At 40.4% G+C, this 72,089-nt stretch overlaps 1 pseudogene; it reads left to right on the top strand.

Moving 5' to 3' along the window:
* Nucleotides 1–25,858: 25,858 nt before the first annotated feature.
* LOC129053264 (adenylate kinase isoenzyme 6-like) lies at nucleotides 25,859–40,347 on the top strand (annotated as a pseudogene).
* Nucleotides 40,348–72,089: the final 31,742 nt, after the last annotated feature.

The following is a 72,089-nucleotide window of genomic DNA, read 5'->3' as shown; positions in this document are numbered from 1 at the left end:
ACCAGGTTCCTCTCACTAGGGAGTGCCAGACAGTGGTCACAAGACAGTGGGTGCAGTGCACCGTGAGTGAATCGAAGCATGGCAAGGCATTGCCTAACTCAGGAAATGCAAAGGGTCAGGGAGTTCCCTTTCCTAATCAAAGAAACTGGTGACAGATGGCACCAGGAAAAATGGGTCACTCCAAACTTAATACAGCACTACTCCGATGGGCTTAAAAAACAGTGCATCAGGAGATTCTATCCCACACCTGGCTCAGAGGGTCCTACACCCACAGAGGCTTGCTGATTGCTAGCAGAGCAGTCTGATATCCAACTGCAAGGCAGCAGCGATGCTGGGGGACTGGTGCCTGCCATTTCCTAGGCTTGCTTAGATAAACAAAGTGGCTGGGAAGCTCCAACTGGGTGAAGCCCACTACAGTTCAAGGAGGCCTGTCTGCCTCTGAAGGCTTCACCTCTGGGGGCAGGGCACAGACAAAAAGACAGCAGTAACATCTGCAGACTTAAATGTCCCTGTCTGACAGCTTTGAAGAGAGCAGTGGTTCTCCCAGAAAGCAGCTGGAGATCTGAGAAAGGGCAGACTGCCTCCTCAAGGTGGTCCCTGACCCCTGAACCCAGAGCAGCCTAACTGGGAGGCACTCCCGAGTAGGGGAAGAATGACACCTCACACGGCCGGGTACTCCTCCGAGACAAAACTTCCAGAAGAATGATCAGACAGCAGCATTCATAACTCCAACAGACCTGCAGCTGAGCGTTCTGTCTGCTGGAAGGAAAACTAACAAACAGAAAGGACATCCACATCAAAAACCCATCTGTACATAACCATCATCAAAGACCAAATCTAGATAAAACTACAAAGATGGGGAAAAAACAGAGCAGAAAAACTGGAAACTCTAAAAAGCAGAGTGCCTCTCCACTTTGAAAGGAATGCAGTTCCTCACCAGCAATGGAACAAAGCTGATGGAGAATTACTTTGACGAGTTGAGAGAGGAAGGCTTCAGATGATCAAACTAATCTGAGCTACAGGAGGAAATTCAAACCAAAGGCAAAGAAGCTAAAAACTTTGAAAAAAATTTAGACAAATGTATAACTGGAATAACCAATACAGAGAAGTGCTTAAAGGAGCTGATGGAGATGAAAGCCAAGGCTCGAGAACTATGTGAAGAATGCAGAAGCCTCAGGAGCTGATGAGATCAACTGGAAGAAAGGGTATCAGTGATGGAAGATGAAATGAATGAAATAAAGTGAGAAGGGAAGTTTAGAGCAAAAAGAATGAAAAGAAACAAACAAAGCCTCCAAGAAATATGGGACTACGTGAAAAGACAAATCTATGTCTGATTGGTGTACATGAATGTGATAGGGAAAATGGAACCAAGTTGGAAAACACTCTGCAGGATATTATCCAGGAGAACTTCCCCAATCTAGCAAGGCAGGCCAACAATCAGATTCAGGAAATACAGAGAATGCCACAAAGATAATCCTCGAGAAGAGCAACTCCAAGACACATAATTGTCAGATTCACCAAAGTTGAAATGAAGGAAAAAATGTTAATGGCAGCCACAGAGAAAGGTCAGGTTACCCACAAAGGGAAGCCCATCAGACAAACAGTGGATCTCTTGGCAGAAACTCTACAAGCCAGAAGAGAGTGGGGGCCAATATTCAACATTCTTAAAGAAAAGAATTTTCAATGCAGAATTTCATATCCAGTCAAATTAAGCTTCATAAGTGAAGGAGAAATGAAATGCTTTACAGAAAAACAAATGCTGAGAGATTTTGTCAGCATTTTAGGGTAGGCCTGCCCTAAAAGAGCTCCTGAAGGAAGGACTAAACATGGAAAGGAACAGCCGGTACCAGCCACTGCAAACCATGCCAAATTGTAAAGACCATCAAGGCTAGGAAGAAACCGCATCAACAAATGAGCAAAATGACCAGCTAACATCACAATGACAGGATCAAATTCAAACATAACAGTATTTACTTTAAATGTAAATGGACTAAATGCTCCAATTAAAAGACACAGACTGGCAAATTGGATAAAGAGTCAAGAACCATCAGTGTGCTGTATTCAGGAAACCCATCTCATGTGCAAAGAAACACATAGGTTCAAAATAAAAGGATCGAGAAAGATCTACCAAGCAAATGGAAAACAAAAAAAAGGCAAGGGTTGCAATCCTAGTTTCCGATAAAACAGACTTTTAACGAACAAAGATCAAAAAAGACAAAGAAGGCCATTACATAATGGTAAAATTATCAATTCAGCAAGAAGAGCAAACTATCCTAAATACATATGCACTGAATACAGGAGCATCCAGATTCACAAAGCAAGTCCTGAGTGACCTACAAAGAGACTTAGACGTCCACACAATAATAAAGGGAGACTTTAACACCCCACCGTCAACATTAGACAGATCAACGAGTCAGAAATTTAACAAGGATACCCTGGAAATAAACTCAGCTCTGCACCAAGCTGACCTAAAGGACGTCTACAGAACTGTCGACCACAAATCAATATAATATACATTTTTATCAGCACCACACCACACCTATTCTGAAATTGACCACATAGTTGGAAATAAAGCTCTCCTCAGCAAATGTAAAAGAACAGAAATGATAACAAACTGTCTCTCAGACCACAGTGAAATCAAACTAGAACTCAGGATTAAGAAACTTACTCAAAACTGCTCCAGTACATGGAAACTGAACAACATGCTCCTGAATGACTATTGGTTACATAACGAAATGAAGGTAGAAATAAAGATGTTCTTTGAAACCAATGAGAAAAAAGACACAACATACCAAAATCTCTGGGAGTCATTCAAAGCTGTGAGTAGAGGGAAATTTATAGCACTAAATGCCCACAAGAGAAAGCAGGAAAGATCCAAAATTGACCCCATAACATCACAATTAAAAGAACTAAAAAAGCAAGAGCAAACATATTCAAAAGCTAGAAGAAGGCAAGAAATAACTAAAATCAGAACATAACTGATGGAAATAGAGACACAAAAAACCCTTCAAAAAATCAATGAATCCAGGAGCCGGTTTTTTGAAAATATAGACCACTAACAAAATTGATAGACTGCTAGCAAGACTAATAAAGAAGAAAAGAGAGAAGAATCAAATAGATACAATAAAAAATGATAAAGAGGACATTACCGCTGATCCCAGAGAAATACAAACTACTATCAGAGAATACTACAAACACCTCTACACAAATAAACTAGAAAATCTAGAAGAAATGAATAAATTCCTCAACACATACACCCTCCCAAGACTAAACCAGGAAGAAGTTGAATCTCTGAATACACCAATAACAGGCTCTGAAATTGTGGCAATAATCAATAGCTTACCAACCAAAAAGAGCCAGGACCAGACGGATTCACAGATGAATTCTACCAGAGGTACAACGAGGAACTGATAACATTCCTTCTGAAAATATTCCAATCAATAGAAAAAGAGGGAATCCTCCCTAACTCATTTTATGAGGCCAGCATCATCCTGATATCAAAGAAGGGCAGAGACACAACCAGAAAAGAGAATTTTAGCCCAAAATCCTTGATGAACATTGATGCAAAAATCCTCAATACAATACTGGCAAACCGAATCCAGTAGCACATCAGAAAGCTTATCCTCCATGATCAAGTGGGCTTCATCCCTGGGATGCAAGGCTGGTTCAATATATGCAAAGCAATAAATATAATCCAGCATATAAACAGAACCAAAGACAAAAACCACATGATTATCTCAATAGATGCAGAAAAGGCCTTTGAAAAAATTCAACAACACTTCATGCTAAAAAGTCTCAATAAATTAGGTATTGATAGGACATATCTCAAAATAATAAGAGCTATCTATGACAAACCCACAGCCAATATCATACTGTATGGGCAAAAACTGGAAGCATTCCCTTTGAAAACTGGCACAGGATAGGGATGCTCCCTCTCACCACTCCAATACAAAATAGCATTGGAATTTGTGGCCAGGGAAATTAGGCAGGAGAAGGAAATAAAGGGTATTCAATTAGGAAACGAGGAAGTCAAATTGTCCCTGTTTGCAGATGACATGAGAGTATATCTAGAAAACCCCATTGTCTCAGCCCAAAATCTCCGTAATCTGATAAGCAACTTCAGCAAAGTCTCAGGATACAAAATCAACGTACAAAAATCACAAGCATTCTTATACACCAAAAACAGAGAAACACACAGCCAAATCATGAGTGAACTCCCATTCATAATTGCTTCAAAGAGAATAAAATATCTAGGAATCCAACTTACAAGAGACGTGAAGGACCTCTTCAAGGAGAACTACAAACCACTGCTCAATGAAATAAAAGAGCATAAAAAGAAATGGAAGAACATTCCATGCTCATGGGTAGGAAGAATCAATATTGTGAAAATTGTCATACAGTCCAGGGTAATTTATGGATTCAATGCCATCCACATCAAGCTACCAATGACTTTCTTCAGAGAATTGGAAAAAAATAGTTTAAATTCATATGGAACCAAAAAAGAGCCCGCCTCACCAAGTCAATCCTAAGCCAAAACAACAAAACTGGAGGCTTCATGCTACCTGACTTCAAACTATACTACAAGGCTACAGTAACAAAAACAGCATGGTATTGGTACCAAAACAGATATAGATCAATGGAACAGAACAGAGCCCTCAGAAATAATGCTGCATATCTACAACTATCTGATCTTTGACAAACCTGAGAAAAACAAGCAAAGGGGAAAGGATTCCCTATTTGATAAATAGTGCTGGGAAAACTGGCTAGCCCTATGTAGAAAGCTGAAATGGGATCCCTTCCTTACCCCTTGTACAAAAATTAATTCAAGATGGGTTAAAGACTTAAACGTCAGACCTAAAACCATAAAAAACCCCCAAAGAAATCCTAGGCATTACCAGTCAGAGCATAGGCATGAGCAAGTTCTTCATGTCTAAAACAGCAAAAGCAATGGAAACAAAAGCCATAATTGACAAATGGGATCTAACTAAACTAAGGAGCTTCTGCACAGCAAAAGAAAATAACATCAAAGTGAACAGGCAACCTACAAAATGGGAGAAAATTTTTACAACCTACTCATCTGACAAAGGGCTAATATCCAGAATCTACAATGAACTCAAACAAATATACAAGAAAAAAACAAACAACCACATCAAAAAGTGGACGAAGGACATGAACAGACACTTCTCAAAAGAAGACATTTATGCCACCAAAAAACACATGAAAAAATGCCCATCATCACTGCCCATCAAAGAAATGCAAATCAAAACCACAGTGAGATACCATCTCACACCAGTTAGAATGACAATCATTAAAAAGTCAGGAAACAACAGGTGCTGGAAAGGATGAGGAGAAATAGGAAGACTTTTACCCTGTTGGAGGGACTGTAAACTACTTCAACCATTGTGGAAGTCAGTGTGGTGATTCCTCAGGAATCTAGAACTAGAAATACCATTTGACCTAGCTGTCCCATTACTGGTTATATACCCAAAGGATTATAAATCAAGCTACTATAAAGACACATGCACACATATGTTTATTGTGGCAATATTCACACTAGCAAAGACTTAGAACCAACCCAAATCCCCAATAACATTAGACTGGATTAAGAAAATGTGGCATATATACACCATGGAATACTATGCAGCCATAAAAAATGATGATTTCCTGTCCTTTGTAGGGACATGGATGAAATTGTAAATCATCATTCTCAGTAAACTATCGCAAGGACAAAAAACCAAACACCGCATATTCTCACTCAAAGGTGGGAATTGAACAACGAGAACACATGGACACAGGAAGGAGAATATCACACGCCGGGGACTATTGTGGGGTGGGGGTAGGGGGGGGAGGGATAGCATTAGGAGATGTACCTAATGCTAAATGATGAGTTAATGGGTACAACACACCAGCATGGCACATGTATACATATGTAACTAACCTGCAAATTGTGCACACGTACCCTAAAACTTAAAGTATAATAATAACAAAATAAAAAAAGAAAGAAAATTTAGGGGTTTTGTTTATGTGTTTGTTTGTTTTTTAACATTCTGAAGCCATCCCTTTTCAACATACCATGTAAACTAAATGATGGGAAAACACTACATGTTCATCTCAACTGTTACAGAAAATACTTAAAGTTAGTCAACATATTTAATAATAACAACATCCAATAAACCATGCTTCAAATTTCTTTCACATGATAAAATGTCTTTATGCAAAACCTGTAACAATCAGCATCTGAATTGTTGGGAACAAAATCTTTAAGGTGAGGAGCACAGCACTGATGCTCACTTTCATCATTGTATTTGATACAGTACTAGAAGTTCCATCCAAAATAATTGGAAAAGAAAAATATATATGAAGGTATTCATATGTGGAAAAATAAAAGTAAAACTATATACTCATGGATCTCATGATCTCATATACAGAAAATCATAAGAAAACAAGAAGTAATAAAATCTAGTAAACAAATTAAGCAAACATACAGTATAAAATATCAATACACTAAAATCTATTTCTGTACACTAGAAATAAACCATATGAAACTGAAAGTAACACAATAATTTTATTTGTAAAACAACAAGCTTTGTGTCATCCAGCTTCCCTGGAATGCACAAGATCATGCAGCTAATTGTGAAGGACGGCCTTGGAATGGAGTCTCTGCTGCTATATTGGAACCTGTACTGCACTGTCTGGGGGACTAACTCAAATTCTGGGGGAGTCAAAGCAGAATTACTTAAATACATAATGGATGAAGAGTAGAAAATCTACAGTGGTTTTGAAAGCCCTAATGCCACAGTGTCAAATGGATATCTTCAGAGTCATAAATTTATGGTAAAAGAGAACATGAGTGAACATCAGCAACAATGAAAGTCATGTTGAGCGGCTCAGGTCATTTTGCTGAGAAGAAAAGCACTGAGGTTAATGTGGAGCTATCCCTTCACAAGTGCTGCCAAAAGCATGGACATATTTTACCTAATTGTTTCACTACACCTGCAGCTGCACAGAAATTTCTAAATTCCCATTTCACCTGAAACTGCCATAGAACAGTTGATGGTTGTAAATTTTCAAGACTGTATATAAATACAATTGATTAATAGGATAACATAAATTATAATAAACTTAATTTTTTTCAATGTTTAAGATCTGTAGTTCAGTTAGCCTTTTTTATAGATAGCACATTTCCTGTATGCAAAGTAACTATAAAATTAATTGCAAAGAAGATTCTCTTCTGTGTTTTGCATAACAGAGTTGAAATGCTTTTGCATTGTGAAAAAACCAAGGACATTTTCACAAACAGAGAAATAAACAAACATGCCAATTCATAGGTGATTTTGCCTTATCCCTTGAAGGTGGCTTTAAAATGACTTATGTTGACACAGAAAATGATGAAAATTAGGCATAAATAAAAAATTGCATTATATACATGTTCATAACTTAGCCTAAAGATTGATTTTTATCTAACACTAACATAAACATTTTATTAATGCCTATAATCTCAGCATTTTTTGAGGCCAAGGCCTGCAGATCACTTGAGTCCAGACATTTGAGACATGTCCAGGCAACATGGCAAACCTTTGTCTCTACGAAAAAATACAGAAAGTTAGCCAGAGATGATAGCTGAGTCTAAGGTGGAGGATCAGTTGATCTTGGTAGTTAGGAGCTGCAGTGAGCCATGATGGAAATTCTGTACTCCAGGCTGAGAAAAAGAATGAGACCATGTCTCAAAAAAAAAAAAAGAAAATGAATAAGTTGAAAATTTTATGTCCTGTGATAAACTCAGTATTGTTTAATATTGTCTTTTTATTTTGTTTAATGCTACAATTTAAGAACTTTACTTAAAAACAATTTTGGTATTGTCTTTTCATTTTGTTTACTGCTACAATTTAAGAAATTTACTTAAAAACAATTTTGGGAGGTTACTAGGTACAATATTTGAGGAAGCAACAGAAGTATACCCAAATGGTCAATGAGTCAAGTATATGACTTACAAGGAAAGCATCCCTGACAACTTTAAAAACAGAAAATGAAAAATCTGGCAAGGTGTGGTGGCTTAGGTTTTTTAGTGTTTGTTTTTTTTTTTTTTTGATTTAAAAAATCCCTTTTTTCTGTTAGTCTAATTATAATGTATAACAATTTAATAGGTTACACTTTTGTAAATAGAAGTGAAACACTTGTAAAAAAAATTAACTCTCACTTCCCCCCACCCACCACAGTCATCTGAATGGACCCCTCCTTTTGACCAAGGGCATTCTAAAAGTGGTACAATTCCCGACAAGAAAGCACGTGATTCATTCCACGCTCCTCCCTTTTGAACTTTAGAAAAAGTTGACCATCATTAACAGCAACACATACCTTAAGTCTGATAAGGAATATTTACCTTTATTCTCTCAAGCCTACTACATGGAGTCTTCATCATCATGATAGAACTTTGGAACTTTGGTCTCTACAGCACTTACTATTCATTGTAACCCAATCATTCCCATCTGTTGATTTTAGTATTTTAGGTAATAACTTAACTCTTTCAGACAACTGCCAATGAAAACATATATAAATCTAACTGTAACTTGAAAGTGCAGCCCCACACCATCACTATTTTGAAGTGTCCCATCCTTTCTCGACCAAACCAATGTACTTCTTACGTATGTTTGGTTGATGTCTCCTGTCTCCCTAAAATGCATAAATATAGGCTGTGTACACACCACCTGGGGCACATGTTCTCAGGATTTCCTGAGTAGGGTTGTGTCATGGACCATTTGTCACTCATATTTGGCTCAGAATTCTTCAATTAATTTATGGTATAATATCAAAATTTGATATTGTTAGTACATCTCATCTAATGTAGGATATCAATCTTCATAAAGTGGACATTTTCATCACCATTAGAAATCCACTCTCAGCTAAACTATGACTGTCTCAGGAAAAGAAAAAATGTTGCTAACCACTCATATATCATATATTTAAACTTAAATAATACTTCAAGTTCTCATATACCTACTTTAAATTTTTCTATATTGTTTGAACTACTTTAGTTCTCTAAGAAAAATTAGTCATTAAAGCATGAAAAAAAGTGTTGTTGGAGGTTGTGATTTCTCCCCTGTCCTCAGCCAGTCATAGTGGTTCCACTCAGCACCTCTCCTTTCTCTGTAACAGAATCTCCCCTAGAAACAAGCTCAGATGATCTGCAAACCACACTTTGGTAGCTGTGACAATGTGTGGTCACTGACTCACTCAAGGGACACTTTCTTATAGTCAGAATTGGAGGCTAGGGCTGGGAATTAAGGCTCAGGGCAGTGTGCCTCCTCAGTTCTGGGTGCTGCAGACAAAGTATCTTTTCCTCACCTGGCCCTCAGATGTATGAATGCCATGTCGTCTTCTGGGAAGGTCCTGAGGAGACGTCTGTGTTCTCACCTGGTCATAGCACCAAAAGTCTTGTAGCAACGGACACTCCTGGACACGTCCAGATGAGAAAGAGGTTTCATCTTCATGGTGGACGCGACCCCGGGTGTGCCAAAGCCGCGAACACTCGGGCGGGTCCTGAGATGAAGTAGGGTTAGTCTTCACCATGAACGTGCCACCGGTGTCCCCAGGTACCCTGCAACCATGGCCTGTCTCTGGTGTGTCCTGAGGAGAAAGAAGCGCTGTCCGAGGCACTGTGAGGACCCACTGCTCCTCAGAGAGTTCGTTTGGGGGATCTGCGGGCTCAGTGCATAGGCTCTGTCCACCCTCTGGTGGTAGCCCGGGAAAATCTCTGAAATTCATGGTGGGTTAATCCAGGTGGTAATCTCAGGAAGGGAAAGTGAAATAGAGCCAACCTTCCCATACCTGAATGGAGATAAAAAGAAGCAAAGAAGAGGGTCAATAGATAAAACTCAATTGATTATTTGTATATCAGCAATAATGAATAGAAATCATTGGAATTTGAAATATTAAAACACCACTTAAAATACTACCCATAAAATTGAATCCATTAAGTATAAATGTAATAAAATATGCAAAATTCATTCAGTAAACAATGAGTAATCTTTGAGAGAAATCAAAAGAAATATTAGTCAATGCAGAGAGGCCTGTCATGTGGATTCCTGTCATCAATCAAGCTTGATCTGTGTGAGGAACAGGAAAGAATGAAATATGGGGAAATGGGGTGAATATCAAGTGGATCAGAGAGATACAGTCATGGGGGTTAGGTGTGGTAACAGGAATAATGTGGGAGGCCAGAATTGAAGTCCAGGCCAGGAACAATGGTAATTGTGGGACTTAACAAAGAGTGAGTACAGCTGAAGGAGCCGGGGAGCAGAAAGTATATGCATCGAGCATGAGGAAGAAAATATATTTTGGAAGTTACGAGACATATAGAGAGTGAGCTGAGCATAGTTTGTGATTCTTAGGGCCTCTAAATATTGTCATTGAGCGGTGCAAGAGTGACTAGGTTTTAATGGGATGGTAAGGGGTGCATGATGAGTCACTAAGGAGGGAGTAGAGGTGTCTTATACTTGTGGGTTAAGGTGGGGAGATACAATGGGAGGATGTGAAGGAGGCTTTGATCTCAGGGAAAAGGCAGCAATGAGCTGTGGGTGTAGCCTAGGTATAGTCAGGGAAGCAGATAATTTAGTTAAAATATCTCAGCCTGAAAAGGGAACTGGGCAGGTGGGGATAACTAAAAAAGAGTGCATAAAAGAGTATTATCTAAGTTGGCACCAGAGTTGGGGAGTTTTAAGAGGTTTAGAAGCCTGGCTGTCAATACCCACAACAGTTATGGAGGCAAGGGAAACAGGCCCTTGAAAAGAAGGTAATGTGGAGTGGGCAGCCTCCATATTGATTAAGAAGGGGACAGATTTACTCTCCACTGTGAGAGTTACCTAGAGTGTCTATGATGGTCCTGTAGGCTTCCAAGGCCATCAGGCAGTGTCAGTCTTCAGCTGCTAAGCTGAGAAGATCTGAGAAGGAGTCAGTCAGAGAGCCTTGGGCCAGAGTTCCAGGGGCTCTGGGAGTGGTTGCCAAGTGAGTTGAACACTCTGATTTCCAGTGGGGTTCTGCACAGATAGGACATGGCTTAGGAGGAATCCTGGGCTGCAGGCATTCCTTGGCCTGGTGGTCAGATTTCCGGTACTTGTAGCAAGCTCCTGGGGGAAGAGGTTGAGAAGGAACATCTGGCCACTGTGGTTCAGGCATTTGGAAGTTCTTGTGTGCTGGAGGTGTGGTTAAGGGTTTGTCTCAAAGTGGAAGCAAGGAATTGCAACTTTTTTCTATCATTGTACACCTTGAAGGCAAGGTTAATTAAGTCCTGTTGTGGGGTTTGATGGCCAGAATTTATTTTTTGGAGTTTTATTTCATGTTGGAAGCAGATTGGGTAATAAAATGTATATTGAGAAAAAGACAGCCTTTTGACCTTTTAGGGTCTAGGGCTGTAAAGCATCTCAGGGTTGCTGCCAAATAAGCCATGGACTGGGCTGCTTTTTTATATTGGAAAAAGAGCCTAAATGCTATCTGATTTGAGAGATGTTGGATAAAGAAAAAGGAGCATTAACCTTGACTATGCCTTTAGCTCTAGCCATCTTTTTAAGAAGAAATTATTGGACAGGTGGGAGAGGGCTACTCACAGAATGAAACTGTAAACCGGACCAGGTGTGAGGAGAGGAAGTGATAAAAAGATTACAAACTGGAGGAGCAGAGGTTGGGGACAAATTGGGAACTAACTCAGCCTAGTGAGGAGCAGCCTGGGGAGGAGGAGAGATGTCAGATTGGTCTGTAGAAAAGAAGATTAGAAAGACTCAGTGATGCTTGAGGTTGAGACTGAGGAGACAGTTGGGAGGGAAAGAAGGAAGATTTGGGATGAGTTGCACTGAGCACAGAGACTAGTGAGGGACCGATGTGTAAAAGAATGCCTGGACATCAGGCACCTCAGACCATTTGCCCATTTTACAACAAGTATTATGTAGATCTTGCAGCACGGAAAAATTGAAAGTGCCATTTTCTGCCTACTTGGAACCACTGTAGAGTTTGTATTGGGGTCAAACGGCATTGCAGAGGAAAATAAGGTTCTTAGATTTTAGGTCAGGTGAGAGTTGAAGAGGTTTTAAGTTCTTAAGAACACAGGCTAAGGCAGAAGAAGGAGGAATGGAGGGTGGCATGTTGCCCATAGTGAAGGAGGCAAGCCCAGACAAAAGACTAGAGACATGGAGGGAAGTGGTTAGGGGGTTCTTACCCTCCAGAAATGTGGGAAAGAGGTCATGGCACAGAGATACGAGGTCAGGGTGAGGAAATAAGGGATTGGGGTGCAGAGATATAAGAGGGTGGGGCATGGAAATAAGGGATCAGGGCACAGAGATATAAGAGGTTGTGGCACGGAAATAATGGATTGAGGCACAGAGATATAAAGGGTTGTGGTATTTGCCACTCCCCCAGAAAAGCAGGACTTGCCACTAAGGGTGAAGGAGAAGGGGTTAGGGGTTTCTTGCCCCCCAGAAAGGCAGAGAAGGTGTAGAGACATGGAGGGAAAGGTTTGGGGTACTTGCCCCACCCCAGAAAAGTGGGGCTTGCTGCTAAGAGTGAAGGACCAAGGCAGGCGTTCTTGCGTGGTCTGACACCTCTGAAACATGGGTGAGTAATCAGAGAGGCATCTCAGCAATGATGAAACACCAAGGGAAGGCTGCCTTCCTTAGTCTGTAACCAGTGCCAGAGTTTTGGGTCCACAGATAAAACATGTCTCCTTTCTCTCTACCAGAAAATGAAAGGAACTGAAATTAAGAGAAGTGAGAAATTGAGGTATGGCACCAAGATTGAAAGGAGAAAGAAGTTGAGGGACAGTGAGGGAGGCTGGAGAAGAGAGCAAAATGAGTCCACTTACCAGAGTTGAAATTGAGGAGATGTTTCTTGCGCTGGTGAGTCTGAGGACCTGAGGTCATAAGTGGATCTTTCTCACGGAGCAAAGAGCAGGAGGACATAGGATTGATCTCCCAAGGGAGGTCCCCTGATCCTAGTAATGACACTAACTTTCATGCATGTCTGTGTGAAAAGACCACCAAACAGGCTTTGTGTGAGCAATAAAATTTTTAATCACCTGGGTGCAGGCAGGCTGAGTCCAAAAACAGTCAGCGAAGGGAGATGGGGTGGTGCCATTTTACAGGATTTTGTTAGGTAAAGGAAAATGGGGGGTTGTTCTCTGGTGGGCAGGAGTGGGGGTCACAAGGTACACAGTGGGGGAGCTTTTGAGCCAGGATGAGCCAGAAGGAATTTCACAAGACAATGTCATCAGTTAAGGCAAGAACAGGTCATTTTCACTTTCTTTTTGTGGTGGAATGTCATCAATTAAGGCAGGAACCAGCCATCTGGATGTGTATATGCACGTCACAGGGGATATGATTGCTTAGCTTGGGCTCAGAGACCTGATAATAACTAAATTATAGAAACAAATTTTTGAAGCCTCTCAAGCTTACTTATGCATTGTGCCTAGAGCTGAGGTGTTAGATCAGGTGGCATAAAATATTTATGGATTAAACCCCATGATTTGGATTAAGTCTATTGGGGGCCCTACTGTAGTAAATTTTGGAATTGTGCTTCTTTGTTTAATCGGCTTGTTTTTAGTGTGCCAGACCAGTCAAAGAATCCTGTGTCAAAATCAAGGCATGAACAAAGCTTCATCACCATGACACATTTATATAAAAAGAAAGGGAGAGATTTTGCTGGAAGTCAGGGACCCCAAATGTAGGGAATGGCTGAAGCCATGGCAGAGGAACATAGATTGTGAAGATTTCATGGACATTTATTAGTTCCCCAAATTAATACTTTTGTAATTTATTATGCCTGTCTTTACTGCAATCTCTAAACATAAATTGTAAAGATTTCATGGACACTTATCACTTCCCCAGTCAATACCCTTGTGAATTCCTATGACTGTCTTTACTTTAATCTCTTAATCCTGTCAGCTGAGGAAGATGTATATCACCTCAGGACCCTGTAATAATTGCATTAACTACACAAATTGTACAGCATGTGTGTTTGAGCAATATGAAATTTGGGCACCTTGAAAAAAAGAAGAGGATAAGAGCAATGTTCGGTGAGCTGGGCAGAACAGAGCCATATTTATCTTCTTACAAAGGCAAATGAGAGAAATATCACTGAATTCTTTTTCTCAGCAAGGAATATCCCTGAGAAAGAGAATGGAAACCTGGGGATGGGTCTCTGAACTAGCCCCCCTGGGCATGGCCATCTCTTATGGTCGAGACTGCAGGGTGAAATGGACCCCAGTCTCCCACAGCACTCCCAAGCTTTTTAGGAAGAGGAAATTAACACCAAATAAATTTTGATCAGACCGGTTATCAAAACCCTGTCTCCTGAACAGGTGTTATCAATGACAATGGTGCCTGAAACTTAATTAGCAATTATAATTTGGCCCCAACCTATGGACCTGTGATCTCACCCTGCCTCGACTTGCCTTGTGATATTCTATTACCATGTAAAGTACTTAGTGTCAGTGACCCACACCTATTTGCACACTCCCTCCCCTTTTGAAACTCCCTAATGAAACTTGCTGGTTTTTGTGGCTTGTGGGACATCACGGAACCTACCAACATGGGATATCTCTGCCGGATGCCCAGCTTTAAAATTTACTTTGTACTCTATCCCTTTATTTCTCAAGCTGACTGACACTTAAGGAAAATAGAAAAGAACCTATGTGAATGTCAGGGCATATTCCTTGATATGAAGTGATCTTGAATCTCTGATATACAGGGCTGATGTTGACACATTATTCTCAAGGAAACAGTGGTTTAGGGCACAGTCTCAAGCTCTCTCTAGGTTGAGATTTTGTCTGGCATGTTGGTTCACATTTGTAATCCCAGCATTTTGGGAGGCCAAGGAAGCAGGATTGCTTGAACTCAGAATTTTGAGACCAGTCTGAGCAACATAGCAAGACACCATCTTTAAAAAAAACTTAAAAATTAGTTGGGCATGACAGCACGTACCTGTAGTCCCAGTTACTGAGGAGGCTGAGGCAGAAGGACCACCTGATCCCAGAAGGTTGAGGTTGTGATGAGCTGTGATCATGCCACAGCACTCCATCCTGGATAACAGAGCAAGACCCTGTCTCAAAAAAAAAAAAAAAAAAAAAATTACCAGCTCTATGATCTAGCACAATTTATTTGAGTGTTGCAGCCCTCATCCAAAGACAGTAATTGGACTTACCTTATTGGTTATGACAACTAAATAAAAATTGATACATGAAAAGTGCTTAAAACAGTTCCTGGCATTTAGTAAGAGCTTTGTGAATATTAACTACTATTAGTACCATCATCATCTTTATTGTCACTGTTTACGGGGTGTTTAACATGTACCAGGCATGTTTAAGCACATATAGCACATGCATTATTAGCTCATTGAACTTCACTTTGTTTGTTTGTTTGTTTTTGCTGGGGCTGGTTGTTTTTTGAGATGAAGTCTCACTCTGTCACTCAGACAGGTGTGCAGTGGTGTGACCTCAGCTCACTGCAACCCAGGTTACAGCAATTTTCCTTTTTCAGCCTTTCAAGTAGCTTGGACTACAGGTGTGTGCCACCACACCTGGCTAATATTTATATTTTTAGTAGACAGGGGTTCACCATGTTGAACAGGCTGGTCTTTAACTCCTGACCTTAAGTGATCAGCCTACCTCGAACTCCCAATGTGCTGGGATTAAAGGCTTGAGCCATTGTGAACTGGACTTTGAAGTAGGGGTTAACCCTTTGCTTCAGTTGAGGAAACTAAAAATGGGAGAGTTTAGTAACCTATACAAAGATAAACCTGCAAGTAATTGGAGTCAAAACATGGAATCAAGCGTTTTTGTTTATTTTTTTGTTTTGGAGACAGGACCTTGCCATGTTTCCCAGGCTGGAGTGCAGTGGTGCAATCGTAGCTCCCTTTAGCTTCAACCTCCTGGGCTCAAATGATCCTCCTATCTCAGCCTCCTGAGTAGCTGGGACCAGAAGCATGCACCACCATACCTGGCTATTTTTTTCGATTTTTTTATAGATACAGGGTTTCACTAGGTTGTCCTGGCTGATCTGAAACTCCTGGGTTCAAGTGATCTGCCACCCACCTTGGCCTCCCAAAGTGCTGGGATTACAGGCATGAGCCACCGTGTCTGGCCTGGAATCCAGTTTTCCTAACTCCTGAGTTATGTTTTTATTGCCCTCTGCTACTGTCCATAGTAACAGCCATATTAATAACTACTTCTCACTTGCTGAGTAGGGTGCTGAGTACCTTACATGTCTTATTTAATTTAATGTTCACAATAATCCTATGAGGTAGATTCTGTTGTTAGTCCCATTTTACAGATGAGGTAACCAAGGTTGCGAGAAGCTAAGCAGCCTCCACAAATTTATACTGCAAAGAATGCCAGCATTTAGATCCAGGCCTGCCTGATGCTAAAATCTGTTCTACTGAGTTTGGCTGGCAAACAGGTAAGCAGGATGCTCCTAGGAGGATGGTAACAGTAATTGGTGATCCATGACATCTGGGAGTCACTGAAACTCGGTTCTACAATTTGCCTAATCAGCCCTATTTTCTGAGCTATTGTTAGGGACAATTTTCACTTTCTCTGATGCTTCATTTCCTTGCAGCTTCTGAAAGATGCTGATTTGCTCAGATTAAGACGAACTTTTGTGAGTTTCGCATCTCAGATTGTTGTGTATGTGCTCAAGTGTATGGAGGAATCCTAAACAGTCCAGAAGGAGGCCTTGGCATTCTGTGCAAAGTTTTTGCCACATTGCTGTGGGAGGATTCTGTCTTTCTTGACCGAACACTTGAGGTTATGTGATTGCAAGATTCCAAATGTGCATTTCAACATCAGGTTGTGACGGGCAACTTGTTTTGTGATGAATAGCACTATAAGTAGAATATATCCTCTAGACAAAGTATTCTTAGCCAGGGATGCATGGCGGGGCTTCAGAGGCTCTGGGAACATTCCGTGTGTATGTGTGCATTTTACTAGAGAGAACTCCTAATTTTTATAATATTCTCAAAGGACTTCATGCTCAAAAAAGTCATTAAAAAGCCATAGTTCTCAGACCATGTGCAGGGGCTCATGCCTGTAATCTCAGCACTTTGGGAGGTCAAGAAGGGCCGTTCACCTGAGACCAGACTGGCCAAAATAGTGAAACCCCATCTCTACTAAAAAAACAATTTCCTGGATGTGGTGGCCTCTGTCTCTAATCCCAGCTACTCGGGGGGCTAAGGCAGGAGAAGAGCTGGAACTCGGGAGGTAGAGGTTTCAGTGAGCAGAGTTCAGGTCTCCCATCTGCTTTTGCAGAATCAGAAAACATGATTGCTGCAAGTCTTGAGGGGAGGGTGCTGGGGACAGAAAGGAGAGGGCCAAAGGCTGAAAGGAAAATAGCTTACCCTGGAATGTTTTCAAATTTGGTGGAGATGACTCAGGAAACAAGCTGACTCTGAGAACATCACATAATTCAGTGTTATTGCTTCTTTGAAAGGTGGGTTGTTTGTGGTTTTTCCTCAACACTCATTCATATACTTCAAAGAAGTGCCATTTAGTTTCATACAATTAACATATACCTGGTTTCATTGCATCTGGAGAGATTCAGGACAGTACTTGTTAATGAGAAGTCCCAGGGTGGAGCTACAATGCACTCTCCATTGTGAACCCTAATAACTTGAGACAGGTCTCAGAGAATTTAGAAAGTATATTTTGCCAAGTTTGAGGACACACGCCTGTGACACAGATTCAGGAGGTTCTGAAGACGTGTGCCTAAGGTCATCAGAACAGTTTGATTTTATACATTCTAGAAACACAGGAGACATCAATCAATGTGTGCAAGATTAACATAGGTTCGGTCTGCAAAGGCAGGAGAACTTGAAGCAAAAGCGGGAATTCTCAAAGCAAAGAGGGGACTTCCGGGTCATACGTAGTTGAGAAACAAATGTTTTTAATGACAAAAATACTTAAGATTGACTGCAGAACTGGAAGCAAAATCGTCATATTTGTATTACTTCTTCTTTTTCATACTACAATTTTTGGAGGGATTTCAAAAGGCTCAGATGCACATTACACATGTGGAAGATTTGTATCACAGCTGAGCAACCTCAAGATTAAGAAACCTCAATCTTGTAAAAGTAGGTTACATGCAAACCTGTCCAACATTTGCCTCACAGAGAAATCCTGTCTTTTTTATATTGGTTGAGTAACTTATCTGCCATTCATCTGAAAAGAAAAAATTACTACCCTTTTCCCAGGCTATTCCTGTATAAAAATCTTTGAAAAATACCCTGGAAAAGGAGAGATATGCGACATAAAAAAATAATAAACAACAAACTCTAAAAGACTTTTGGAGAATTATATCTCAGCAGCATGCATCCTTTCCATTAAATATTACACTAAGCAATATTCTGATGTAAAAGATCCATTGAAGATTTTTGACATGAAGACTAGCTTTTGTTGTTTTGTGTTGTGAGATTGTCAAAGATTGTAAGAGACAGGAATAAATACAATTACCAAGGACTTTAGGGACATTAGAGAAATGGAAGTTGGAGAAATGGAACTTTTCTTTTTCCTTTTTTTTTTTTTTTGAGATGGAGTACTCCATCTCCCAGGCTGGAGTGCAATGGTGCGATCTCAGCTCACTGCAACTTCCGCCTCCCAGGTTAAATTGATTCTCCTGCATCATAGCTGTGACTACAGGCTCCTGCCACCCTGCCCAGCTAATTTTTGTTTTTTTAGTAAAGACAGAGTTTCACCATAATTGCAAGCCTGGTCTCAAGCTCCTGATATCAGGTGATCCACCCATGTTGGCCTCTAAAAATGCTGATATTACTGGCATAAACCTCTGCACCAGGTACCAGAAATTAAAGTTCTATGTGTGAAATGATGTAATTCTGGCTGAGTGAATGACAGGTGAGAGGAAATGAAAATAAAACACAATTGAACATATTTAGATCACAGTGATATTAGCTGGCTTATTGGAAATAGCTAAATGACTACCAGTGTAAATAGTATATTTATTCTGAATGAATTGCTAATCTAGATTTGTGAGATAAAATCATTATTTTTACAATACAGAAACATAATCTGCATTTCCATATACCAACAATAAATTTGAGAGTAAATTAAGAAAACAATTGTTTGCAACAACATTGAAATAAATATAATGCTTAGCAACAAATTTAATGAGGAGGTACAAAACTTGTACAATGAAAACTACAAGATAAGAATATTTATAAAATAAACTAAAAAATATTTAAATAAGAGGCAAGGAATTCCATGTTCATGGACTGGAAGCCTTAATAAAGTTAAAATGACAATATTAGCAAAAGCAGTGTTACAAAGGTACTGTAATCCCAATTTTTAATTTTTTCCAACTTTTCTTCTGAAAAAACAGAATAGCCCGTTCTAAAATTCATGTGAAATTTGAAGGTACTCTGAATATCCAAAATAATCTTGAAGAAAAGAACAAACCCAGGTGGCTCACATTTTAAACCAGAACGTAAAAAGCTGCTATAATTAAGTTTGATACTGGCATAAAAGCAACGATAGAGAGAAAATTAATAAAATAGGTAACTCCAAAAAAAAAATACCTTGCATAAATTGTTGATTGTCTTTTGACAAGCATGCCTAAACCATTATGTAAAGGAAATGATAGTTTGTTCAACAAGTGAGGCTGGGAAAACAAGTCCAAATTTAAACTGGTAAGTTTAAATCTTTATCACATTCCATGTAAAAAGTTAAAACAAAAATTGATTCAAGACATAAAAATGACTGTTAAAACTTTAGTGGTTTCTGATGGTTGTTTTTATTTATGTGGGTCAGTACTACCATGAACAACTTTATACACACTATGTATAAAACTTAGAAGAGATAAATGCATTCCTAGACACACACACACCCTCTCAAGACTAAGCTAGGAATACACTGATTTCCTAAACAGACCAATAACGAGTTCTGAAATTGAATAAGTAATACATAGCTTGTAAATCAAAAAGAGCCCTGGACCTTATGAATTTACAACCAAATTCTACCAAATGTACAAAGAACAGCTGGTACAATTCCTACAGAAACTATCCCCAAAATATGAGGAGACTTCCCCCCCAACTCATTCTATGAAGTGAGCATTATCTTGACATGAAAACCTGGCAGAGACACAAGAAGTGTAGAAAACTTTAGGCCAACTTTCTTGATGAATACCAACACAAAAGTTCTGAACACAATGTTTGTAAACCAAATCCAGCAGCACATCAAAAAGATAGTCATCATGGTCAAGTAGGCTGCCTCCTTAAGATGCAAGATTGATTTGGCATATGCAAATCAGTCAAAGTAATTCATCACATAGACAGAATTAAAAAGAAAACACGATTATCTCAATAGATGCAGAAAATAATAAGAGCCATCTATAACAACCCCACAGCCAATATTCTGCTGAATGGGCAAAAGCTGGGAGCATTACCTTTGAAAACCAGTACAAGGCAAGAATGCCCTCTCTCACCATTTCTATTCAACATAGTATTGGAAGTCCTGACCAGAGCAATCAGGCAACAGACAAAAATAATAAATAAACAGCATCCAAATAGGAAAAGAGAAAGTCAAATTATCTCTGTTTGCAGACAACAAGATTCTATATCTAGAAAACCCTGTAGTTAGAACTCTAAAACTTCTTTAGTCAATGAACAACTTCAGCAAAGTTTCAAGATACAAAATCAATGTGCAAAAATCCCTAGCATTTCTCTCCATCAAAGATAGCAACACTGACAACCAAATCAGAAAGGCCATCTCATTCACAATTGCCACAAAAATAATAAAATATCAAGTAATACAACTAACCAGGGAGATGAAAGAGCTCTACAATGAGAATGGCAAAACACTGCTTAGAGAAATCAGAGAAGACACAAACAAATGGAAAGACATCCCATGCTCATGGATGGGAAGATCCAGTATGTTTAAAATGGCTATACTGGACAAAGTAATTTACAGATTCAATGCTATTCCTTTCAAATTGCCAATGAAATTATTTACAGAGCTAGACAAAACTATTTTAAAGTTCATATAAAACCAGAAGGCCAGGAGTGGTGTCTCATGCCTGTAATCCCAACACTTTGGGAGGCTGAGACAGGCAGATGGTGATGTCAGATCAAGACCATTCTGGCTAACACAGTGAAACCCTGTCTTTACTAAAAATACAAAAAATTACCAGGTATAGTGGTGGGTACCTGTAGTAACCCAGTGATTCAAGAGGCTGAGGTAGGAGAATGGTGTGAATCCAGAAGGTGGAGCTTGTAGTGAGCTGAGATCCTGCAACTCCACTGCAGCCTGGGTGAGAGAGTAAGACTCTGTGGGGAAAAAAAAAAAAAAAAAAAAAAAAGCACAAATAGATGAGGCAATTTCAAGCAAAAAGAGCAAAGCTGGAGGTATCATGTTTCCTGACTTCAAACTATTCTACAAGGCTACAGTAACCAAAACAGCATGATACTGATACATATACAGGCACATAGAGAAATGGAACAGAATAGAGAATCCAGAAATAAGGCTGCAAATCTGTGACCATGTGATAATCAACAAAGCTGACAAAAACAAGCAATAAGAAAAAGATTTCTTATTCAATAAATTGTGCCTGGATAACTGGTTAGCCATATGTGGAAGACGAAGCCAGACCCCTACTTTACACCATATACTATAAATAAATAAATAAATAAATAAATAAATAAATAGATAAATAAATTCAAGATTGAGGACTTAAATATAAAACTGAAAAGTATAAAACCCTAGAGGACAATTCAGACAATTCAATCCTGGACATAGGAACGTGCAAAGATTTCATGACAAAAACACCAAAAGCAATAGGAAGAAAAGCAAACATTGACAAGTAAGATATGATTAAACTAAAGAGTTTTGCGTAGCAGAAAATAAAATTATCAGCAGAGAAAATGGAGAACTTACTGAGTGGAAGAAAACATTTGCAAATTATGCATCTGAAAAAGATCCGCTATCTCAGCATCTATAAGGGACTTAAATTTACAATAAAAGAAATCTCATTAAAATGTGGACAAAGCACATGAAAAGACACTTTTCAAAAGAAGACATGCATGTCACCAAGTAGAGTATGAAAAAAACCTCAGCATCACTGATCATTAGAGAAATGAAAATTTAAACCTCAACGAGATGGCCAGGTTCGGTGGCTCAAGCCTGTAATTCCAGCACTTTGGAAGACTGAGGCTGGCAGATCACGAGGTCAAGAGATAAAGACCATCTTGGCCAACATGGTGAGTCCCAGTCTCTCCCAAAAATACAAAAATCAGTTGGGTGTGGTGTGTGCACCTGTTGTCCCAGTTGTTCAGAAGGCTGAGGCAAGAGAATCGTTTGAACTTAGCAAACTGAGGTTGCAGCGAGCTGAGATCATGCCAGTGCACTCCAGCCTGGTCACAGAGTGAGACTCCATGTCAAAATAGGAAAAAAAAAAAAAGAAAGAAACCACAATGAGATGTCATCTCACACCAGTCAGAATGGCTATAGTTAAAGAGTCAAACAATAAATGTGGGCAAGGTTGTAGAGAAAAAGGAACTTATGGTGCAAATGTAAATTAGTTCAACCATTATGGAAAGCAGTTTGGCAATTCCTCAAAGAGCTAACAGCAGAACCATCATTCAATAGTTCTGCTTGCAATCCCATTACTCTGTATATTCCCAGATAAATAAAAATTATTCTAACTTAAAGACACATACATGCAAATGTTCTTTGCAGCCCTATTGACAACAGCAAATACATTGAATCAACCTAAATACTATCTGTAACAGATTAGATTAAGAAAATGTGCCACATACACATTACAGAATACTATGCAGCCATAAAATAAAGAAATCATGTCTTTTATGGCAACATAGATGTAACTGGAGGTTATTATCCTTAGCAAACTAACACAGGAACAGAAAACCAAATACCGCACGTTCACAGTTTTATGTAGGAACTAAATAAGAATGTACGGACTCAAAGAGGAAAACAACAGACATTGGGGTCCGTTTGAAGTTAGAGGGTGGGAAGAGGGAGAGAAGCAGAAAAGATACCTATCATGTACTGTTCTTAATACATGGATGATGAAATCATATGTACAGTGAACCTCTGTGACATATGTTTACTGCGTAACAAACTTTCACATGTACCCCCAAACCTACTGTAAAAGTTTTAAAAAGTTAAACTTTAAAAACTCTTAGGAAAAAGAATATGCAAAAATCTTACAACATTAAATTTGCTGATTGTTTCTTGACTGTTACACCAAAAGCATAGGCCACAAAATGAAAAACAGATAAATTGGACTTGATGAAAATGTGAATCTTTTGTGTTTTTTTGATATGAAAACACTCTGTTGTTCATGTTTTTTGATACCAAAAAAAAAAAACTCACTTATACTAAAATTTGGTACAAAAAGCATGAACAACAGAGTGAAAAGACAACCAGCAAATGGGAGAAAAGATTTGCAAATCATGTATCTGACTAGGTACATAAGGTGTAATATAATAAGCAGAATATATAAAGAACTTCTAAGACTCAACAACAAAACAAAACAACAACAGTATTTATAAAAAGGAAGAGGACTTGAATCTACACTGGGTCAATAAGCCTACAGAAAAATGCTCAGCATCACCAGTCATGAGGGACATGCACATCAGAACCACAATAAGCTACCATGTTACATCTATTAAGGTGGCTATATAAAAACCAAAACAGCAAAAACGAAAAAGATACTGGCTAGGATATGGGTGAAGTGGAACCCTGGTGCATGGCTGGTGAGAATGGTTTATCAACTGTGACCAATGGTTTATCAACAGTGATCAATAGTTTGGCAGTATATCAGAAAGTTCCATATAGAATTACTGTATGTTTCAGCAACAGATGACCACTTCCATATGTTTCAACTACAGGTGTATCCAAAATAATTAAATGCAGGGACTTAATCTGCAACCTCTGTCTCTGGGGCTTAAGCAATTCTCATTCCTCAGTTTCCAGAATAGCTGGGACTACAAGGATGCACCACTATGCCCAGCTAATTTTTAAATTTTTAGTGGAGACAGGGTTTTGCCACGTTGCCCAGGCTGGTCTTGAACCCCTGAGCTTAAGTGATGTGCCCATCTCAGCCTTCCAAACTTTTGGAATTACAGTGTGAGCCACCATGCCTGATCTGTGTTATTCAATTTAAGAACTGCATGCACAGATGTGTTTGGGTTTTTAAATTTTATTCACATATGCACTGATACTTTCACACCAATTTTTATAACATAGCAAAATTCCATCTCTACAAATAGTACAAAAATTTGCTGGCCTTGGTGGTGTGTGCCTACAGTCCCAGCCACAGGGGAGGTCCATGTGAGTCAGAAGGATCGCTTGAGGCTGGGGAGATTGAGGCAGCAGTGAGTCATGATTGCATTGTTGTGCACTCCAGTCTCGGTGAAAAAAGAGATCCCATCTCAAAAAAAAAAAAAAAAAAAAAATTGCAATGCTGATACATGCTACTATATGGATGAAACTAGAAGACATTATACTACGTAAAACAAGCCAAATACAAAAGGATAACTATTTAATGTTAAATTTTGTGTGTAGGGGAATGTCATATGAGGCTGTCCCATTCTGAGGAGGAGCAGATTGTTGGGTTGTTAGAATACTGATAGCTCACGTTTACAAACCAGGTCATGGCTGGCAAAGGAGGAAGGCAAAGGCAGCTGTGGTACTCATCCACATGAATTGATTGTTCTGTGCCCTGGAGCTGTTATCTGGTGACTTCCAAGGCTGAAAGTCTGTGCAGACATAAGTCTATGCCTCATCTGGGGAGCAGAAAGTTTCATGGGGTATAAGGAGTATCACTGATGGCCAGAAATAGCTCTGAGTCTTCCAAATCTGGCTGCCAGTTACTGTCTTTGCAGAGCTCCACACAGGAGATTGACAAAAAGGCTTTAATCCGGTCACACTCTGTTTCCTCTGGTGCAGGGCAGAAGCTTGCTGTTGCCAACAAGGGCCAGCACTGAAATGAGGTGAGTGGAAGAACAGAGGGTTCTCTAAACCAGCCCAGAGATTGCTGAGAAAGGCATCCTGTGCAGAAGATACCGCCATGACAACCCAAAAGGGCTCTGTCCCATATATTAACACAGACATAGATATTCACAAAGAGGTAGATATTTGTTCTATTCCTTCTATTTCCCTGAATAAGTCTAATACAAACTGTAACTAGCAAAAGACTGCATAAATTATCAAAATCATACTAACAAGAAAAGTCGAGAATCAGATGGCTTCACTGATTATTTGTTTTAAACATTAAAAGACGTAAACCAATTTTTCTCACTCTAACAATTGCAGTTAGTCAATGCAATATACCAACTCAGTAGAATGATTTTTAGGGAAAAAAAAATTATCATCTCAATTGATGGAGAAAAAATTTGACATAATGAAAAAGGTTTTTATAAGAGCATCTAGTAAACTAGATATAGACTAAAACTTCCTTAACATAAAAAAGTACCTAAAAAACCTCAAAACTACCATTACATGCAATGGTGAAAGACTAAAAGCTTTCTCCTTAAGATCAGGAACAAACAAGGATAGCTGCGTTCATTACTTCTGATCAAAATTGCAATACAAATCAGGTGAGAATAATTGAGCAATACAAGATAAGAAACATTCCAATTGGAAAATAAATAAGCTTATTTCTACACATAGATGTTATAATTTTACATATATAATTAAAATCCTAAGTAATAATAAAACTGTTAACACTAATAATCAAATTCTGCCAAGTTGTAGAAAAGAGATCAATATATACACATTAATGGAATATAATTAAGGGTCAGGGAATATATCCATACATGTATAGAGATGGGGTTTCACCGTGTTACACAGGAGATGACTGTGGAGGAGCAGGTCCTGCCAGTTTCACAGCCTGATCTCTTCTCTTGGGATGCCGAACCCCCGTACTCACCATTTCACAGCTTGCAGGATGTCCTGGTATCTTAGCTATGCGTCACAGAGACTGTGAGCTATTAACAGAAATTGTGAGGAAGTCTCCTGGAGCTCCCAACGTGGAGAAGGCGGAAGAGGAGAGATGGTTCCCAAGTTCCCGTGCAAGGGAGAGAAAAAGTTCCTGCCAAACGCCGGAAGCCACGCCATCCCTTCCTCTCCAACTGCGTGCCTGATTGGGCGGTTCCCACGCCACCTACACTGACGGATAAAGTTCCAGGGCACACCCACTCCCGCCCCTACCCCCACGATTGCCCCTACCACCCTCCCCATCAGCCTTAGTGCTTTTTTTTTTTTTAATTAAAATCTGGGATACATGTGCAAAACGTGCAGGTTTGTTCCATAAGTTTACATGTGCCATAGTAGTTTGCTGCACCTATCTCAAACTCTTGACTTCAGGTGGTCCACCCACCTCCACCTCAGAAAGTGCTGGGATTGCAGGCATGAGCCACCGTGCCCCTCTACTGCACCTATCAATCCGCCATCTATGTTTTAAGCCCCACATGTTTTAGCTGTTTCTCCTAATGCTGTCCCTTTTCTTGACCATTCTCAGACAGGCCCCAGTGTGTGATGTTTCCCTCCTTGTGTCCATGTGTTTTCACTGTTCAACTTCTACTTATGAATGAGAACATGTGGTGTTGGATTTCCTATTCCTGTGTTAGTTTGCTAAGGACGATGATTTCCAGTTTCAAATATGACCCAGCAAAGGACATGAACTCATCTTTTTATGGCTACAGAATATTCTATAGTGTATATGTGCCTAATTTTCTTTCTCCAGTCTATCATTGATGGGCATTTGGGTTGGTTCCAATTCTTTGCTATTGTAAACAATCCTGCAATAAACATACGTGTGCATGTGTCTTTATAGTAGAACGATTTATAATGCTTTGGGTATATACCCAGTAATGGGATTGCTGGGTCAAATGATATTTCTGTTTCTTTGAGAAATTGTCACACTGTGTTCCACAATGGTTGAACTAATTTACACTCCCACCAACAGTGTAAAATCATATCTATTTCTCCACAGCCTCACCAGCATCTGCTGGTTCCTGACTTAAATAATTGCCATTCTAACTGGTGGGAGATTGTATCTCATTGTGGTTTTGATTTGAATTTCTCTAATGACCAGTGAAAATAAGGTTTAGGCTTTTTGGTCACGTAAATATCGTTTTTATTATTTATTTATTTATTTATTTATTTATTTATTTAGACGAAGTGTTGCTCTGTTACCCAGGCTGCAGTGCAGTGGTGGGATCTCAGCTCACTGCAATGTCTGCTTCCCAGCTTCAACTGGTTCTCCTGCCTCAGCCTCCTGAGAAGCTGGGATTACAGGGGCCCACCCAAACGCCCAGCTAATTTTGTATTTCTAGTACAGACGAGGTTTCCCCAAGTTTGCCAGGCTGGTCTCATGATCCTCCTGCCTCAGCTTCCCAGAGTGCTGGGATTACAGGCCCGAGATACCTTACCCAGCCAAATGTCTTCTTTTGAGAAGAGTCTGTTAATATCCCTTGCCCACTTTCTCCTGGTATTGTTTGTTTGTTTTTTTCTTGTGAATTTGTTTATGTTCCTTCTAGATTCTGGATATTCAACCTTTGTCAGATAGATAGACTGCAAAAATTTTCTCCCATTCTGTAGGCTGCCTGTTCACACTGATGACAGCTTCTTTTGTAGTACAGAAGCTCTTTAGTTTAATTGGATCTAATTTGTCAATTTTTCTTTGTTACAATTGCTTTCAGTGTTTTAGTCATGAAGTCTTTGTCAGTGCCTGTGTACTGAATGGTATTGCCTAGGTTTTCTTCTAGGGTTTTTATGGTTTGGGTTTTTACATTTAAGAGTTTAATCCAACCAGGTGCAGTGGTTCACCCTTGTAATCTGAGCACTTTAGGAGTCTGAGGCAAGCAAATCACAAGGTCAGGAGTTCAAAACCAGCCTGGTCAACATGGTGCAACTCTGTTTCTACTAAAAATAACAAAAATTATCTAGATGTAGGGGTGGGCACCTGTAATCTCAGCTACTTAGGAGATTGAGGCAGGAGAATTGCTAGAAAGATATTTCCTTTTCTATTTGAAAATGGAGGTTGCATTGAGCCGAGATCAATCCACTGTACTCCAGCCTGGACAAAAAAGTGAGACTCTATCCCAAAAAAACCCACAAAACAAAAAACTTTAATCCATCTTGAGTTAATGTTTTTATAAGATGTAAGAAAGGGGTCCAGTTTCTGTTTATTGCATATGCCTAGCCCGTTTTTTCAGGACCATTTGTTAAACAGGAATTTTTATCCCCCTTTGTTTGTTTTGGTCAGGATTATTAAAGATCAGATGGTTGTAGATGCATGGTGTTATTTCTGAGGTGTCTGTTCTGTTCCATTGGTCTATATATCTGATTTGTACTAGTACCATATTGTATTGGCTGTTATAGCTTTGTAATATAGTTTGAAGTTGGGTAGCATGATGACACAAGCTTTGTTATTTTTGCTTAGGATTGTCTTGGGTGAACAGGCAAACAGGCTCAAATAGTTGGAGTCACATGCCCAGAGTATCACAGCTAATTAAGAAGTGAGCTGAGACTTGAAATGCACTTGTTCTTTCCCCTCCAGAATCTGTTGCATAACGCATCTTAACAGCTATTTAAAGGTAGGAAGAAGAACATTTGGACACCTTTTTCACAACTTTTTAAGCATTTTGATAATGCAGTAAAGACCCCCGTCCCATCCCTGAGCCCCTCTCTTACCACACTGCACTCCACTGCTGACCACATCGTGAGGTGGCCATTGGGAATCAGGTGGGAAGCAAGGGCCGGGAATGAATAAGTGAGAATTATATTGCCCAAATTTGCTAATCTAAGAAAGGCTCCTCAATCATTCTGTGTGAGGAGGTTATGCCACGGTAGTTGTGCCCTGACTGTGCTGCATCTCAATTTGACTTCTGTTTTTGAGAATCACTCTATTACTCTTATTAATGGGGGTAATTCTCTTTCTACTTGAAAACGACCAATTGTCCTCTGCAGGTGACCAGATTTGACTTGCTAGTTTAGATTCTGAAGGTAGTGGTGAGAAAATATTTGGGCCACATTTAGAATACCTCAGTCTCACCTGGAGAATATACAGAAATTTCTTAATACTATCTAACTGTTTTCTCAATAATCATTATATTTAACTCTGATAGCTTGAAGGGCAGGGCTGGACACAGATGATATAATCTTCAAAGTTTAATTTGGTTGTAAGTATTTTTTTTTGTTTCATTTTGCTTTGTTTTTGGATATAAGGTCTTGCTCTGCTGCCCAGGCTTGAGAGCAGTGGTGCAATCATAACTTATAATTTGGTTGTAACGGTTCTTTAAAAAATATATTTTTGGCTGAGTTTGGTAGCTCACAGCTGCAATCTAAAAACTTTGGGAGTTGAATGTGGGATGATTGCTTGATCCTGGAAGTTCAAGTCCAGTTTGGGCAACATAAGTAGGCTCAGTCTCAAGAAAAAGATTTACAAATTGTCTGGGTGTAGCATTGCTTGCCTGCAGTCCTAGCTACTTGAGAGCCTGAGGTGGAAGCATCACTTGAGCTGAAGAGTTTGAGGCTACAGTGTCCCATGATTCAGCCACTGCACTGCAGCCTGGGTGACAGAGTGAGACCTGTATGTGTATGTATGTGTGTGTATACATATATAAAAATATGTATGTTAAAAAATTCAAGCATGAGAGATAAGTGAAAGCCCACAGTGGGGGATGTGGAGAAGGGCTAGTATGGCTCTTGCAACTCAGTGAGACTTGGTTTTCCATCTTGAAGAAGTGCCCATCCACAATGACACCATAGCCTAGCACAAGTCAGTTCTCACACTCCACCTGCTGGGATACCACTATGTACCCTTTTTTAAAAAAGAAAATCTTTCACCTAAGAGAAAGAGAGTAGAAGAGGAGGGTTTCACATTCATAGCCTTCTTTTTTTTTTTTAATGAAACAACAGCCACTTGTCATTGGAGTTTTCAAAAGGTGACCGACAGTAATACAGTTAAGGAATCAACCAAAGAAAATAGGCCTCTCAGGTGAGGAGAAGGCAGAATGGTAACTAAACCCAATCCATTCTCAGCTTTGCATGGTGAAGACATCTCAAGAACAGGTGTTAGCTGTGTGAACTGTGTTCACTGGACAAGGCCAGGGGAAAGGAATTTCTAAGAGATAGAGCACTCTCTAAACACTTCAAAACACATTCAGCTATACACGTGGCTGATAACATGCTTACTCTGAGGAGGGATTGCTGAGCAAGAGCGACCAGCTGTAAAAGCTGTAAACTCTTCCTCTCATAGGGTCATGCCACCCCCACAGACACCCCCTCCCCTCCGACAACCATAGGCTCCAGTCATCAGATGCACCTGAGGGACTGCCTTCCTCTCAACTCATTAGCTCTCCAAGAGTGTCCAGATCACTCTAAAACCTACCCTAGTATGGCCAGTTGTAGATTCTCCTCCATTCTCCCAGCAGTGTGACTCCTGAAGAGTGCTGCCCAATCCTCTTACCTCAACTCATGTGTCAAGGGCCAGTTCCTGGGCAGTTAGATGTCCAGTGACCTAACAGGCTCAGCATGCCCAGGGCCTAGCCCCACAGCCTGGCACCTGTCCCCCACCTAGCCTTCATGCTGGCCTTTTCTCTTCTGTCCCCAATGTCAGGTGAGGTTCACCAGAGCCACACTCATGAGCCTGGAAAGCAACAGTTGGGTAAACTCCAACTAAGTGCCTGTTACTCCACCCTCTTATCTCCCACATAAATGACATTATAAGCATAATTTTACATTTGATTAAATTTATACATATTCTTCTTTCATAACATTTCTGACAACAGCCCTCACAACCAAATGAGTCTGGGTTACAGAACACACGGGTAAGGCTGCTGCAGCAGGTTTCACTTCCCTTATTCCAATGTGAAATGAAAATGTGATGGTTTAAAGACAAGAAAAACTTATTTATCAAGTGTGGGGTTGCTGCACTTGCTAGTTCATGCTCACTTCCTTTGAAATAAGGTATCTGGACAGACCATATTCATAGATAACTCTATGCAAAACCCCAGACAGAAGCCCCAGTCAGACACGACTCCTTCAGGCTCACAGGGCATCAACCTCTCACTTCATGTTGGGCTCTGACAGCATGAAAGGTAAGGAGCACAGACAGGGGTGACAGGGAGCAGCCTCGGGCCTTAGGGATCCCCAAACTTACCAGAGCTGCTCTCTGTAGATGGGGCTGTGTGGCAAGGATCAGGTAGGGAGCTGGGCTCCACAGAGAGGTGACAACCACTCCTGTATCTCTAAATTTCCACCAGGATCCATGATCCAGCCCTGCTTTCCCCTGGGCCCTTCACCCACCCACCCCCAGTGTGTGTTATGTGGCTCAGGTCAAAATGGGAGAATAATACATTCAGACTGTAGCTTCTGGGTATTCCCATCTGATATACAAGGAGTAAGGAGACAAGTCAGGGCCTGTGGTGGTGCCTCTATATATGTCTGAGAGCAGGCAGGCCAGGGTTGGGCACGTAGATATCTACATGACCACCACTGCTGACTTCCTCCCCATCACTCAGAGTTACAACCAGACCAGGCCTATCATGATTAAAAAAAACACTGCAACCCTCATCCTGTCACAAAACTAATGTGCACCCAGTGCCACCCCTACACAGATCTCTGGCTTCCTATTCCAGGACACAAAAAAGCCTCTTATCTTTTCTATTTAAAATCCAGATTTTAAGCGAGATTGAGCTTGGGGATAGTGGCAGCAAAAGCAACAGCCAGATATATTCACTCTAGGTGTATACACTCATGGCTTGGGCATGTTCCACAGTTGTTAGAGGATGAGACCTTGGAGGCACCTATTTCCCAGCTGCTAACTGATATCCACACACTCCATTCATGTGTCTTCATTTAGACCTCTGCATCAAATATTCCTTGAGCCATTGCCAACACATCTTTTGGGAGATGTCATTAATTGCAGAACCAGCCCCCACTTGTTCTAGAGGCAGTCGGGAGCTATCTGGTCAGCTCCTAATCCCCCAAGACAAAGGTGCTGTCCTCTTGCCAGTGCTCACATCCAGCAGTACCATCTCAGGATGTTTTTTCCAAACACAGGCAGTGTGAGGTAGCAGGCATGGCATGACAGGCTCAGGACCATGGTCAGTTGATTCCTGGAGAAACAGCACAGGGCAGATGCATCTGTGGGTGGTGCCATAACAAGTGAAGAGAGCCACAGCTCCTGCTCCCCACAGCCCCAGCCTAGATGATGTTCAAATCTTCCCAGATGGTATTGGGCTGCCTGATGCCCATCACTCACCTGTTAATTAGCACTGCCTTGTGTTGGTTTCTCAGGAGAGGGGGTGGGGTGTGTAGATCCAGGGTGGGCACCACCTCACAGCCAGAGTCCACATGATGGCAGACAAGCAAGCAAGCCCAGGCAGTTCTGCTCTAGACACTTGGCCTCATCTCCTCTGGCTGCACTTTCTGTGTATACTTTGTACAAAGGTAGCAAAAAGAGGTCAACAGTAGCTATTGTGACATGAAAGTCTATGCCACCTTAAGATCTTCTAAAATATTGTTGTCTGAAGTGACCTTTCTTCTAATAAAATTTTTACAAATACAGAAATACAAGCCTGAAACTACTATAAATGAAATATTAGGATATTTTAAGCCCATAAATAAATAGACAACATGAAAACAGTCACTGTTTGGTTGCAAAGCACACCCTCAGGAAGAATGCTCAGATGAGCAGGCAGGCCCCAGATCCCCCACCCCATGATGCTCTGTCCCACTTTGCAAAGCTTCTCCATTGGCCAGTCCCCACTGCTTTCTGGTGAGATGTCCAAGGTGAATTGAGTGCTGAAAGCTGTATAGCTGATGGAGCTGACTGCCTTGCACACCTTGAAAATCACCCCCTGGCTCCAAGAGTCAGCTGTGGTGACACCCCTTAATGGGAGGTAGTGCCAAGCCACCATCAGTGTGCCTGGGCTGCCCTGATCTATACACCCCAGCTCTTTACTGGGATGTCTGTCTGCTTCTCTCAGGGGTTGGGTCATGAGCCACCTCTGGCAAGGACCAGCTTGCTGGACAGGCTGGGCACTCTCCCCCAGCATCCTCAGCAGCCCTGCCTATGCTGTCACTGGTGCTGATGATCTCCAAGATAAGATTAGGGGAAATTTTTCAAGGCAACTCTTTCCCCCTAATTTCTCAATCTTAATAACAGCACTGATAACTTTTAAGCCCTAGTAAGCTGAACCTGTAAGACAAATGAGCTCCTGCCTTAGAAGGGCCAAGGTTGGGCAGTGTGTGCCCAGGTGAGAGCCCATTGGTTGCTACTGAAAGGGGAGAGCTGGATGGATCTGGCCGCTTAGCCTAGTGAAAAGTAGGGCCTTCTCCTTCCAGGGAATCAAAGTCTCCAAGGCCAGAAAGAGATGCTTGGGTGGTCTTCCAAGAAGCAGAAAGCTAGAAGGCCTTGCAAGGAACCCCAGACAGCCTTTGGGGTGACTGAGAGGGCTGGACTTATTCCTGCTTTCCTTGGTTACATTCTGCCAGCAAGAAAACCTGCCTGCAGATGGTAGGTGGGCCTGAGGCTGCCAGTCAGTCACTAGGGTCTGTAGGCACTTTGACTGTGGTTCTTTTTTGAAGCAGCCACTCAGGCCAGTTCTTGCAGAGCGGTTCCCTCATTGTCTGCAGCTCCTTCTTTCAGTCCTGGGACCATAGAGGGACCAGGGAGGGAGGCAAAGGCTCAGCCTGTGCCCCACAATGTGCTCTGAGAAGTCTCCCTTTTCCTTCTTTCTTCTTTTTTTTTTTTTTTTTCCAAATGGAGGAGAAGTCTCTTTTGTTACCTCCCTATGGACAACCTCAAATTTCCAAATGAAAAGACCCAGCATGGAGCCTCCAGGAAAGTGCACAGAATTCTTTCTAGTACACAGGAGGAAGGGGGTTCCCACTGAGGGCAGGATCAGTCTGCATGACCCTGTTCAGGAATGTTCTCCTCATAGTACAGCCTCAAGGTGTAGGCATTCTCTGTGTGCACACAGTCCATGGCAGCCTCTGCCTAGGGAGCCATCCAGCTGCACACGTGCAATGGAGCAGTGATCTGGGTGAGTGTGTGGTTCTGGAACTCGTGACAATCAGGGGAGAGGGAGACACAGAGCCCACTGGGCCCAGAACACTGCCATAGGCTACTTTTCTGAGACTTCCATCTGCTCTAGGATCTTCTTGCCCTGATAATCTGCCCTGAGGTCAGATAGAAGCAAATTGCCACCACTCCCGTGGATGCCCCCTGTCATACTGACAGCTCCCTAGAGGGAACTCAAGCAGTGGGGGCAGATTGTTTGGGTGGAAACTCTGGAGTTTTGGCTGGCTGGTTCATCCAATAAGCCCCTGGAACATCAGGTCAGGGGGAGATGAAACAGTGACATTACATTTTATTTTATTTTATATTTTATTCTATTTTATTTCATCTATTCTATTCTATTCTATTCTATTCTATTCTATTCTATTCTATTCTATTCTATTCTATTCTATATTATTTTTTGCAAAGAAATCTCACTCTGTCACCCAAATTGGAGTGAATCAACATGATTTCAGCTCACTGCAACCTTCACCCACCGGATTCAAGGAATTCTTCTGCCTCAGCCTCTGAGCAGCTGGGACTACAGGCATGCATCACCACGCCCAGCTAATTTTTGCATTCTTAGTAGAGGTGGAGTTTCACAGTATTGGCCAGGCTGATATTAAGCTCCTGACCTTGTGATCTGCCCACATTGGCCTTCCAAAGTTTTGGGATTACAGGCATGAGACACCATGCCCGGCAGCCTTACCTTTTCTTTCTTGGCATGACAAAGTGTTTTGTGAAGTTCAGGCTGTGGTACTTGAGCAGCTTCAGTGGCGAATGGCTTAGGAAGCAAGGGCTAGTGGGCTTGGGGTTGAGCAATAGGCTGTAGGCCTACAAGGAGGAAGTGGGCACTGAGCAAGTGCCCTGGATGTCTGTCCACAGACCCAGAAAAAATGACATCCCAGGAGTTTGTGGGGAGCTGGCAGAGACTTACTGGATCCAGTAAAAGCCCCATGCGGATGCAGTGATGGGGCACTTCTTGTCCTAATCTGTAATTACAAAGAGGTACATGAAATCCCTTTGCATCTTGCAGTTTCCAGGAAGTGGTTTCCAGATGCTCATGCTAATTACTTTTAGGCACTGAAAACGCTTCAAGAATGGTCAAGCAGAAATAAGGTCTTCATTTCACTTAGGACCCTCTTCTTTGCTCCCTTTGGGAGTTCCACCTTCCAGTCTTGGCTCTGGAGACACCATGGTCCCTCCTGGGTCCCTGGCAAGATGTACGCAGGGGGCACACTGTCAGTGAGGCTCATCTGCAAGCCATTCTTTCACTTCCTACTGTTTGAGGGACTCAAGGCTGGTAGTCAGCACAGGGCCACCCAAGACCAGATCTCTCCACCTAATTTTGACCCTGGTTTGAGTGCCTCTAGGCCAGACCCCTCCAGGTGGGAAAACCTGGTCCTCAGCCCCTGGCCTCCATGCTCCCCATCCCTCTTTTCAATCCTGGCCCCAATGTCTCCCCCACCTCTCAGGTCATTGGAGAAGATACTCGGGAAAAACAAGCAGCTTTAGTCAGCACTGCTAAAGTTGGCAGATGGGCCCAGGCTCTTAAGCTGCTCTTGGGAGTGGCTCAAGTGGAAGCAGGCCTTGAATAGTGTGTGTAGTTCTTTCAAGGAGAGGGAAGTAGGATGTTACCAGGGCCCTGTACCCTAAAACATCGCATCTAGCACAGAAAATAGTTTGCAAGATGCTCTCGTGGGTGATTTCAATTTTCAACTTTAGGCTTCCATTTCAAATTCCATAATGAACACATTAGGTGGGGTTCTAATTTCAACACACACACACACTCACACAGACACACACTCCTGTCTGCTAGTGGGCAGAGATCCTTTCTTACAAAGAATCTTCTGACAAATGCCTCTGAATCACATGTGGGTCTTGAAGAGCTGACCAGGCTAACTGCTTTTTATTCACTAGTGTCTTGGGTAGATGGAGCATTTAGAGCTGCCTTTTTGGGCAGCCCTAATGCAGGGGTGTGCTGAGGACTCCCCAGGGCCTCTAACTTCAGGACTATCTTCCAGTTTGTGTTTCACTGAATTTTAATGGTGGCTGTTTTGGGAAAGAGGAAAGGTTCTGTGATCAACTACGGGCACTATTGAGCTACAAATCTTTTCCACACTTCCTCTTAGCAAGCAGGTAGACCCTGGGAACATGAGTGGCTTTTCCCCAGGGAACATGAGTACATGAGAGATTTTGCTTTACAACCAGGTGAATCTCACCACAGCAGTTGGTGCTGTACTGGGCAGATTTCCCCACTCAAATACTGTGGATCTTTTTAAGTTTTTTGTATTTCTTTTTTCCTCAAGACATCATTTATCTTTATAGAATTTGATTGGGCTGATATGAAGGCTGGCTTGATACTGCCTGATTTTTTTAGAATCACAACTCCGCTCTTTAACTTGTGGGCTATGAAGTTATAAGGTGTTGGTGTGACAGGCTGAGAAGCAGGCGTGTGCTCCAATCCTACATTCATATGCTTATCTGTGACACAAGACATCCAAGGATTGGGGAAGTCCTGCCTGGCCCTTCTTTTGGGGTCCCTCCTCTAGGCAGTCTACCCAACTTCCAATCCAGCCTTCCCTCATACACAGCCCTGAGACCTCCTGCATCTCCTCACTGTTTTGCAGCCCTGGGAAGTGGTTTGGCGTGTTTCTGTCCAGGTGCAGTGAGAAGCAAGTGCAGTGACATGTTTTTTCATGGACCATCAGCACCGGCTAAATCTCCTGCAATGTCTCCCTAAGGGACACCTGCAGGAAGATGGTCCCAACAACTCTGATGAGAAACCGCATGGCTGGAAGCAAGGACTTACCATTTCCCCAGCCCAAAGCCCGGAGAATCTTTCCCAAAATTCTCAGGTTTCCACTTTTTGAATATTTAATTCTTTTTAGAATCCCAGGCCCCCTCTATAGATGCCATGCCTACCTACACCTGTCTGTGTGTGCAGAATAGAGCCTGTCCACACTGACTATTCCTCCAGACCAAGAAAAATCCCTATGCAGAGTAGGGGGAGATGGAAAAACTAAGGGAGACAAAATGGCAAGTTTACCTCATCCCTCGCTCAGTGCTAAGGTCCCCAGGGCAAACAGCTTTTGCCTTCAAATTCAAGTTAACAGCATACAAAATATATTCATTTTTACTTTCCCCACTCTCTTACTAATGTTACAAATTATGTCACTATATATTGTGTGTATTTTCACAGAGATTTAAGAATTTAATACACCATTATTATTACAATAGGAAATTTTGTATCAGTGTATATACTTATATTTAATAGAGAGCTTTATATTTTCATATGGTTTTATGATGCTGTCCAGCATCATTTAATGTTTCAACATAATTGACTATCATATGCATTTTTTCTAGGGTTATTTTAGTAGTAAGCAACATTAGATTTTTTATTTTAAACTTAAAAACATTTTATTTTTTCTAATTTTTGAAGTACAGTGTTTTCCAGATCAATTATTCTTGGTTACTATTATTTTTGTTTCATCACAGAAACGTGTACGGTTCTCAGAATCTCCTCTTTTCCTTCCAAATAACATTTATGTCATTTTCTTCCTATATTCTTTTTATAAGACTCTTTCTCTGAATATATTGGTCTACTTGATGTTGTCCAGTAAGTCTCATATTTCACACTCATTTTTTTCCATTTTTTTCAAAAACTAGTTTCCAGGCCTAAATATTTGTGAATAATATATGTTTAATTTTCTGAATCTTTTTTTGATCCATTTTTTGCTGTTGTGTCTCTGTAGTGAATTTGTAAATGCCAGTTATTGGATCCTTCAATGCCACAATTTCTGTTGTGTTTTTAGAAAAAGGTTTCATATCTTTGTTGATATCACATTTTGGTCATTTATTATTTTTAAATGTTATTCAATTGTTTATTTTTGTTTTATTTTTGTTCACTGAGAACTTTTAATTGTTTTCAATTCTTTATCACATATGCAAAAATCTTCATTTCTTAAGAGTCAATTTCTGGATATTTATTTTGTTTCTTCCAATGAAGTGTATTTCCCAAATTCTTCGTATGACTTGTAATTTTTTCATAAGATCTGGAAAATTATACAATGTCCATCAAATCTAGCATTTAAAGCCTGCCATGGCTGGGCACAGTAGCTCAGGCCTGTTATCCCAGCACTTTGGGGGACCAAGACATGAAGATACTCGAGGCCAGGATTTTGAGACCAGGCTGGCTAACATAGCAAAACCCGTCTCTACTGAAAATACAAAAAAATTAGCTGAGTATTGTGGTGTGCACCTCTCATCCCAGCCATTAAGGAGACTGAGACAAGAGAATCGCTTGAACCCATGTGACGGAGGTTGCAGTGAGCTGAGATTGCTCCACTGCACTCCAGCCTGGGCTACACAGCAAAATTCTTTCTCAAAAATAAATAAATAAATAAATAAATAAATAAATAAACTGCCTTAGTAAAGGGGGATATTAACAGCAGTCATCCAGGCTATAGATTCTGGGGGCTTCACAGATGCATTCTCAGGTATTTCTTCTCTGAATCTGGGTGTATTTCTCAGTTAAATATAATTTGTTTCATTGTTTTTAGATTGATTACCTATTTTCTTCCCCAGTTGACTGTCTGTGGTATTGCAGCTTCTCTAGTGCTGCAATTTCCTTTCTCCTCATCAGACACAACTGTTATCTGTATGACTCCATCATGTCCTTCAGCACTCCATGTCTATTCATTAGGCAATCTCTTGAAAGGAAAAACATTTCAACACATACACTACAGCTTTAATTCTTTCCTGAGGAAGACGCTGGGAGTTGGGCATATTCTGGTGAGCCCAATTACTATTGTGGGGAAAAAAAAAAAAAAACTCTGGTGGATATTCTGTAGCAAAGAAAAAATTCCTGCAGTGTGAAAAGAGAGGAGGCAACAGCCATATACAAAGCAAGGTAAAAATAAATGAGCAGGTAACCCATAGGAGAGGTCCAAAGGTCACAGAGAAAGCAAGAGTTTAAATATGGTTTTGTCATCTCTGTTCTAATGGAAATTGTTTTAGAAAAGCCTAATTTTATTTTTCTTGCTGTCACAGAGAAACATGTCCCTGTCCCATGCTTACTATGCTCTTCAATATTCTACGGCTTCCTTTCTCCCTCCCAGAATCTTCCAGTGCATTCACACTGAAAACCAAAGTCCTCCCAGAATCTGTAAGAATCTACATGATCTGACTAGATTTCATTAGTTTTGGGAACTGGGGAAATATGCACACATTTCTGGAGACCTCTATGTTATGCAATTTTTAAATAAATATGTGGTTTCTCAAGTCAAAAATGTGTGAAGGGAGTTGTGGAGGTATTGAGAGGCATCGGGATTTGTTTTAGAAATTCCAAGAACAGTAGTGCAAAGGACATGTGAACAAGGCACTCGGTGCCATCACAGCAAGCCATCATTGCTTCTCAGCATCCTGCTCACCAGTACCCCAGGGGTTGGAAGAACCTTACTAGGCACAGAACTTGCATCAATATCGGGACTGAAATACATTAATGTGGGTGATTTATCTTGAGAAGAGCAATTGTTTGATGGCTATGATGAAGAGTATGATTGTCCCATTTTAGATGAAGACAGAGTACTTGATGAGTTAGATAACCAAATGAGAGAAGGTGGAGTTATTGTTGATTACCACGGTTTTGATTTCTTCCTTAAATGCTGGTTTCATGTAGTTTTTGTGCTGAGGACAGATACCAATGTATTGTATGAAAGACTTGAAACAAGGGGTTATAATGAGAAGACTCTAACAGACAATATTCAGTGTGAGATTATTCAGGTTCTTTATGAAGAAGCCACAACATCCCACAAGGAAGAAATCATGCATCAGTTGCCCTGCAATATACCAGAAGATCCAGAAAATAATGTAGGTGAGATTGGCTGGGTGCAGTAGATAACGCCTGTAATCCTGGCACTTTGGGAGGCCAAGGTGTGTGGATCACGAGGTCAAGAGATCAAGACTATCCTGGCTAATACGGTGTAACTCCATCTCTAGTGAAAATACAAAAAAAAAAAAAAAAATTAGCCGGGGCATGGTGGTGGGTGCCTGTAGACCTGGCTTCTCAGGAGGCTGAAGCAGGAGAATGGCGTGAACCTGGGATGTGTAGCTTGCAGTGAGCTGAGATCGCACAATTGCATTCCAGCCTGGGCAACTGAGTGAGACTCCATCTCAAAAGAAATAAAAATAAATAAATAAATAATTAAGAAAATAATCTAGATCAGATCTAGAAATGGATTAACAGTGGATCAAATATCATAACTCTTGACTTATAAGGCCAGCTACTTTATAATGATTCTTGTTGATATTACTCTGCCGACATCATACAAATTGTTCAAGTATCAGTAACACTTTATTCAAATCATGTGCAGGACTAGCAGGTGGATAGTATAGAGGTTTATGCCTGTGTTTCTTTTCCTCCATGAGAAACCGAAACACCTGAAATATAATGAATATAGTATTATTAAGGATTGAGACAAAAACTACTTTTACAACAAATCGCTAAGGAATAAATAAATCTGACAAAATGGGTGGATATGTTTTAAGTTTATTACAGAAAAAATGCAGATGATCTCTTAAAATAAAACTAAAGACTAAAGAGAAAGCATCAGAGTATTCCTTTTTTCTTTCTATAAATTAGAAAATTAGGGAAGTGTCGTACTCTATACAAAATTTAAAAGGTACAAAAGAGCATATTGAAAAGTTAGGTCTCCCTTCCAGACCACAATATCCACAGGCACTCCAGGATTCTTCGCTTTAGGAAATAATGTTACTGGTTCCCCGTATGTCTTTTGAGAGGTTTTATGCCTGGATAGTGTATATATATATGTGTGTATAATTTTTTTAAGAATATAGTAGTACATTGCACACACTATTCTGTATCTCTCTTTTTTTACTTAATATATTTGGAGATTATATCATATCAGTACAGAACTCCCTGTTTTCTTTTTTTTTTAGCTGAGATATACATATCATGCAATAAAATTTACAATTTTGACGTGTATATTCAGAACTGGATATGGTGGTTTATGCCTGTAATCCCAGTAGCTGGGGAGGCTGAGGTGGAGAATTGCTTGAGGCAGGAATTCAAGAACAGCCTAGGCAACATAGTGAGACCTTAGACTCTACAAACAAACATAAATGAAATATATAATCCATTGGTTTTTAGCTTACTAATAAGGTTATGACTGTCACCACTGTGGGGAGGCAGTGATGATAAAGGAAAATCCTATATGCTTTAGCAGTCACACTCTATTCTTTCCTCCTCATCCCTTTGCAATTACTAGTCTGCTTTCTGTCTCTATGGATTTGCATATTCTGGATATTTCATATAAATGGGATTATACGATAAAAAAGAAATTCCAGGAACACCAGAGAGAGACGACACATGTTTTCTGCTTTATAATTTCACATCCTATGAAGGTTTAAAACATAATTCTACCAAAAAATTGATGGAAAACCTTTATGTACAAAAGTATCTTGTCAAATATAAGAAAATTATTTTATGGAGAATTCTTTTTTCTTATCAGGAACTAATCTTAAAAATTTAAACTGTACATGCCAATAATATCTACTGTAATGTAAGATGGTTTATTGTATGTATTCATTTTATGGATTCCTTACAAAAACTTTTCCCATTGGGGAAATTAGAACATTGCTCTACATACATTGAATTTCCAATTATTATCTTATTTCTCACTTATTATTTTGTGATTCTGTCTTCTTTAACATGAAGATTATTATCACTGTGTTTTCACTTTCTGAATTGTCATATGTCTGTAATTTGTCTGTAATCTTAGTTTCAGCTCTACAATAGCATGCTCAAGGCCTGGCATGGTGGCTCACGCCTATAATCCCAGCATTTTGGGAGGCAGAGGTGGGCAAATCATGAGGCCAAGAGTTTGAGACCAGCCTGGCCAACATAGTGAAACCCCAACTCTACTAAAAATACAAAAATCAGCCAGGTGTGGTGGCATGCACCTGTAATCGTAGTTACTTGGGAGGTTGAGGAAAGAGAATCACTTGAAACTGGTAAGTGGAGTTTGCAATGAGCCAAGATCCTTCCATTGCACACCAGCCTGGGCAGCAGTGAGACTCTGCCTCAAAATATAAATACATAAATAAAACAATAAAACATTCTCAAATATATATTGTATATAATTATGTAACTTATTAAAATATTTGTCTTGTATGTTTCATCGACTTTAGGCACAATGTTATTACTAGCATTTTCTTCCAGTTTCCTCAACTTTCAGCTGAATAAGAGCACAACTTATTCCCAATTTTATTTTATATATCATTTCTTTGTAAAGTATTTAAAATATATATAATTATTATATTTAGAAATGTAAGACTATTCTTCTAAAGGCTAGATTACAGCCTTATCATTTTGTAAGAAAAGCAGCAATGGGCTGGGCATGGTGGCTTATACCTGTAATCCCAGCACTTTGGGAGGCCCAGCCAGGCGGATCACCTGAGGTTAGAAGTTTGAGACAAGCAGCCTGACCAACATGGAGAAACCCCATCTCTACTAAAAATACAAAATTAGCTGAGTGTGGTGGCATATGTCTGTAATTCCAGCTGCTCAGGAGGCTGAGGCAGGACAGTAGCTTGAACCTGGGAGGTGGAGGTTGTGGTGAGCCGAGATCATTGCCCTCCAGCCTGGGAAACTAGAGTAAAACTCTATCTCAAAAAAAAAAAAAAAAAAAACGGGAAAACAAAGCAGCAACATATCAATGTATCAGTAGCATAATTTTGAAGTTTCTTTAGTATTACTTAAATGCTTATTTTCTAAAACTTTCTCATCAAAGCTCTTTATGAATAATTATAATGTGTTTTCTTTGAAATTTTGTTGCCCTAACTGTATGAAACAATTCAAAATTAATGCTTTTCATGGATGCACAGTCAGAGTTGAAAATTGTAGTTATCTAGAATTTTTTCTCTGTTTATTGAGGATTTTATGGGTAAAAGTTGGTCTTCATTATGTTTTGTATTTTATATTTCTGTATTTTTCAGAGTAGGCTGCCTCACATCAGTTGTGTTTCTAGTTTCTACCTATTTATTATGGTTTTGAATTGCAGTATTCAAATCAGAATTTTGGGGGTTAATGTTAATTTTAACTTTGTTTGCAATTTTGTATCTGTTTCTTTTTTTAGGGCAGGCCAGATTATATCAGTTTACTGTTTTTAGTTTTAATTTATATGCTATAATTTTGTATGACAATTGTCAACTCAGTACATCTTAATACAGTGTGAGGCAAAAGTCAATTATGAATCAGCTCTACTTCCTTTGTCAATATAATCATCTAATTGTTTGCTAGTATAAACATTACCACTATTTTGTTTATGATTTGTATATTTTTCTTCTTGGCTGGTGGCCAACAATTGATTCTGTCTAGGTGATATTCATGGAAATTGTCTTAATTTCAACATCTTTATCTTATAATATCTTAGTGTAAAAGAAACTGTTTTGTGGTTTGAAGGTAAATTTTTAGAAAATTTGTAACTCTATCTCTGTTAGCTGTCATATTTATTTTTAAGACAGAGTCTTGCTCTGTCACCCAAAGTGCATTGGCACAATCTCAGCTCACTGCAACCTCCACCTCCCCGGTTAAAGCAATTCTCTTGCTTCAGCCTCCTGAATAGCTGGGATTAAAGGCATGCACCATGCCTGGCTAAATTTTGTATTTTTAGTAGAAATGGGGCCAGCTTGATCTTGAATTTTTAATCTCAAGTGATGTGAACACCTTGACCTCCCAGAGTGTTGGGATTACAGGTCTGAGCCACCTGCCCTCAGGTGTCATTGTTAATTTTAATTGTAGTAAAAATACATAACATAAAATTGAGAATCTTAAATATTTTTCTTATACAATTTAGCCATGTTAAGTGTATTTACATTGTTATGCAACATATCTGTAAAACTTTTTTCTGTTGCAAAACTAAAACTCAATATAAATTAATAATACCCATTTTTTTTTTTTTTTTACCACCTGGCTCCTGATGAAAACCATTCCATTTTCTGTTCCTAGGAGTTTCAATACTTTAGATATTACATGTAAGTGGAATCATAGAGTATCTGTTTTATTGTGGCTAAATTTACTTAGCATCATGTGCTCAAGGTTTATCTTTATTGTGGATGTTACAAGATTTTCTGCTTTTAAATGCTGAGTAGTTTTCCATTACTTTTATATCACAAATTGTATTTATTCATTTATTTGGTGAGGAAAGTTTAATTTGCTTTCAAATATTTGCCTTTGTGAGTAATGTTTCAATATGTATAGATGTTCCAGTAACTATATGCTCATATGTGCAAGGTTTTCATCTGTGCCACATTGTGTTTTATTGGAAATCTTTTCTACTTTTATGCCAGAACAAAACTATTTTTATTACTGTAGCTTTGTAATGTGCTTTGAAATAAGAAAAGGTGACATCAATAACATTATTTTTTTTAAAACATTTTTTGGGCTCTTTTTTATCCCTTGAGATTCCATATAATTTGTTGGTTACTTTTTCTATTTCTTAAAAAAAAAAAAAGTTAATTTAAAAGGGATTGCATTGAATCTTCAGTTCACAAGGAAGTATGAACATTTTCACAAGATGAAGACTTACAAACTTTGAACACAATCATGCTCAAAAGTGAGTTGTTTAATTTCCATTTGTGCTGATATTTTTGTTTTCTTCTGTTGTTGATTTCTAGTTTTATTCGATTTTGATCAGAAATAATAGTCTTTAAGATTTCTATTCTTAAAAAATTGTGAAGTCTGGTTTTGTGGCCTCATAGGTGGTGTATCTAGGAGAATGTTTATGAACTATTGAGAAAATTGTGTTCTGTTGTTGTGTATTCTGTATATTCTCATTAGGTCTAATTTTTTTTCTGGTGTTTTCATAATTTCTGTTTCCTTATTAATATTTAGGCTAGCTTTACTATTTATTATTAAAAATTTGAATTAAAGTATTGTACTATTATTATTTTTCTGTCTATTGTAATAATTATTTCAATGTTTGCTTTGTGCATTTTGAAACACTGGTGTGAAAAATTTATGTATATATATATACACACACATATATAATAAAATTTCATAAGTTCTAAGTGAATGAGCCCTCTTATTATTATTTAATCACCTTCCTTGTCTCCTGTGACAGTTTAGACTAAAAGTTTATTTTTATTCTTGAGAAACAGTCTCACTGTGTCGCCTAGGCTGGTGTGCAGTGGCACAATCTCAGCTCACTGCAAGCTCCATCTGCTGGATTCACGCCATTCTCCTGCTTTTCCTCTCCAGTAGCTGGGACTACAGGCACCCACCACCACTCCTAGCTATCTTTTTGTATTTTTAGTAGAGATGAGGTTTCACCGTGTTAGCCAGAGTAGTTTCCATCTCCTGATCTCATCATTTGCCAACCTTGGCCTTTCATAGTGTTGGGATTACAGGCGTGAGCCACCATGCCCAGCTGACTTAAAGTTTGTTTCATGAACTATGACTAAAATGTGTTTTGCCTAACATAGATGTGACCAGCACTGCTCTCATTTGATTTCCATTTACATCAAAAGTCGATTTTGATCTTACTACTTTCAGCCTAGTTTTGACATTAAAGCTAAAGTGAGTCAATTACGGAGAGGATAAAGTTGTTGCTGTTGTTGTTGTTGTTTATTAATCCCTCTCTTCAATTTACATGTTTTGATTGAAAATTTAAGTTCATAATATAAAGTTACGTTTTTGAAATTGAAGAACATATTGTCATTGTTTTCTCCGATTTTTATAGCTATGTGGTCCACTTAACCCACTCCTTTTAATCTTCCCTTTTGTGTTGATTTTTGTAGTGACATTCTTTAATGTATTTGTGTGCTGTATGTATCTCTGTAAATATTTTTCTTGCGGTTACCATGGGGATTTCATAAAACTTTTTTTTTTGGAGATGTGGTCTGACACTGTTGCTCAGGTTGGAGTGCAATGGTGCCATGTCAGCTCACAGCAACCTCTGCTTCCTGAGTTCAAATGACTCTCCTGCCTCAGCCTCCCCAGGGCCTGGGATTACAGGGCACCACCACCATGCTTGGATAATTTTTTGTATTTTTAGTAGAGACTGGGGGTTTCACCATGTTGACCAGGCTGGTGTCAATCTCCTGACTTCATCATTTGCCCATCTCACCCTCCTAAAGTGCTGTGATTACAGGCATGAGCCACCATGCCCGGCCAGTAACACTAATTTTAATTGCATACAAACATTCTTTCTCTTTCCATCCACCTCAACTTAATATTATTGATGTCACTAATATCTTTTTAAATTATATATCATTAACAAATATTTTTACTTATTTTTAGGCTTTTTAAAATTATATTTCATAATTACATATGTTTTCTGAACCATCATTTGAATTCATCAGAATCTTATTTTTGTGCCTGCATATTTCTTTTCCAGAGAGTTATGTACTTTCATCTAATTTTGTGATGCTATTTATCATCACTTCATTTTTGTCATGAGAAAATCTGTCTTTAGCATTTCTTGTAGTGCAGTCCTAGTGGTGATATGCTATTGCAGAATGTTGTCATCATGAAAAGACTTTACTTTTTCTTCATTTTGATAAATAGTATATCTGGATATAGTATTATTGCTTAAAATTATTTGTTCTTTCAGCACATTGACAATATTACCCATGTCCCTTCTGGCTGGCAAGATTCCTGCAGCTAGATTCACTGATTATCTCATAGAAGCACCCGTATAAAAGACACATAGCTTTTCTTTTTTGACTTTCAAGATTATCTACTAGTCTGTGACTTTCAAAACTTTGCTTATAATTTTTCTCATTAGGAATCTTTTTGTGTTTATCCTAGTTAAAATTTGTTGAACTTTTTAATTTTTATGTTTTATACTTAGGCTTGATAATTTCTCAGGCATTTTTTCTTTTTATATTCTTCAACTCCATAATTTGCTCTTTAATATTTTTATGTTATTGTTTATGTTCTTATTTTCCTGATTTTATTTCATTGTCTGTGCTCACATTTTGCTCACTGAGCACCATTTAGATAATTATTTTTAAATATTGTATGTAATTTATACCTCTCTATTTCTTTAGGGTAGATTTCTGGGTATTTATCTTTTTTTAATATTATTTTGTTATATTACCCTAATACTTTGTATATGTTGTAATTTTTGGCTGATTATATTATATTACATTATATATGTCCATTAAACTTGGCCATTTAAAATAATCACTGGTCACAGTTTTTACATAGAGGCTTTGTTCTGAGAGAATCTGACACAATTGGTTGGCCTAGAAATTCTGAAGTTCTCTCAAACTTTTTCCCAAGATTCATTTTCTTTTATTACAGTTGATCTCAGCCAAACCAATCTGTCACTCAAAGTACACCACCATGTCTTTGAGCATTCTGAAGCCAGGAGTTGGGAGTCCATTCCTACATGCACCATGCTGTATTGAGAAGGAGAAAGAACTGTCGTGTGTAAATGCATGAAACATTCCTTTCTTTTGGCGGGGGGGATGTGGTTTCACTCTCGTTGCCCAGGCTGGAGTTCAATGGCACGATCTCGGCTCACTGCAACCTCTGCCTCCCAGGTTCAAGTGATTCTCCTGCCTCAGCCTCCCGAGTAGCTTGGATTACAGGCATACGCCTCCATGCCCAACTAATTTCACATTTGTAGTAGAAAATGGGTATCTGCATGTTGTTCAGACTGCACTTGAACTCCTGACCTCAAGTGCTCTGCCTGACTTGGCCCCACACAATGCTGAGATGACACGCATGAGCCACCACACCTGGTCACAAACATTCCTTCTTGTGAATGTGAAGGACATGCATGTCCCTGAAAAAAAAAGTTTTATACTTTTTAAAAAATTTGATATGGGTTTGGGGGTAATCTAAACACTACTAGCTAGAAGAAATCCTCTGTAACTTTGTCAATTGTGATGCAACAGCCTCCATCAGCATTAATAGCCTGTATGAAGTGCAATTTTACACTGAGTTCTCCAAAAAGTCCTCAGTGTAGAGATGAGAAAACACAGGCTACGCAATTTCAAATGGCTGCTGTATCAGCACATGGGTCAGACCTAAGAACCTTCCAGAGAGGGCTGCATGAAATTTCCTGTAAATTACCTGAAACACAGAAGCTTGTGACATTGAGTGCAAGAAACTGGAGAAGCCATATTTCCTCTCCATTTTGGAGACAGTGAACAGGGCAAGACAACTTAGAAAGAATTAAATCAATAATTTTTTCTTCCTTTTTTTTTTTTTTTTTGAGACAGAGTCTAGCACTGTCACCCAGGTTGGAGTGCAGTGGCAGGATCTCAGCTCACTGCAAGCTCAGCCTCCTGGGTTCATGCCATTTTTCTGAATCAGCTTCCTGAGTAGCTGGGACTACTGGAGCCTACCACCCCTCCCGGGTAATTTTTTTGCATTTTTATTAGAGAGGAGGCTTCACTGTGTTAACAAGGATGATCTCAATCTCCTGACCTTGTGACTTGCTCACATCGGCCTCCCAAAGTGCTGGGATTACAGGCATGAGCCACCATGCCCGGCTCTCCTTTCGTTAATATTAAAAGAAAATCTTAAGAAAGAGACACAACATTTTCAGACCTGGTAAGAAGATAACTGCTGGGAGACTGCAGGATTGATGACAGAATCAAAAATCTGAGGCGATAAATTGAGGAACAGAAAATCCATATCTATATTTAAAATAACAACTAATAAGTAACTTAAACATATCAGTTGGAAAAATGGAAATAAAAGAAACAATGTGTTTTTTATTGGCACCACAGGTATGAGATTGTCAGAAAATTAAAAGAATGTTAATATCCAGGAGAGGCTGGGTTCAGAGAAGCAGCTTTACTCAGGGACTGTTGATGACAATGTACTTGCCACAGACATTGTGGAAATTCATCTGGCTGAAGCTTTAAAAATTTTACACATGTCTATCCTTTTACCCAGTAATCAGTTCCCTGGCAATCTACCATTAATACATATCATGTTCTTAATTGTGTCCCTTCTCCCAAATTTATATGTTGATATTCTAATATTTATATGTTGACATTCTAAGGCTAATGTAGTTAGCCTCAAATTGTGAGTGAGTGTGTGTTTGGACATATAATTTTTAAAGAGGTGACTATGATTAAGTAAGTTCAGTAAAGTGGACCATAATCTAACATGACTGGAGTCCTTTTAAAAAGAGTAAAGACAGAGAGGCTCAAGAGAAGACCCTTTGAAAACATAAACAGAAGGTGGTCAATTAATCTCAAGTAGAAAGAGGCATTAGAGAAACCACTTCAGCCAATAGCTTGTTGTCCAATTTCTAGCCTCCAGAATTATGAGAAACTCAGTTTCCATTGAGAAACTAATTTTCCAGTACACGGTACTGGATTATGGAAGCCCAAGCAAACTGCTACAGCCAATCATGACACACAGATAAGTTTTCTTCATTACAGCTAAAATGAAAACAGAATGTTATCATGGCAGGCTCTACCAACATTGAAAGGCTAAGCCACTCTGGGAAATGACCTTCTTTTATAGAACAATACAAAGACATGTGAAAGCACAGCCTCTACACTGAAGGCCTACAGGGATGAGCTATCTGAGGTGACACATTGCAGGCAAATGCAGGGAACAAAGTAACCCCTTTTTCATGTAACCTCTTCCCTATTTTTGTGTAAAAACCTCCCTAGGAATAGTGGTGGCTTTTAAGTCTCAGAGAAAGTCTGGCAGTAGAGTGAAACTGCCTGCTACAGATGATAACTGGGGTAAATAATTAAAACAATACAAACTGTAGCAACATGAATAAATATAGCCTTGTGTAAAGTAAAAACAACACAAAGGTCTCCTCTGGTATTTCTACAAGTATGTGAAAAGGGAATTTACACCTAACAAAGTTGCCATTGGGACTAATGAAGGCCAGATACTTTTGGTGGCAGAACTTTGGGTCACTCTAAGAAAAAAGCTCTAAGACAGAGCCCAGAGAGAGTCCATATTTGTGTCTGGGTTTTGGACCCATCCTGGCCTTGTCAGGCCCCTGCCTGTAGACACTCCCATGTGCTTGTACTCACCGTAGCTCTCTGTGAGACATTCTTGTTGGTAAGGTGAAACTGCCCCTTGTCCAAGGAGAAGGGGACTTGAACTTATCAAACAGCTGCTCATTGATTTTGACACAGCTCAGTAAAGAGAATGCTCAGCAGCCAAGCCAAGCCAAAAACAAAAAACAAAAAAATGTTAATGGTCTCCCTTGTTTTTCCACAAGGTGACATCCCCATTGTAAATTTTGCTCCCAGCTGGGTGTGGTGGCTCACGCCTGTAGATCCAGCAGTTTGGGAGTCTGAGGCTGGTGGATCACGAGGTCAGTGGACTGAGACCATGCTGGCTAACACGGTGAAACCATGTCTCTATTAAAAATACAAAAAAAAAAAAATAGCTGAATGTGGTGGCAGAAGCCTGTAGTCCCAGCTACTTGGGAGGCTGAGGCAGGAGAATGGCATGAACCCAGGAAGCAGAGCTTGCAGTGAGTGGATATTGAGCCACTGCACTCCAGCCTGGTGACAAAGTGAGATTCTGTCTCAAAAAAAAAATTCTGTTCCCCAGATTAGGCACATAGGAACATCTTCATAGTCCCTCAGCCCATGACGAAACCAGAGTACAGCTTAAGGCCTTGGGATTCACATCTGAGTAGCCACATTGGGTCCCCAACACTGAAATTTTTATTCAACCAGCCATGACCTGGGTGTGGACATGACAGACTCACCAGAGTTCCAACACCTGACAACCTGCACCTGTCAGGAAAAGCCCCCTCCCTTCCTATTCCCCATGCAACACATGGTTATGTGGGGGCAGATGGGGTTTCCCAGATTAGATGACAAGAGAAGCCTGGCATGGACATATCTGCTCTGGGCTACACTGCATTACCTGTGGGTGCCTCTTGCCAAGTGGACACAGATATCAAGGATGTGGGCTCAGCCAATACCTGTATTATTTTAAAAGGCTCTCACTTTGGACCCTTCTAAGGCAACAGCTTACGAATGTCACCATGAAATAAGAACATAGTGTTCTCTTAAGCATATCCCATGAAATGAGCTATGTACAGGGCTGTCTCTAGAAGGTGGGTGTCTAGTTTTCAAAGTTTCACAAGAGGAGTGTGTTAGTTCTTCAAGGTTCCATCATCCCCTGAGCCCTTTTCTTCTATAAATGTATGTAAAGTCTCTGCACAGCTGCTGATTACTCACCTTCCTATCTCATGTCAACTCTTCATCTGTATGCAATTATGCAAACACACAGCCCCTTACCCCCTGAAAATATCTAAATACAGCCAGGGCCCCAGGTTTGAGAGAACAGAGCTGGATTAGAAAATTCATTTTCTTCTCATTTCTGTGACCATAGAAAAATCACTCTGTTTCAGGTCTCCCCAGCCCTGACATATATGCACATTGGGGATTATGCTAGCATCTACTTCCAAGCAATTTCTTTGAGAATACATGAGACAGAGTGGATAAAATTCAGTTAGGTGCAGTGGCTCATGCCTGTAATCCCAGCACATTAGGAGGCCAAGACAGGTGGATGGACTTAAGGCCAAGAGTTTGAGACCAGCCTTGGCCAACATGGCAAAAACTCAGGAGGCTGGGGTTGGTGAGTCGCTTGAACCAGGGAGGGAGAGGTTGCAGTAAGCTGAAATTATGCCACGGCTCTCCAGCCTAGGTGATAGAGCAGGACCTTGTCTCAAAATAACAATAATAATAGAAATGATAAAAAGATTAGCTAGGTGTGGTGGTTCATTCCAGTACTCCCAGCTACTCAGGAGTCTGAGAAAAGGAGAAGTTCACTTGAGGCCTGAAAGTTTGAGGCTGCAGTCAGTCATGACCCACTCTAACCTGGGCAATCCTGTAAGAAAGACAGAAAAGAAAGAAGGAAAGAAGGAAAGGAAGAAAGGAAGAAAGGAAGGAAGAAAGAAAGGAAGAAGGAAAGAAAGAAAGAAAGAGAGAAAGAAATGCGGGCAGATCATGAGGTCAGGAGATCAGGATCATCCTGACCAACATGGTGAAACTCTGTCTCTACTAAAAATATAAAATTAGCCGGGAATGTTGGCGTGTGCCTCTAAATTCAGCTACTCTGGGGGCTGAGGTTGGAAAATCACTTGAACCAGGGACACGAAGATTGCAGTGAGCTGATATCACACCACAGCACTCCAGCCTGGTGACAGAGCTAAAAAAAATAAAATAAAAATAAAAATGAAAATAAAAAATAATAAAAAGAAAACTGCAATTCAAGCTTGGCTACCATTCCATGTGCATCTCATAGTGGATCTACGCATTTGTCAACTCTGAGATCTATAATTTCCATCTCTTTTTTTTTTTGGAGATGGAGTCTCCCACTGTCACCCAGGCTTGAATGCATTAGTGTAAGCTCCTCTGCCTCCCAGGTTCAAGCGATTTTCCTGCTTCAACCACCCGAGCAGGTGGGACTACAGGAGTGTACCACCAATCCTAGCTAATTTTGTATTTTTGGCAGAGATGGGGTTTCACCATATTGGTCAGGCTAGTCTCGAACTCCTGATCATATGATCCCCCTGCCTCAGCCTCCAAAAGTGCTGGAATTACAGGCCTCAGCCACCCTGCACCCTGCATGTCCTCATTTTTGTTTTTTTGTTTGTTTTTTTTTTGTTTTTTGTTTTTTTTGAGACAGGATATCACTCTGTCATCCAGGACAGAGTGCTGTGGCTCGAATTAGGCTCGCTGCTACTTCCACCTACCAGGCTCAAGTGATTCTTGTGCCTCAGCTTTCCTGAGTGTCTGGGATCACAGGTGTGTGCCACCATGCCTGGCTGATATTTGCATTTTTAGTAGAGATGAATGGGATTTAGCCATGTTGGCCGGGCTGGTCCACCCATCTTTTTTTTTTTTTTTTTTGAGATGGATTCTTACTCTGTCACCTGGAGCAAAAGTGTAGTGTCCTGATCTTGGCACACTGCAACCTCCACCTCCCAGGTTCATGTGATTCTCCTGCCTGGGCCTCCCCAGTAGCATGGATTACAGGCTCCCAACACTGCACCCTGCTGATATTGTATTTTTAGTAAAGACATGGTTTCACCAGCTTGGCCAGGCTGATCTTGAACTCCTGGCCTCCTGATCCACCCACTTCAGCCTCTCAAAGTTCTGGGAATACAGACGTGAGCCACCCCCACCCCCAGCCACACTCATCTTTAAGATGACAACACTCTACCGTAGTTTAAGAAAACAGGATGAATTTACCGAATTCTACACACATTCCTTCCTTGTTGGGTTTGTGTAATTTTGGTCACCAGACAAGGAGATACACCTTCCCCCACATTTTTCTTTTTTTTCTTTTTTTCTTTATTTTAATCCTCCCGCCTTGGCCTCCCTAAGTGCTGGGATAACTGGGGTGAGCCACCATGCCTATCTGTCCTAAAGAGATATCCATTGAAAGTAAGAAATAGAGAGGTCCTTTCAGTGATTTGATTGATTGATTGATTCAGAGACAGCGTCTCACTCTGTCACCCTGGCTGGAGTGCAGTGGTACCATCATAGCTCATGCACTGCAGCCTGGACACACGTTAGCTCAAGCAATCCCTCCTCCTCAGCCTGCAGAGTAGAGTAACTGGGACCACAGGCACATGCCACTGTGCCCAGATTATTTTTAAATTTTTTCTACAGAGTCTCATCACATCATTGCAATCCTCCTGTACCAGCGTTTCAGAGTGCTGGAATGACGGGTGTGAGCCAATTTTCCTGGCCTCCCAGTAATCACAACCATGACGAGTGTACTGAATTTTCTTTTCCTTTTCTTTTCTTTCTTTCTTTCTTTCTTTCTCTTTCTTTCTTTCTTTCTTTCTTTCTTTCTTTCTTTCTTTCTTTCTTTCTTTCTTTCTTTCTTTCTTTCTTTCTTTCTTTCGACAGAGTCTTGCTCTGCGCGAGGCAAGGAGCATCACTTTAGAAGCCACAGTACCGTGTTCCAAAGTCCCATTCATGTGCACAAAGCTTTATTCCCTTCCTGAATTCCTAGCTGGCGACTTCCACTGCTTCATGCTTCTCTCCATTCAGAAGCTTTTTCAGGAGCCACCCCACCCAAAGACTGCGGGGTGGGATGGGGCTAGAAAGTCAGTCTCCCACATTTTCTAGCTTGGCCACAACACCCCCTGCCCCCCACCACTTGCTCACCCTTTGAGATCACCCGGCTCCACCATCTTGGAGGCTGACCTCTTACTTTATTTTATGTCTTTCTTCCCTTCTTGGGCTTCAGTAAGGGATGCAGGGGTGAGAGTGTGTGTGGGGAGGGATGTGTGTGCTGAGGATGTAGGGGAGTGTCCTCAGGATTGGTTTACTCTCATGTCTCTTTTATCACCATCACTGTATATGAAACCAACAATAAACTAAATACTGCATGTTCTCATCTGTAAGTGGGAATTACATAATGAGAACACGTGGGCAGAAAGAGGGTGTCAACAGACATGGGGCCTTACTTGAGGTAGGAGGAGTGGTAGGAGAGATAGGTTCAAATTAAAACACGAAAACTGTCTGGTATTGCACTGAGTACCCAGGTGATGAAATAATCTGCACTCTGAACCCCCCAGTCAGAAGCTACTTATATAACAATCTTGCACATGTATGCTTGAACAAGAAATAAATGTCGAGAAATAGAGAGAAACAAAACCAAACACCACCTCCTTGACTTGAGGCAGGGGGTATCCGGCCTTATAGGGGACATTCAGTGGCAATGAAAGAAAGCCACAGTTAGCCCCATGGAACATATTCTGCCACTTAAGGAATCAGAAACTGCAAATAACCATAGGTTCTAAAAGAGAAAAGGCAAGGAAGAGGGGCGGGTATTTCAGTCTTTTTCTTTTCTTTTTTTTTTTTTTGAGACTGAGTCTCTCGCTGTGCTGTGCAGTCTGGGGTGCAGTGGCACTATCTCGGCTTACTGAAACCTCTGCCTCCCGGGTTCCAGTTATTCTCATGCTTCAGCCTTCAGTAGCTGGGATTACAGATGCACACAGACACAACCGGCTAATTTGTGTATTTTTAGTAGAGACGGGGTTTTGACATGGTGGCCAGGCTTGTCTCAAACTCCTGACTTCAAATCTCCTGGCCCTTCCAAAATGCTGGCATGACAGGCATGAGCCACTGAGATTTCAGCCTTTAAAAGCACATGTTTTGCCACCTTTCACTGTGGCCCTTATGTTGCGAATGGTGTGTCATTTCTGCTATAGATTGACTCCCTTAGTTCCCTCTCCTCGTTAGTTACTCAGTTAAGTAAGTTAGTTATGTTTTGTTTTGTTTTGTTTTCTATCTTCTTGGCTTTTAGACGGTGTGGTTACCACAGCTGTTGTTGGTGACTAGCAGACTGTGTGTCACCCCAAGTTAGAATCCCACTGGGAAGGGAGAAACGGATAGGGGTATCTAGAGATTTTTGCCTTGGGAGACTGTCATTTTTCACTGCTCACAAAAAAGGTCACCTGGGGGCAGGGAGAGTGCTTTGCCTTCCTCCCCCTGAAGGTTCATCTGAAACCTCAACTGGTCAGAGGCAGATGAATAAAAGAATAGGCAGACATGTTTCTGGGACCTGTCTTCACGGGAGTCTACAGAACGAAGGCCCCAAGAGGATGGGGAAATTGTCCATGTCTATGCTTGAGTTCCACAGGGTGTGTTTTGTTTGACTGTAGGTCCTGAGTATCCCCATTCTGGGGAGGGCCCCGCAACTTCTACCAAAGGAAGGAGTGCCATGCTTAGAGAGGATGAGACAAATCTAGACAGACAGGCCGTGCTGGGCTTCCTCACTCGGTGTATGATTTCGGGAGGTCGAGGCCAGGACTGCACTTGGATGGAAGGGGCATTTTCAGACTTTTCCCCCTGTCTCTTGTGGAGTCTGCTTCTGGTATTTCCCTGACAAACTCCTCAGTTTAAAAATAAACGGTTAAACAAAATCTTACTTAGTGAAGGCAATGAGGAAGAAAGCTCATTATTGTTGCATAAAATTCTGTGCACTTGGTGGGGCACGGTGGCTGATGCCTGCAATCCCAGCACTTTGTGAGGCCGAAGTGGGCGGATCACCTGAGGTCGGGAGTTCAAAACCAGCCAGACACATATGGAGAAATCTTGCGTGTACTAAAAATACAAAATTAACCGCGGGTGGTGGGGTTATGCCTATAATCCTGGGTACTCAGGAGTCTGAGGCAGGAAAATTGGTTGAACCTGGGAAGCAGAGGTTGCAGTGAGCACAGGTTGTGCCACTGAACTCTAACCTGGGCAACAAGAGTGAAACTCTTGTGTGATTTCTAGTAAATGGCACTGTATCGCTGCCAGGCTAATATGGCGGTGATGTTCTCGTGGAGAGACATTGCGGGGAGTGATGTGTAGTGTGCGGACTCCAATCTTATTGGTCGGATGTGGATGCTCCGGGATTCACCGAACTAGATTTTTGACTGATTCACGACAGAGTGGCCTTTGGGGAACACGATTGAGAAATGGGTACTTCAGGAGTGAAAACTGGCCCCAGGACAGGAGGGAATGTGGTATAAGCTGTCCTCTCTGGGAAATCCATGCTGTGTCTGGGAGCGTGGATTTCATGGACTTTGTTCCACTGTGACAGGTATAGACACTTTGAGGTCCTGGGTCTGGAGAATAACCTGAAATGCTATGGACTGGACTTCTGCCTTAGATAGGTCCCACCTCCAGCCCTAGCCTCCATCCGCACACCCGTGCCGTGGTCCACTTTTCTCTCTGGGGGAATGGAAGTTCCAGAAGTTTCCATGGGCAGAAACGTAGGCTGTGTCCTCGGTGGGGCTGTGGTCGGCTAGTCATGGGCATTGCCTGAGAGTACTCCCTGGGACCAGAAACGACCCGATGTGAGATGGATCTGGAAGAGGCCAGTGACTGGAGTGTACCTCTTCCGCCCCTCCTCCCCAACCTCCACCCTGACCCAGAAGGATGCATCATTCCTTTCTTTTCCATGCTGTCTCACACTTGCAAGCATCGGTTGTCTTCGGGCATCACCTAGCGGCCTCTGTTATTGAAAGTCGAGGTGGCACGGAGAGAGGTCTGGCCGACTTCACAGAGCCTGGGGCTACTGGCTTCCCTCCCTCCCTTCTGCAGGCTCCTCACTCTCTCCCTCGTTCCTAGGGAACTTCCGCCTTGGCGGAGCCCCTGTGGTTCTTTTATCAGCGCATTATTTTTTCTTCATGTGTTGGTTTCTTTAATGCTAATAGGCTCTTCCACTTTGGCTTTATGTGGGGTGACTTTAATTTTTAAGTCACACCCCTGACCCCCAAGCCATTTTACCTTAATTTAGCATTAGGTGGGTTTCCCCCAACCCCCACAACTCCCACACCGTGCTTGGAAACGTTCTAGAGTCACCCGGGTGTGCCTCCGTCTTCTCTCCCCTTCCCCCACCCCTCGCCGGTGATCTCATTCTCACGAGGCTGACATTTACATTGGTGGTCAGGCTTCACTCATTGGCCACAGTTTTTGAAGATGGGGGCAGAACAGTCCCACTTCCCTAGAGGCAGTTTGGATCGATGACATAAAGCTTGACCTGCATGGACAAGTGGACCGGCAGGCGGGAAAGACTGCAGTTATGAGTTTTTTCCCCCTTTGCTCCTCAGGCCTCTCTCCCTAGGAAAGCTACATCAGGGCTGGGTCTCAATCACATTTTATCAGGATGTTTTATTTTTTATTTTCTCCTCTCTCAGGCCAGCATATTTTCAAAATGGGAAGGGCCTCACTGCTCTTCCCTGGGCCTATTAGTATTTGCCCAAAATAGAAACGCTTTCTACAAAGCCTTTTGCTGGTTTTAGATTTCCAGAGACAATGCTTTGGCCCGTGTTTGTTTGCTTGTTTTGTTTTGTTTGCGTTTTTTGCTTTTCATATTTATTTATAGCTGAAGTAGAATTCACCAATTTTTAGGAAGATGTATATTTTCCCCAGGACATTTTAACTGCTGTTTTCTTCCATTGTTAACTAGCACTTTTTCAAATCTCTCAACATATAGTGAGAACGAGTTGATGTAAACTATAATTCATTACATCTTACTTTCTAAAAATCTGTAAGTGAGTGTTGCTGCTGCCGCTGTTGCTTTTGATGTTCTTGTTTTCAAAGCATACTCCGGCCACCGTTTATAGCATCAGAGCATTATAAAATACATGTAATTATTTCTTGAGTACCCCCTTCCTCTTCTTCTCTCTCTCTCCCTCTCTCTCTCCCTCTCTGTCACTCTCACTCTGTCTCTTTCCTTGTCTGTCTCTCTCTCCATCTCTCTCTCTGCATCTCTCTCTTCCTGTCTCTGTTTCTCTCAGTCTGTCTTTCTGTCCCCTGTCATTCTTTCTTTATCCATGTTTCTGTCTCTCTTTCTCTGTGTCTATCTTTGTCATTCTCTTTCTCTGTCTGTCCATCTGTCTCCCTCTTTCTCTACATCTCTCTCTTTTTCTGTTTCTTTTTTGTGTCTCTATCTCTCTCTGCCTCTCTCTCTCTCTTTGTATCTTTCTTTCTCTGTCCTATTCTTCCCTTCCTGTCTTTTTTCTAGTATAGGCTCAGGTTGATATAATCTAATCTATTACCAAGGCTGAATTCTTAACTTTAGAAATCCCAGATTTGATTTCGATACAGAAAACTGTACAGAACTGGAGAGTTCATTTCTGGGCTTGGATATCTCATAGATTATCTCATAGATATTACATACTAGTAAAAATCCAACCCTAAAATCTGGGTTTGCTTTTCGCTTGCCTCGGCTGTGACCCAGACATACTGTCACAATAAATCGTATTTCTTTTCACATAGGAAGCTAGTAGGGTTTTCTCAATCTGTATCCCCCATATCCTAAACAGCTCATGACCAAGCTCTGTCCATTGTGTCTAAAATATATATCTCCAAACGCTTCTCTCAATTTCCAGAACTCCCATGGCCCCTTGTGGAACCACTGACTCTTTGGAAAACCACCCAGAAGTTGCTTTATTCTCAGATAGGCGGTCTAAGCCTGCTGAGAACTTTCCTTCCCAGGATTCTGTGTGAACAAAAGTGCCTCTGCTGGGAGCTGTGATCCTGGAGACCATGCGTGCTAACACTGAATGACTCTCTGGAAGAATGCATGGGATTCCACAAAGCTGACCACCCACAAAGAGGTCAAATGCCTACCTCTACATTGGCCTGTGGCCTCCACCATACATCCCTCTCACTGTCACCATCAGCATCTTTGTGAGCCTGCCCAAGGCACCCACTCCAGGGAAACTCCTAGGAGGGTGGCCTTCCTTTGCTTAAGTCCAATGTGATAGCAAACTCCACCTACATCGTCTCCACTACACTGTGAAGATGTGGAAAGCAGGACAGAGAGGAGAGCAGAAGGCAAGACATCCTGACAGTTGATGATTTCCCTAGACTCTGACCAAACCAACCATGTCCCATGTCTCTGGCACATGCCGGACACCACCACTCTCTCCCCTCCTCTGTCCACAGTGCCCCCCACCAGCACACACGTTGGAGGTTACAAAACCACGCGGTGTGAGTACAGCTTGACATTCTTCTCATGCGAGTGTCTGGATCATTGTTCATCTGCCGCTGCATGCTAGGAAACAGATTCTCCCATTTCCATTCAATGGAGCGAGAGCCCGTTTCACGAGGAGTTCTGTAGACAACATAATTATCCCGCATGGGTGGCTACAGACTAGAAGTGAATATCGCTTCTTGAGTGCAGGGGATTCCTTGGGTTGTCAGGTTTGTGGGACTACCTCTCAAACCCTCCCTTGAGGCCACAAAATAGTTTCCAACCCATGCCCTGACATTTCCCCGGTGCTTAATGTATCCTGTCAATAGACCCGAGCATGACACTTTGAGTTAAACACATTCATTGGCTTTGTTTGTTTGTTTCTGAGATGGAGTCTCACTCTGTCCCCCAGGCTGGAGTTACAGTGGCTTTGCCTTTTGGGCTCCAGTGATTCTACTGCTTAAGTCTCCTGAGAAGCTAGGATTACAGGCACGCACCACCACACCCAGCTAAATTTTTGTAATTTTAATAGAAATGGGATTTCACCATGTTGGCCAGGCTGGTCTCATAATCCTGAACTCGTGATCTGCCTGCCTTAGCTTCTCAAAGTGCTGGAATGACAGGCATGAACCACCGCACCTGGTCATCTTCATTGGTTTTAAATGGAGATTCAAGATTCAAGCCACACCTCATTCTATGCCACAGAATGATTTCTTTATCCTACTGACTCAGGGAAGGCTAGCCACTTGTCATCCATTTCCAACCAAGAGTCACCTCATGTTTGGAAAATTGATCTGCTTTCAAGTTCAGTGGAGGGATGTGGCATGTAGGATGAGGGATTGTTCCTTCTGACTTGGTCTACACAGTGGGGCCTAGGGATAGAACTCAATGAGGACCGAAGGCTCCTTCTACCCTGAATTCCATAGAACCTTCCTCCTGTGGAACACGGGCCTTGACAGATCCCAGACCTTCCTGGCACTTAAGACACTGCCAGAAACCCCATCCTTTGCTCCAAACGACTGTGGCTTGTGCCTCTACAGAAACATTTGAAATCTATCCTCTAAACGTGGCCACCTAAAACCACAGAAGTGCAGGAAATTTGGCCATCATCCACCTTCCCACTTTAGGGAAAGAATGCTGAAAGTCTCGTGTGATTCTCCCTTGATTTGAGTTCTTCATGGGTCAAGGCGTAATGAGACCAGATGTATTAAGTCAGGCCGGGTGCAGTGGCTAACACCTGCAACCTTAACACTTTGGGAGGCTGAGGAGGTAGGAACGCTTTAGCACAGGAGCTCAAATCAAGTCTTGGAAAACACAGCCAAAACACGAAGTGCATTCCTACGTTGTCCCAGCTACTCGGGAGGCCAAAGTGGAAGACTGACCTAACCTGGGGAGGTTTATACTGCAGTCAGCCATAATGGTGCCATTGCACTGCAGCCTGGGTGACAGACAGAGGAAGACTCTGTCACAAACAGATGGACAGTCACACAGAGAACAGCTATATTATGTTCTTCTCAGGGTAGGAAGAAAATTAAGAGAATACAGCATTTATGATTTTTTATCTTAAATTTTAATCAATTTATTTATTAATTCTGAGTCAAGTTTATGAAGCCAGCTAATTTTTGTATTTTTGTAGAGAGGAGGTTTCACCATATTGCTAAGGCTGTTCTGGATTGCCTGGGATCAAGGGATCCACCTGCCCTCAGGCTGTCAAAGTGCAGGAATGACAGGCATGAATCAGTTCCCCTGACAGCACTGTTTTTTTGTTGTTGTTTTGTTTTGTTTTGTTTTTTTCCCTTTTTCAATCACTTGTCTTTATGAGAGTTTCACTGCAGAGTGTTTGGCCGGCTTGTTTGAATTCAATCTAAATAGAAATTGAAGATGTCAACATATGGTCTTATGGACTCTGAGGTGACAAGTCTCCTGGTCTGTCTATCATAGAACCATACACATAATGAGTTAAAAACGTAACATTTACAATAAGTAATTTTGTTTTACAGAAATACATGGTTGCACCCAAAACACAGAAATGATTCTTTTAAGAATTGTCTTAGTCCTGGTGGGTGTGCCACTGATTCTTTTTGTTTGGACCTTAAATGAGAATTTCCAGTCAGTCTCTCATTTCTGATTGGAAATTCCAGGTGATCTGATGGTTGGGGACTTAAGCTATGTCTTCCAGGGACCCTGGTTGATTAGTTGTGGGGACCACCTAGGAGAGTACAGCTATCAGGCATCACCTAGCAGACACTGTTACTCTGAAAACTGAGGCCGCAAGGAGGAGGGCAGTTCAGGCTGCCTGCACACAGCCTGGGACAACTGTGTCTTCTTCATTGCCCTTGCCTCAACTTTCAAGTTCCTCACTCCCTTGTTGCCTAGCAAATTGCCACACCAATAACTGGGTCTGATTGTTCTTTGACCATATATAAAAAGCATGGGCCAGATATTGTGGTGCATGCCTGTGATCCCAGCACTTTGGGAGGTTGATGTGGGTGGAACACGAGGTCAGGTCCTTCAAGATCAGCCTCGCCAGCACGGTGAAACCCTGTTTCTCATAAAAATAAAATAAATAATGCGGGCATGGTGGTGAGCACCTGTATCCCCAGCTACATGGAAAGCTGAAATAGGAGAATTGCTTGAACCCAGGCAGCAGAGGTTGCTGTGAGCCAAGATCACACCACTGCACTTCAGCCCATGTGATACAATGAGACTCCATTTCAGGAAAAAAAAAAAATCACAACTCGCCAGGAAGGGAACAAAACTGGACAGAGAATGAGTCTGATGAATTGACAGAAATAGGCTTCAGAAAATGGGTAATAAGAAACTCCTCTGAGCTAAAGAAATTTTTGTTCTACTTAATGTAAGGAATCTAACAACTTTGAAAAAAGGTTAGACACATTGATAACTAGAATAACTAGTTTAGAGAACATAAATGACCTGATGGAGCCGAAAAACAAAGAAAGATAATTTCGTGAAGCATACAGAAGTATCAATAGCAGAATAAATCAAGTGGAAAAAATCAGAGATTAAAAATCAACCTAATGAAATAAAGTGAGAAGACAAGATTATATAAAGAAGACTAAAAAGGAAAGGACAAAGCCTTCAGGAAATATGGGACTATGTGGAAACACCAAATCTACATTTGATTGGTAATCTAAAAGTGAAAAGGACAATGGAACCAAGCTGGAAAACACAGTTCAGGATATTATCCAGGAGAGCTTCCCCAACCTAGCAAGACAGGCCAACCTTAAAATTCAGGAAATACAGAGAACACCACAGAGATAGTCCTTGAGAAGAGGAATCCAGAGAATTATATATAATTGTCAGAGTCACCAACGTTAAAATGAAGAAAAAAATGTTAAAGACAACCAGAGAGAAAAGTCGGGTCACCCATAAAGGGAAGCCCGTCTGACTAATATCATGGAATATTCAGTTTTTCACTACAGGCAGCAACGGACTCTCAAATGTCCCCTCATAGATTCTACAAAAAAGAGTTTTTCCAACCTGCTGAATCAAAAGAAAGGTTTAACTCTGTGATATAAATCCATGTATCACAAAGCAGTTTCACAGATACTTTGCTTATATTTTTTATCATGGGAAATTCTGTTTTTCACCATAGGCCTTGATGGGCTCTGAAATGTCCCATTGTAGATACTACAAGAAGAATTTTTCTAACCTACTAAATCAAAGGAAAGTTTTACCTCGGTGAGATGAATCCACACATTGTTAAGTGGCTTCACAGATAGCTTGTTTCTTGTTTTTATTGCGGGATACTCAGTTTTTCCCTGTAGGCTCTAATGAGCCCCTAAATGTCCGTTTGTGGATTCTACAAAGAAATAGTGTTTCCAATCTGCTGAATCAAAATAAAGGCTTACCTCTGTGAGATGAATGGACACAGCACAAAGCAATTTCACAGATACCTTGTTTCTAGCTACTGTCATGGAATATTCGATTTTTCATTATAAGCCTCAAAGGGTTCCAAATTGTCCCATTCATAGATTCTAAAAAAAAATTGTGTTTCCAACCTGCTGAATCAAAAGAAAGACTTACCTCTGTCAGATGAATGGACACACCACAAAGCAATTTCACAGATATCTTGTTTCCATTTACTGTCATGGAATAGTTGATTTTTCATTATAGGCCTCAGTGAGTTCCAAAATATCCCCTTCATAGATTCTAAAAAAAGTGTGTTTCCAACTTGCTGAATCAAAAGAAAAGTTCAACTCTGAAATAAATCCACAAATCCCAAATTGGCTTCACAGATAGCTTGTTTCTGTTTTTTATCTCCAGTTACTCAGTTTTCCACAACAGGCTTTAATGGGCTCTGAAATGTCCATTTATATATTCTACAAAAAGAGTGTTTCCAGTGTGCTAAATCTAAAGAAAGGTTTATCTCTGTGAGATGAATCCACATATCACAATGAGGCTTCACAGGTAGTTTGTTTCTTGTTTTTATCGTGGGATATTCATTTTTTTAATAGACTTCATGGGTTCTAAAATGTCCCTTCTTAGGCTCTACTAAAAGAAGTTTCCAACCTGCTGAATCAAAAGAAAGGTTCATCTCTGTGAGATAAATCCACACATCACACAAAGGTTTCACAGATAGCTTGTTTCTAGATTATTATTATTATTTTTTTTTCTGAGACAGAGTTTTGCTCTTATTGACTAGGTTAAAGTGTAACGTTGTGATCTCTGCTCACTGAAACCTCCACCTCCTGGGTTTAAGCAATTCTCCTGCCTCAGCCTACCGAATAGCTGGGATTATAAATGTGCATCATAATGCCCAGAGCAATTACTATTGTTAGTAGAGACAAGGTTTCTTCTTGTGGGTCAGAATGGTCTCAAACTCCCGACCTCAGGTGAGTTACCCTCATAAAGTGCTGGGATTACATGTTTTAGCCACAGTGCCTGCCCTTGCTTCTAGTTTTTATTGTGAGATATGCAGTTTTTCAAAATAGGCCTCAATGGGTTTTGATATGTCCCTTCAGAGATTCTACTTAAAGAGTATTTCTAACCTGCTGAATCAAAAGAGAAGTTTAACTCATATTTGGATATCAATCCAAACATGACATAGATGTTTCACAGATAGTTTGTTCTAGTTTTCATAGTAGGATATTCAGTTTTTCACTATAGGTCTCAATTGGCTTTGAAATGTCCCTTTGCAGATTCTACAAAAAGAGTGTTTTGAACTGGCTGAATCAAAAGAAAGTCTTAACTCTGTGAGATGCCATACATCATAAAGTGGTTTCACAGATATCTGGTTACTAGTCTCTATTGTGGGATATTCAGTTTTTCACTGTAGGGTTCAATGGGATCCAAAATGAGATGGAGTCTCACTCTGTCACTCAGGTTGGAGTGCAGTGGCATCATCTCAGCTCACTGCACACTCCACCTCCCAGGTTCACACTATTCTCCTGCTTCAGCCTCCCAAGTAGCTAGGACTACAAATGCCTACCACCATACCTGGCTATTTTTTTTTTTAAGTAGAGATGGGGTTTCACCATGTTAGCCAGGATGGTCTTGAGCTCCTGACCTTGTGATCCACTCTCCTTAGCATCCCAAGGTCCTAGAATTACAGACAAGAGCCACCATGTCTGGCCACCCCTTAATAGATTCTAAAAAAAGATGGTTTCCAACCTGCTGAATCAAAGAAATGCTTACCATTGTTAGACCAACTCACACAGTGCCAAGTGGTTTCCTAGATAAGTTTTTTCTACTTTTTATCACATGATATTCTGTTTTTCACTATAGTCCTTGATGGGCTCAGAAATGTCTTTGTACATTCAACAACAGGAGTGTTTGCAGAATCAAAATAAATTTTTAACTCCGTAGGATCAGTCCACACATATCAAAGCAGTTTCAGAGATATCTTGTTTCTAGTTTTTATCATGAGATATTCAGTTTCTCACTATATGCCTCAATGGACTCCAAAATATCCCATTGTTGATTCTAGAAAGAGAGTGTTTCCAACATGTTGAATAAAAAGTAAGTTTTAACTCTGTGCAATAGTAGCATACATCATGAAACAATTCAACAGAAAGTTTGTTTCTTGTTTTTGTCACAGAATATTTGGTTTTTCACTATAGACCTCACTGGGAATGGAAATGCCTCTTTTCAAATTCTACACAATGAAGGTTTCCAACCAGCTGAATCAAAAGAAAGGCTTAACTCTGTGAGCTGAATCCACACACCACAAAGTGATTTCACAGATAGCTTCTTTCTAGTTTTTATCGTGAGATATTCAGTTTTTCACTGTAGGCAATATGGGCTCCAATATTTTCTTTCACAGATTCCACAAAAAGATTGTTTCCCCCCAGCTGAATCAGAAGAAAGTTCAACTTTTTGAGATAAATCCACACACACAAAGAAGTTTCACAAATGGCTTCTTTGTAGTTTTTATCACAAGATATTCAGTATTTCACTATAGGCCTCATAAAACTCTGAAATATCTGTTCATAAATTCTATACATACAGTGCTTTCAACCTGCTGAAACAAAAGAAATGTTTATCTCGGTGAAATGAATCTGCACATCACAAAGCGGTTTTACAGTTGGATTCTTTCTAGTTTTTTTGAAGGCTATTCCATTTTTCTCTATAGGACTCAATGGGATCGAAAATGTACCTTTGTAGATTCTTCAAAAAGGGGGTTTCCAATATGCTGAATCAAAGGAAAGTTTTAGCTATTTAAGATGAATTCACACATCACAAAGTGGAGAGCTTCTTTCTAGTTTTTATCATGGGATATTCAATATTTCAATATAGGCATCAGTGGGCTCTGAAATGTTCCTTAGAGGATTCTAGAAAAAGAGTTTTTTCAACCTGCTGAATAAAAAAAAAAAAAAAGTTTAACTTTTTAAAGCCATGCCTTCCAAAGTGGTTTAACAGATAACAACTTTCTAGTTTTCATTGTGGCATATTCGGTTCTTTAATATAGGCCTCAGTGGCCTGCAAAGTGGCTCTCATAGACTCTACAAAAAGAGTGTTACAGAGCTGCTGAAACAAAAGCAGGATTTCACTCTTGGAGATGAATGCACACATTGCAAAGCAGTTTCACAGATAGCTTCTTTATAGTTTGTATTGTGGAATATTTTGTTTTCCATTATAGACCTTACTGTACCTTGAAATATCTCTTGGCAGATTCTACGAAAAGAGTGTTTACAAATTGCTGATTCAAAAGAAAGGTTTAACTCTCTGAGCTGAAATGAAACATTACAAAGATGTTTCACAGATAGTTTTTTTTTTCTAGTTTTTATCACATGATATTTGGTTTCTCACTATAAGTCTCAAGGCCCTCCAAAATGTTCCTTTGCAGATTCTACAAAACAAGTGTACCAAAACTGTGGAATCAAAAGTAAGGTTTAATTCTGTGAGCAGAATACACACGTCATAAAACATTATCATAGATAGGTTCTTTCTAGGTTTTATGGTGGGATATTCGATTTTTTACTGTAGGCCGCAGCAAGGTGTGAAATGTCCCTTCACAGATTCTACAAAAAAAGTGTTTCTAAGGTGCTGAATCAAAAGATAAGTTTAACTTTGTCAGCTGAATCCACGCCTCACAAATCAGATTCACGATGGTATCTTTCCCGTTATTATGGCTGGACATTCCGGATTTTACTATAAGTCTCAGTGTGTTGAGAAATGTCCCTTTGCAGTTTCTACAAAACTAGTGTTTCCAACCTGCTGAATCAAAGGAAAGGTTTAATTTTGGGAGCTGAATCCACATATCACAAAACAATTTCACAGATACTTCTTCCTAGTTTTTTTTAAATATATTTTTAATTATTATTATTATTATTATTATACTTTAGGTTTTATGGTACATGTGCGCAAGGTGCAGGTAAGTTACATATGCATACATGTGCCACGCTGGTGCGCTGCACCCACTAACTCGTCATCTAGCATTAGATATATCTCCCAATGCTATCCCTCCTCCCTCCCCCCACCCCACAACAGTCCCCAGAGTGTGATGTTCCCCTTCCTGTGTCCATGTGTTCTCATTGTTCAATTCCCACCTATGAGTGAGAATATGCGGTGTTTGGTTTTTTGTTCTTGCGATAGTTTACAGAGAATGATGATTTCCAATTTCATCCATGTCCCTATAAATGACATGAACTCATCACTTTTTATGGCTGCATAGTATTCCATGGTGTATATGTGCCACATTTTCTTAATCCAGTCTATCATTGTTGGACATTTGGGTTGGTTCCAAGTCTTTGCTATTGTGAATAATGCCGCAATAAACATACTTGTGCATGTGTCTTTATAGCAGCATGATTTATAGTCCTTTGGGTATACACCCAGTAATGGGATGGCTGGGTCAAATGGAATTTCTAGTTCTAGATCCCTGAGGAATCGCCACACTGACTTCCACAAGGGTTGAACTAGTTTACATTCCCACCAACAGTGTAAAAGTGTTCCTATTTCTCCACATCCTCTCCAGCACCTGTTGTTTCCTGACTTTTTAATGATTGCCATTTTAACTGGTGTGAGATGGTATCTCATTGAGGATTTGATTTGCACTTCTGTGATGGCCAGTGATAGTGAGCATTTTTTCATGCATTTTTTGGCTGCATAAATTTCTTCTTTTGAGAAGTGTCTGTTCATGTCCTTCACCCACTTTTTGATGGGGTTGTTTTTTTTTTTTTCCTTGTAAATTTGTTTGAGTTCATTGTAGACTCTGGATATTAGCCCTCTGTCAGATGAGTAGGTTGTGAAAATTTTCTCCCATTTTGTAGGTTGCCTGTTCACTCTGATGGTAGTTTCCTTTGCTCTGCAGAAGCTCTTTAGTTTAATGAGATCCCATTTGTCAATTTTGGTTTTTGTTGCCATTGCTTTTGGTGCTTTAGACATGAAGTCCTTGCCCATGCCTATGTCCTTAATGGTAATGCCTAGGTTTTCTTCTAGGGTTTTTATGGTTTTAGGTCTAATGTTTAAGTCTTTAATCCATCTTGAATTGATTTTTGTATAAGGTATAAGGAAGGGATCCAGTTTCAGCTTTCTACATATGGCTAGCGAGTTTTCCCAGCACCATTTATTAAATAGGGAATCCTTTCCCTATTGTTTGTTTTTCTCAGGTTTGTCAAAGATCAGATAGTTGTAGATATGTGGCATTATTTCTGACGGCTCTGTTCTTTTCCATTGATCGATGTCTCTGTTTTGGTACCAGTACCATGCTGTTTTGGTTACTGTAGCCTTGTAGTATAGTTTGAAGTCAGGTAGTGTGATGCCTCCAGCTTTGTTCTTTTGGCTTAGGATTGACTTGGCGATGCAGGCTCTTTTTTGGTTCCATATGAACTTTAAAGTAGATTTTTCCAATTCTGTGAAGAAAGTCATTGGTAGCTTGATGGGGATGGCAATGAATCTGTAAATTACCTTGGGAAGGATGGCCATTTTCATGGTATTGATTCTTCCTACCCATGAGCATGGAATGTTCTTCCATTTGTTTGTATCCTCTTTTATTTCCTTGAGCAGTGGTTTGTAGTTCTCCTTGAAAAGGTCCTTCACATCCCTTGTAAGTTGGATTCCTAGGTATTTTATTCTCATTGAAGCAATTGTGAATGGGAGTTCACTCATGATTTGGCTCTCTGTTTGTCTGTTATTGGTGTATAAGAATGCTTGTGATTTTGTACATTGATTTTGTATCCTGAGAATTTGCTGAAGTTGCTTATCAGCTTAAGGGGATTTTGAGCTGAGACAATGGGGTTTTCTAGATATATTATCATGTCATCTGCAAACAGAGACAATTTGACTTCCTCTTTTCCTAATTGTATACCCTTTATTTCCTTCTCCTGTCTAATTTCCCTGGTCAGAACTTCCAACACTATGTTAAATAGAAGTGATGAGAGAGGGCATCCCTGTCTTGTGCCAGTTTTCAAAGGGAATGTTTCCAGTTTTTGCCCATTCAGTATGATATTGGCTGTGGGTTTGTCATAGATAGCTCTTATGATTTTGAGATACGTCCCATCAATACCTAATTTATTGAGAGTTTTTAACATGAAGCGTTGTTGAATTTTGTCAAATGTCTTTGCTTCATCTATTGAGATAATCATGTGGTTTTTGTCTTCGGTTCTGTTTATATGCTGGATTACATTTATTGATTTGCATATATTGAACCAGCTTTGCATCCCAGGGATGAAGCCCACTTGATCATGGTGGATAAGCTTTTTGATGTGCTGCTGGATTCTGTTTGCCAGTATTTTATTGATGATTTTTGCATCAATGTTCATCAAGGATATTGGTCTAAAATTCTGTTTTTTTGTTGTGTCTCTGCCAGGCTTTGGTATCAGGATGATGCAGGCCTCATAAAATGAGTTAGGGAGGATTCCCTCTTTTTCTGTTGATTGGAATAGTTTCAGTAGTAATAGTACCAGCTCCTCCTTGTACCTCTGGTAGAATTCGGCTGTGAACCCATCTGGTCCTGGACTTTCTTTGGTTGGTAAGCTATTGATTATTGACACAATTTCAGCTCCTGTTATTGGTATATTCAGAGATTCAACTTCTTCCTGGTTTAGTCTTCAGAGGGTGTATGTGTTGAGGAATTTATCCATTTCTTCTAGATTTTCTAGTTTATTTGCATAGAGGTGTTTGCAATAATCTCTGATTGTAGTTTGTATTTCTGTGGGATCAGTGGTGATATCCCCTTTATCATTTTTTATTGTATCTATTTGATTCTTCTCTCTTTTTTTTTCTTCATTATTCTTGCTAGCAGTCTATCAATTTTGTTGATCCTTTCAGAAAACCAGCTCCTGGATTCATTTATTTTTTGAAGGGTTTTTGTGTCTCTATTTCCTTCAGTTCTGCTCTGATTTTAGTTATTTCTTGCCTTCTGCCAGCTTTTGAATGTGTTTGCTCTTGCTTTTCTAGTTCTTTTAACTGTGATGTTAGGGTGTCAAATTTGGATCTTTCCTGCTTTCTCTTGTGGTCATTTAGTGCTATAAATTTCCCTCTACACACTGCTTTGAATGCATCCCAGAGATTCTGGTATGTTGTGTCTTGGTTCTCCTTGGTTTCAAAGGACATCTTTATTTTTGCCTTCATTTCCTTATGTACCCGGTAGTCATTCAGGAGCAGGTTGTTCATTTTCCACGTAGTTGAGCGGTTTTGAGTGAGATTCTTTATCCTGAGTTCTAGCTTGATTGCACTGTGATCTGAGAGATAGTTTGTTATAATTTCTGTTCTTTTACATTTATTGAGGAGATCTTTACTTCCAACTATGTGGTCAATTTTGGAATAGGTGTGGTGTGGTGCTGAAAAATATGTACATTCTGTTGATTTGGGGTGGAGAGTTCTGTAGATGTCTATTAGGGTCCACTTTGTTCAGAGCTGAGTTCAATTCCTGGGTATCCTTGTTGAATTTCTGTCTCCTTGATCTGTCTAATGTTGACAGTGGGGTGTTAAAGTCTCCCATTATTAATGTGTGGGAGTCTAAGTCTCTTTTTAGTTCACTCAGGACTTGCTTTATGAATCTGGGTTCTCCAGTATTGGGTGCATATATATTTAGGATAGTTAGCTCTTCTTGTTGAATTGATCCCTTTACCATTATGTAATGGTCTTCTTTGTCTCTTTTGATCTTTGTTGGTTTAAAGTCTGTTTTATCAGAGACTAGGATTGCAACCCCTGCCTTTTTTTGTTTTCCATTTGCTTGGTAGATCTTCCTCCATCCTTTTATTTTGAGCCTATGTGTGTCTCTGCACGTGAGATGGGTTTCCTGAATACAACACACTGAAGGGTCTTGAGTCTTTATCCAATTTGCCAATCTTTGTCTTTTAATTGGAGCATTTAGTCCATTTACATGTGAACTTAATATTGTTATGTGTGAATATGATCCTGTCATTATGATGTTAGCTGGTTATTTTGCTCGTTAGTTGATGCAGTCTCTTCCTAGTCTTGATGGTCTTTACATTTTGGCATGATTTTGCAGTGGCTGGTACCAGTTGTGCCTTTCCATGTTTAGTGCTTCCTTCAGGAGCTCTTTTAGGCAGGCGTGGTGGTGACAAAATCTCTCAGCATTTGCTTGTCTGTAAAGTATTTTATTTCTCCTTCACTTATGAAGCTTAGTTTGGCTGGATATGAAATTCTGGGTTGAAAATTCTTGTCCTTTAGAATGTTGAATATTGGTCCCCACTCTCTTCTGGCTTGTAGGGTTTCTGCTGAGAGATCTGCTGTTAGTCTGATGCGCTTCCCTTTGATGGGAGCCCAACCTTTCTCTGTGGCTGCCATTAACATTTTTTCCTTCATTTCAACTTTGGTGAATCTGACAATTATGTGTCTTGGAGTTGCTCTTCTCGAGGAGTATCTTTGTGGCGTTTTCTGTATTTCCTGAATCTGAATGTTGGCCTGCCTTGCTAGATTGTGTAAGTTCTCCTGGATAATATCCTACAGAGTGTTTTCCAACTTGATTCCACTCTCCCTGTCACTTTCAGGTACACCAATCGGATGCAGATTTGCTCTTTTCACACAGTCCCATTTTTCTTGGAGGCTTTGCTCATTTCTTTTTTTTCTTTTTTCTCTAAACTTCCCTTGTCGGTTCATTTCATTCATTT

Source organism: Pongo abelii, chromosome Y (assembly GCF_028885655.2).
Source record: "Pongo abelii isolate AG06213 chromosome Y, NHGRI_mPonAbe1-v2.0_pri, whole genome shotgun sequence".
Lineage (NCBI taxonomy): Eukaryota > Metazoa > Chordata > Mammalia > Primates > Hominidae > Pongo > Pongo abelii.
The sequence above is the reverse complement of the archived record's forward strand: the minus strand, read 5'-3'. Positions and strand labels throughout refer to the sequence as shown.